The sequence below is a fragment of the Cucumis melo genome, chromosome 12, assembly GCF_025177605.1.
Source record: "Cucumis melo cultivar AY chromosome 12, USDA_Cmelo_AY_1.0, whole genome shotgun sequence".
In the NCBI taxonomy this organism is placed as follows: domain Eukaryota; kingdom Viridiplantae; phylum Streptophyta; class Magnoliopsida; order Cucurbitales; family Cucurbitaceae; genus Cucumis; species Cucumis melo.
The window spans coordinates 20,394,879-20,466,967 of NC_066868.1; the positions used below are offsets into that span (position 1 = coordinate 20,394,879).

General features: G+C 32.4%; 3 protein-coding genes and 1 long non-coding RNA gene across 8 annotated transcripts; 1 reads left to right on the forward strand and 3 right to left on the reverse strand.

Annotated features, from left to right (window-relative positions):
- Positions 1–8,847: 8,847 nt before the first annotated feature.
- Positions 8,848–13,918, forward strand: LOC107992378 (uncharacterized). Of its 5 annotated transcripts, none has more exons than XR_007815839.1 (6): positions 8,848–9,251; positions 9,688–9,754; positions 11,190–11,284; positions 13,180–13,289; positions 13,475–13,537; positions 13,764–13,918. It is a non-coding gene; the product is annotated as an uncharacterized LOC107992378 (long non-coding RNA). The 5 variants fall into 5 exon arrangements; XR_007815838.1 differs by having other exon boundaries at positions 9,688–9,737; XR_007815837.1 differs by lacking the exons at positions 8,848–9,251; positions 9,688–9,754 and adding an exon at positions 9,795–10,278.
- Positions 13,919–18,245: 4,327 nt separating this feature from the next.
- On the reverse strand, positions 18,246–20,798 carry LOC103488658 (tetrahydroberberine oxidase-like). The gene is made up of 2 exons (XM_008447487.3): positions 19,840–20,798; positions 18,246–19,226 (listed from the first exon to the last, which is right to left on the reverse strand). The coding sequence occupies exons 1-2, from the start codon at positions 20,720–20,722 to the stop codon at positions 18,478–18,480; spliced, it is 1,632 nt and encodes a 543-aa protein (XP_008445709.1). The 5' UTR covers positions 20,723–20,798; the 3' UTR covers positions 18,246–18,477.
- Positions 20,799–43,866: 23,068 nt separating this feature from the next.
- LOC103488652 (tetrahydroberberine oxidase-like) lies at positions 43,867–47,328 on the reverse strand. Its single transcript, XM_008447473.3, has 3 exons — positions 46,780–47,328; positions 45,940–46,412; positions 43,867–44,810 (listed from the first exon to the last, which is right to left on the reverse strand). The coding sequence occupies exons 1-3, from the start codon at positions 47,190–47,192 to the stop codon at positions 44,077–44,079; spliced, it is 1,620 nt and encodes a 539-aa protein (XP_008445695.1). The 5' UTR covers positions 47,193–47,328; the 3' UTR covers positions 43,867–44,076.
- Positions 47,329–62,789: 15,461 nt separating this feature from the next.
- On the reverse strand, positions 62,790–65,273 carry LOC127144245 (tetrahydroberberine oxidase-like). The gene is made up of 3 exons (XM_051079941.1): positions 64,863–65,273; positions 64,084–64,556; positions 62,790–63,761 (listed from the first exon to the last, which is right to left on the reverse strand). The coding sequence occupies exons 1-3, from the start codon at positions 65,267–65,269 to the stop codon at positions 63,031–63,033; spliced, it is 1,611 nt and encodes a 536-aa protein (XP_050935898.1). The 5' UTR covers positions 65,270–65,273; the 3' UTR covers positions 62,790–63,030.
- Positions 65,274–72,089: the final 6,816 nt, after the last annotated feature.

Here is a 72,089-nt window from a genome sequence, read left to right on the forward strand (position 1 = left end):
CTATTCACACTCTTTTCTCATATTAACTCTTTTCTATCTCTTTCAACCTTTCAAAGTCTTCCTTTTCAAATCTTTGGGTATAAATATCTCATTCTTTTTTTCATTCATGTTCACAAGTTACAACAAAGTGCTAAGGGGAAAAGAAATCAAATCCTGCTTTTCTATTCTCTTCTATTTTTTTTTCTTTTGTTGTCTATTTTTTATATAGAAATATGTTTGTGTATATTCCTTCATTCGTAGGTTTGTTTTTAGTACACAACATAAATTGGAGAAACTTAAACCACAAAGTTTGTCGTTGACATGTACATATATCTATGCTTTTTATGTTTAATTCATGTGTTGAGAATCTTCTTTTAATGTAACCATAAGAATCTTGCTAATATTTTTTCTTCATTTAGTTTTTTTATTAAAACTATTTTATTAATGAAATGAATAAGTGACTTATACTTTAATTTTGTTAAACATTCTAAATATTGTTGGAATTTATTAAGTATACATAAAACTAATAAAATGTGTAAAGCAAAAAATATTAAAGTTTTTCCTTTAATTTTTTTACCTACAAATCATTAAAAAAATTATGATTTTACATTTATAATTTCATCATTTCAAAAGAAATATGATTTGGATGGATGTTTTACCCTTTCATTATAACTTTTTTTAGTCTTGCTTTAGTGATAATTTTGTCATTCACATCGATTTAATGTTTGTAGTTGTTTTCATATTCAACAAGATAGAAGTTACACTTCGCTAGATTTTTCATCTCCTTACTAAAAAAAGCAGTTTTGATTCCAGAGCCAATATTAGTTAATATTTTATGTTATTAGGATCATAATGTACCATTTCCATCTTCCGTAACTGATATTACGATATATCTTATTACATAACTAACAACTTTTCTATCTTTCACTTCGTTTGGATATAATATTAGATGGGTTTGGAACGGATAAGCTCAAGATGTTAAGTGATGAAATTTGAATTATGCCCAAGATGTTATTGTTTTAAAAAAAATTTAACTTGTAGCAAAAAATAAAATATATAGAGAATTCTATGGCTATGTGATTTTTTTCAATTTCCACAATTCCTCCGTATTCAACATGGACTTAGTGTTATATTTATTGATTTATTATCTTTAAGTTAGTTTTAGATGTTATACTCCTAATTCCATAATAACAAAAAAAGTGGTTTCAAATTTTTGTAAAATTTGGAAAGATCATTTTTATTTCAAAAGATATATAAAAAAAGTAATTGTTTATATTATTTTGATATATATATTTATTAATTTTTTTCAAATTCTATCAAAAATGGTTGAAATATCCAACTTAATCTTCCCTATATATAGTCTTAACATCCTTAATGGATTTATAAAAAACATTTTAAGAAAAAAATGACTTTTTTCTTTTTTTCTTTTTTTGTCAAGACAATTCATTCAAGATAAATCTCAATCTCTTAATTTTAGCTTTTACCTTTATTTTTCATTTACATTTTATTTTGAGAAACAATATTTTAAATTTTTTTAAGGGTCTTTTAAAAAAGGGATAGTTGCAAATGTAGCAATTATATTCAAAATAATTAAGTATATAACAACATTTTAAAAAAATTGCAAATATAGCAAAATCTGTCAAAATCTATCAATGATAGGAGTCTATCACTGATAGACGATGTAGTAAATGTTGGTCTATCACTGATAAACCATAAGAATCTATCAACGATAGAAGCCTATCACTGATAGATTTTGCTATATTTGCAATTTTTTTAAAATATTGCTATATACTTAATAATTATTCTAAAAATTGCTAATATACCGTGTCTATTCCTCTTATTTATCTCTTTTTGCTTTTTTTTTCCTTTTATCGATACACTTTAGGATCCATAACAGGGGCACCAAAGTTGAAGGTGACATCGATGACATTGTTGATTTTGAGGTTTCAATCTGTAATCTTGAGCAGAATATTCAAGAGGGTGAATATGATATATCTCCTGAATTACGTACTAAGATTGGTATAACAAAAGGAAAAGAAGACTATGTCATATCAAGAGACTTTGAAGGTTATCAATTTGGGAACACTAAAAGAAGTGAAAGAAGTATGTATTGGCACTTTAGCTATAGAGCAAAATCAATAAGATCTAGTAACTCTGCTTCACGAGTTCAAAGATATTTTTGCATGGTCCAACCGGAATATGCCTGGTTTGGATACAAAGATTGTCACACATCGATTACCACTTAAACCAGAATGTAAGTCTGTACGACAAAAACTTCGCAAATTGAGTCAAAGGCATCAACTAGCCATGAATTCGTTTTGGTAGCCATAGACTATTTCACGAAGTGGGTAGAGGTTGTTTCCTACAAAAGTATCACAAAGCAAGTTGTTGTCAAGTTTATACGGAAGGACATTATATGTCGATATGGTTTTCCTAAGTGTATCATCACAGATAATGCAAAAAACCTGAATAACAAACTAAAGGAGGAGCTGTGCAGTCAATTCTAAGTTAAACACTTCAATTCCACTCCCTATCGCCCGAAGATGAATGGAAAAATAGAAGCAGCAAACAAAAATATAAAAAAGATTCTAAAAAAAATGTCTGTCGTTTATAGAGATAGGCATGAAATGTTGCCTTTCGCATTATATGGATCTAGAATATCAATTCGCACGTTAACAGGAAAAACCCCTTTTTCACTGGTGTGTATGGTTTCGAAGTAGTTTTACCTATTGAAGTTGAGGTAGCATCCCCTCAGGTAATCCAAGAGGTAGAGCTAGATGAAGCAAAGTGGGCTCAAGTAAGCTACGAGCAGTTAAATTTTATAGAAGAAAAGAGACCGACTCGTTATGTAGAGGACGAAGTTATACTAAAAGAAAATAGCACGAGCGCATGAAAAAAAAGTTCAACATCATTGTTTCCAAGAAGGAGATCTAGTGTTAAAAAGGATCTTACCTTTTCAAAAGGATCACAGAGGAAAATGGAATCCTATTTACGAGGGACCATAAGTAGTAAAAGGAGCTTTCTCAAGAGGAACTCTAATTTTGACACATATGGACGGAGATGACTTGCCTAACCCGTTAAGCGTGAACTATGTGAAGAAATACTATGCATAGAGCAACGATTAGCTTTTGATTCTAACATTTTCTTATCAAATCACTAATATTTTAAGGATTTGGGCTTGTATGTGAGGTTTCAATACTCATGAACGTTATTGGGCTATTAAGCATCTTTTATTTTATTTTTTTTTAGAAAAATAAACAATGATTCAATTTTTTATACCTAATTAGTATGTTGATGCAGACATGGCATGTAACATCGTCTGCATTTTCTGTATTCCCATAGGTGGCATGGTATACATTCTTGATATGATAATTTAATATATGACCTCTAGCTTGATTATTCATTCTTTCGTCATGAGGTACTTATTTTACTCTGGCCCTTGGCACCATAATGCTGCGATGACACTTGTTTTTTATCCCTTGCCTCTAACTTATTTATTCTTTTGTCATGAGACGCTTGTTTTATCTTTGGCCCTTGACACCATGTTGCTGTGATGGTGCTTGTTCTATCCCTGGCCTCTAGCTTATTTATTATTTTGTCATAAGGCCCTTGTTTTATCCTGGCCCTTAACATCACGTTTCTACGATGACACTTGCTTTATCCCTGGCACTTGACACCATGTTGCTATGAGATGACGCTTGTTTTATCCCTAACCTCCAGCTCATTTATTCTTTTGTCATGAGACACTTGTTTTATTCCTGACCCTTGACACCATGTTACTGTGATGGCGCTTGTTTTATCTTTCGCCTCTAGCTTATTTTTTTTTGTCATAAGGCGTTTGTTTTATCCCTAGCGCTTGGAACCATGTCGCTGCGATGATGCTTGTTTTATCGTTGGCCTCTAGCTTATTTATTCTTTTGTCAAGATATGCTTATTTTATCCATAGCCACTGATGCCTGTAATTTATCTAAAATATTTAGTTTGACGAGTTAATGGCTAGACCTTCATCTACCTTCTAATTCTATAGGGATGCACGAAGAGGGGTAGGCCGTAGCCACCTAATTCTATCCTACATTTTTTCTTATTATTCTTTAAAATATATAGTAACTGTAATATTAGCTAAGATTTTATTAATTTTGTTAAAGAAAAAAACAAAGGTAAATTTTTTGTAATAATAAAAAATTTTATGTTGTAGACTTTTACGACGTCATGCATGTACGTGTCGTCGTTGCCCTAATTACTGTTGACATTGCATGTAAGGCATCATGAGAGGTCGACCTTTTGTCGATGTTGCTTTGACTGCGTCGGCAAATGTTGAAGATTTAAAAAATTCTGACAACCATATGATCACGACACAAGATTGCATGACATCGTGAGAGGTCGAAACTTTGATCGGCATGGGGTAGGTAACGTCGCGAGATGTGTAACGTTTTGACTGCTTGTGATTGAATTCTCACAATACCATAAGTGACTGTGTTGCGAGTTGGGGATTCAATGCCGACGTCATAAGTGAAACGTCGGGAGTTCCTCTATAAAAACCAACTTCACATTTTGTAATTCACAGAATTGAGAAGAAGAAGGTCGAGAGAGAGTTGAGAGTGTTGGGTTTAATGTCCTAAAACTCGTATAAAGTAAATATAATCCATTAACCGTTATTAATATAATGTTTTATTATTATAATTTCAATAAGTGTTATTGATTATATTTTTAGTGTTGTCTTAATAACCTAAATCCAATAAACTAACATCCTAAGTTGTTTGATAAGTCTTGAACAGTATGTAGAGGCATACGAGGATCAATGTTCAAGATCAGCTTAAAATGTATAAAATATAGGGTTAAGCTGGATACTTTATCCTGGTAACACTATGGATACAACTCACTTTGTATTTGATATAAACGCATTGATCCAACGTGTTCATGCAGGCAACATGCTAGTGAGGGTATCCTATGCAATGAGTTTGCATAAACCCGAACCACAAAATAGTAATCACTAGATGTAACTCCGTTAACTAGTTGGGTTTCTATTTCATTAAGATTACCTAGGTAACTTAGTCTTAATCCTGAATGTATTATGAACTCCTGTTCGCTAGGGATTGTCATTTGATTTGTATGGGTGATAGTGGCCAAATTTCCAACTTAATATGCTTATCATTTTTAGGACAAGATCGAGTAGAGAGTTAGAAACATAATCACATAAGATGGAATTCACTTCTTTCCGACTTTATGGTAAGTAGATAAGTGTTCCCTTAAATGGTGTCTCCAGGACTTGAACAAAGGATCCTATACTCTCTATGCCACGAGAGGGGTTTTTGTTTAGTGGTTGGACCATAAACAAGTTGTTCATTAGAGGAACACTGGTATTTAAGGACTAGAAGTAACCAAAGGGTAAAACGGTAATTTGACCCAACTGGTGTTACAAACACTTGTGAAGGACTAACTTACTAGTATTAGTTTATATCCATGGACACAAAAATATATCTATAGTGAGAAGAGTTCAGCTGTGAGTCATTAGTGGAGTGTAAACACAAAGTTAGCGAATATTGATTAATGTAGTTAATGAGTTTAGTCAATTAATCTCATATCGTTGTAGCTTCTGATATATAGGTCCATTAGGTCCCCTTCCTAGCTCATAAAGGATAATAAGATTTATTTATATTGGTTGTAGTTTGAAATGTTCAAATCTATTTTGGGAGTTAATATAATGTATGATGATATGTTATAATATAAAGTTTATATTTTAATTAGACATTATATATATTTAATTTTGGATATGATTCAAAATTAATTTATGAGAATAAAATATTTGAATGAGTTCAAATATTAATTTAATGTGAATTACATTCATATGAAAACTATAGGTTAAAATTTAGTGTGTATATGATACATATTAAAACTATAGATTATGAGATAAATTTATATTTGAATATGATTCAAATTTGGATTAAATTAAATATAAGATATTTAATGTAGAAATTAATTAATTTTAGAATTAATTAATAGTTTACTTTAACTTGATTTAATTAAATTAAAACTATAGATTATGCGAGAGATATTCATTTAAATAAGATTTAAATGAAATATTAATTCAATATGATTTAATTAATTATTAACTTAATTAATTATTTAATTATTTTAATATTAATATTAATTGAATATTAATTTATTAAATTAATAGGGAATGTGAGTGATTTTCTCATGCTCCCAATTTTTCTCTCAATTTTCCACTTCTTTCGTCGAAAGAAGAGAGAAATTTCTGCATAACAAAATAAAAGAAGACTTATGAGATTCAGCAGATGCTCCAATTCTCTCTTAAAGAAAAATTTTCCCTAAACATTCCCTTCGAGTTGGTTCCCACAAACCAAATAATCCAGAGAATAAGAAGGTTTCTAAGTGGTGGTGTCTCCAAATTTGGAGTTTGTAGATTTAGAGTCATCTATGATTGTAAGTTTCCTCTTCTATCTAATTCTCTTTAATGTAGTTTTTTTTATCATGCTTAGCCATTATTAAATTAGGTTTTACCAATGTACTGGTATTTTTAGGTTCCAATTAAAATTGAGTTATGGTTCTGTAATACTTACGCTGTGCAAAGGCTTTCATCCCTTCAGAGAGAGGTCGAGAAGGAGAGCAATTGCTGCCGCCCACTTCATTCCATTTGTCGTCATCTCTTGTCGCTGCTTTTCATTCCTGTAAGTGGTTTACTTTGTTTGACCTTTTTTTTTAGTTAATTAGTTTTAGTATTTAGATTTCAAATTAGTTTTAGCTTTTAGATTTCAAATTAGTTTTAGGTTTTAGATTTTAATTTAGTTGTAGGTTTTAGTATTGCATTTAAATTTAGTGTTGTTAGGATGTAAGATTGAAGTTGAGAATGAAGTTGCCAATACCACATTCTGCCATGTATTTAGATTTTGATTAAAGTGATAGCCACATAGATAATACTAATATGATTGCATGCTTAAGTGAATAACGATAAAGTTATTGATTATAAAGAAGAAAAATTTACCTTTATAGTGGGATGTACTTTTGCTAATGGATGAATGTATATTGTATGTATGTTTGATATCAAACTTGTTGTGTATTTTAAAATTAAAATCTGCTATATTGAAGCAACAAAGAAAAAAAAGGAATAGTATGAGAAGTCTATAGAGGAGCTTAGTACAATGGAGGTGCTTAAAGAAAGTCAAATAGTAGCAATCAAGAGTTCAACATGAACTGTAGCTAGTATGATCATAGAGACATGGGCAAAATATGCAAATAGGAAAGTTAAACATTGTTTTTTTTTAATAAAAAACATACCAGATATGAGGTTAAACATTATTTGTATTAGATCAAAGAGTTTCATTACATGGCTAGAGTCAAGCCAAAAAGCAAAACAACTAGAAAATTAGATGCATAAAGCTTGAAGATTCATGTAGATAGAAATTTGGGAGTAGTCTTTCAGAAGATGGTGTCTGGTTGACCAAATAGTAGCAAGGTTGCATATATTTTCCCAGCTCCGAAGTAAGCTAATGTTTTCCTCGTTGAAAATCATGTTGTTCCGTTCAACCCAAATGGTCCATAAAGCACCCGCAATTGTGTTGAACTTGATTATTACACTAGTGTTGTTTTGTTTACTGCTACATAGGTCCTTGCATAGGAGATAGCATTGTTACACTGAAACCTTATCTTTATGACCTCACGAACCTTCTGCCAAATAACTTTAGCCTTTTTTGCACCAAATGAAGATATGATTAAGGTCTTTTGCAGATGTTTTGCAAGATATACATCAGTTTGGGGTTTAAAGGTGTGTTTCGGTACCTTTTTTAAAGAACATCCATTGTATTCAATCGACCATGGCTTATTGTCAAGAGAAAAAACTTACATTTCTTTTGAATATTGGAACTCCATAAGTTTCTATAGATTTTAGTCAGCATATTCGATGGGATTCCTCTGGCCTCTTCATTGAGAGCATTTTCTCCATTGTTGATGTGCCACTTGAACTTTGTTTCAAACCAGTCTTTTACTTTAAGAATTGATCTCCAAGGAGCTTTTGCAAAGCCGTTTTTTTATCATTAGGAAAAGAGCCAGGAAAATTATTAGAGTATTTTGCTTCAATAATTTTCTTCCACATTGAATTTTCTTCATGATGAAACCTCCCACTAGAAGAATAATGACCTTTGATGCTGGTTGGTAAAAATGAAAACTGATCTTTAATGTCGCTTTTCATGATTCGAATGTTTAATGTTGGTTTAAAACCAAGATCAAAGTGGGAGGATTAATGTCAGTCTAAAACTGACATAAAAATCAATGGTTAACTTTTTTTATCATTTTTTCTAATCTTGTAAAATTAAGTACTGTCCCTCCCTTTACTCTCACTCTCTTCCCTTCATCTTCATCTCACGTAAACTCCCCACCTAAACCCTCTTTCTCAATTAGTCACTCTTCCACCGTTGCACTGTCCACCGTCCACCACCGTCATCTCTTCGTTCTCAATCATCCTTCATGCCTCTCTTCGTGCCTAGTCGTATCTGGTGTCCCGTCGTCCTAGATCTTTAAAGATTTGTCGTCCACTATATCCTAAAATCGCCATCATCATGCTCCACCATTTGTTTTGTCGCCACTACCAGAAAATTGTCGGTACGTAACGTCCTTGTGGTTGTGCAGATCCCATAGGCAACGTCGGTATGGTAGTTGTAAACTCTATATTTTCTTTGCATTTTTTTAATATCAAAGGAATAAAAGAAATATAAAATTAAGTATATAATTAATGGTTTATTCTATAAAAAGAAAAAGGAGAAAAGAAAAGAAAAGAAAAGAAAAGAAAGAATAAAAAGGAAGGAAAAAGGAAGAGAAATTCCAATTTTCTTTTTCTTCTTCTCTTTCCCTCCACCCCCAAGTTTCCCTCATCCATTTCTTCACCATTTCTACACTAAATTTCAGAGGGGTTTTAAAGGGGTAGAAGGCTGAGAAAGGAAGAAGAAGAAGAAGTTCAAAAAGGTGTAGGTTGAAGAAGACAAGGAGTTTGCAAGACCAACTTCTCCATAGTTCACTAAAAACATCTTTGGTTTTTCTATTGATTTCGAGCTACATAAAAAGAATTAAGAGATGAAGTTTAAATTTTCTAAAAGCTAATTCATTTTCGAACACGTTTTATGAAGAAAGCTTGAGCAAATTTTGATTTTCATTTGGTGAATTTTGACAGAGAAGACAGGGCAGATTGTTTTCATGCGAAATCAGGAGATCTCTGGTTGTTTTAGTATTTCAGAGATTACCGGTAGAGTTAGGATCTCTATTTGGTATGGTTAGAAAGCTTATTCCATTTACTACAACTCTTATGAAGAAATCGTGAACCAAAAAGGACTAAAAATAACTTAGGTTGTAGGGACAAATTAAAGGGGTCGTGGTCTACGTGATTGTTAGAGTGGTTCTGTTTTAAGGAATATATGAGATTATATAGAGGGAATAAGACTTTACTGTTTTCAGGTAAGTTTTAGAGAGCCTCAAAATGAAGAATATGACATAAAGAAATATCATTTTGGATAAGTATTGGAAGAGTTATGATCATTTGAATGTTATGCTGCGAATCTGGAAAATTTTGATAAATGTGTGGAATATAGTTTTATTTCTTAAAGTTAGACTTCTTAAGCATCATCTTTAGTGAGCCATATCAAGCATAACATTTGAAGATCATAATATTTAGGTTTCTAATGCTCAGTTTTGGTTGTTTGACAGGCCAAGAGGAAATAGGTCGGGTCTACACACCGGGAAACTAATCTAAGACTGTGAGTGACAAAAAAAGGTTTTGAAAATGATTCTTTAAAAAAAAACTATTTCTTATAACTAAATATTTAACGTGCTTGACTACGAGTTTATAAATGATATATGATTTCTATGTTTAATTTAGTTTTCGAGTATGAGTTTCGAGCTTAGATTTTATAATGGAGTCTATATGTTAGCACGTAATTAATGAGTTTTGAAAAGCAGTTGAATGACATTTGTTTAAGCAAATAATAGTTTAAGCAAGAATTATTTTAAGATTTTTTGTCTTTCCAGAAACAAGCTGAGTAAGTTTGAGTTAATGATGGTTAAGATAAGCATACATGTTTTAATGTTTTCATATGCTTTATGATATTTCCATTGACTACATGACTGAGATCTTGAGTCGAAGGCTAGAGGATACCGTGTGCACACAGGTTATGTTTCGTTGTTGACGTTGAGTGTACTTTGTGACAACGATGCTGTCGTAAATTCTGGGTGAGTCCCACTACGACAAAGACGATGAGAGTGCTGGACGGATCCTGCTACATCGTAGAACAAGTAAATGTCAGTTGTATTAGGCATGCTCTATACAACGTAATGAAGTCATGTTAGTTAAATAGTTTATAAATAGGAAATGTCTTGCTAAATTTTATAGATATACGTATTAAATGTTTAAAGGAGCTGTTTTCTGAAAATATTTATTGTTAACACTTTGCTTGTTAGCTAGATTTATAAGTTTTCAATGATTATCATGAGTTATCAATTGCATTTTTAAAGTATTGTCACTCACTAGGATTTATAGCTTTCCCTTCCAAAATGTTTTACCCACTTTCCAGGTAGAGATCTAGTTTTCGGTGCTTGATAGACTGTCTTAATCTGCTGAATCTTCTATATCGATTGCCAGTACGTGGTTAGAGCTGTACATAGAGTCTGTTGTGTTATGATGTATACATCTTTGTATGATATAGATACTTTATAGTTTGGGTAAGTTTAGAAGTTGCGGTTGTGTAAACCTTTGTGGGTTATGTTTTGGTTAAGGTGTCTCCAGGTTTACTTGCGCAATCAGTTATTTCCAGGCTACACTTCATGTATATATGTTTATGATTAGTCTAGGTTCCGCTGTATTATGTTGCATGTATAATAGTTTTTATACTAGATTAGCAAGTTTATCACGTTAATGAATTCAGCAAAGTCGACAGATATCGATAGAGAAAAGTGTTGTCGGTTGGCTTCACACTGTCTTTCGGTCTAAGCTAGCAGGTAGTCTTAAAGGGGTGTGACAGTAGCAGATCTGGTGGCGTTGTGTGTGGTTGCAGATCTGGTAGCTTACTACTTTCTTTCATTTTTTGGCTTTGTTTTGGGTTCTTCTTTCTTTCTAACCTAAAATAAAATGTTGTTGATGATTTAATTTCCTTTTCAGCTTCAACAATCACCTCTTCATATTCTCTGTAATGTGGCTTTTGTTATGTTTGTAGGAAATATAGACCACTCACTTCAAAGTGTAAAGAATCCATTTGAAATCAAGCTCCAAATTTCATACAAGTGACAATACCTGAGATCTCAACAAGAGGTAATTAGTTGGGCTTACTTTTAATGAAATTCTACCTATTTTGTGATAAAGAAGAATGCTTAGGTTGTAGAAATTCTACCATAGTTTAATTAATAGATACAAAATTGGGTTCCTTGATTTAAGGGTTATATGCCAAAATCTATTTGCCATTTAATTAGTAGATAATTGCTTCAGTTGAATTAGTAGGTAGACGTGGATTGAGTGATGTTGGCTACTTTGTAACTTTATTTGGTGAAGGAATATGGATTTCAGATGGGTTCTTTACACAAAACTCTAAATTGGAAAACATTTGTTGCTAAATGACTTGAAGGTTCAATCACAAGCTTTTCCATAGTTCGAAAAACTCTCTTTTATGCTTTAGTTTTGAAAAACTTAAAAAAAAAAAAACGTCATGAAAACTATGAACCAAACATTAGGTAAGTATTATTATTTTTTAAACGTGAGATATTTTTTTTTTGTAAGTATTATTGTTTTTTTGCAAGTAAATTAGCTATTCCACCCTAAAGGAAATTCACGTAATTATATTTCTGCAAGTACAAAAAAGGTCGAATGTTGCTGCTTATCATCTGATGGAAAACTACTTGCTAGTGGTGGGAGTGATAAAAAGGTTAAATATATTCATATTAGGTGGGTTATCCAAATTATTAAATCTCTTATAGGTCAAACTTTAAATGTTCTTGACAATTTATCAAGTATGCCTAAATTCCAAAAATGGTTCTTCTCTGGCACTGAAGGTTGCCTTATTGTTGTGCAGTTAATCTTTTTCTACTATTCTTGGCCTGTCGTGTGCTTTGGTATCAGACCTCTTACTTCTTAAGGAATATTCAACCTTCTATGGTTTATTAATTAAGATTAGTGTGTCAAATTGGAAACACTTTTTGCACACGCTATGAATGGGGTATTTTTGTACCTTAGGATATCTTTGGGTGTTTCATTCAATCAATGAAATTGTTTCTGTCCAAAAAGATATTTAAGATTAGTGTGTACATTTGTGTTTTGTATTCACGTGCACTTGATTATGAATCTTGGATACTTTTAGTTTCTCAAACTTGCTAATTCATTTGGCCACTTAAACTGCTAACTCTCTGTATAGTATGCTTTGAAAGTAGGTTGATTTATTATCTAAAGGTGGCATGTTTCCCTTTTCCATGTAATGCCATTTTTGCAATGCTCATTCGTGTTAATTTCCGCTCCCCTGTCATGTTCAATTGAAAGATTGTTTATCCATTTTGCCTCACTTAGGGCTCTACTTCACTTTCTTGAACTTGATATGTCTAAGAGTAAGGATGATTTTATTCATAATTATAAGAACCTTTGTTCGTTCGACGAGATTGAGGTTTTTTATTCTCGGACTACTTTGTTTCACTTTGAGAATGCTGCTTTCATATTATCCTTTGCGATTTTGATCTTTTTTAGCTTGCTAATCTTTACATGGAACTAAAGCCTTGCATCCTGTCTTGTGTTATCAAGGATGTTGAGAAGTCTTTGCCTCCTAAAATTGAGTGTATTCTGTCTTTGCTTCAGAAACAGTAAGTATTGCACACACACTGAAAGAAAACAGAAAATCAATTTAATAAAATTACTAGAAGTTGTGGTTACTTTAATATTTTCAAGTACAAAAATTGATGTACTTTGGTACTTGGTTTTCTGTTTTTAGACATTACAAGTGGATTTTAGAGCCCAACTTGGTTTACGGGAATCAGGTAGCATGATTTGTTCTGTTTTTCGAGCTGGTCGCTTGGGTATAAACCTTAAAGTAGCACATAAAATTATCATATTTGATTCAGACTAGAATGCACAAAATGACATACACGATGATTTTAGAGTCTGTTTTTTAGTGGTCTTTCTTGAGAGGTTTTAATTTATAAATTAGTTCCATCTCTACTTTGTTGTAGGCAAGGAGTAGAGCTCACAGAATTAGACAGCAGGAAGTAGTTAATATCTACAAATTTGTTACAAGCAGTAGTATTGAAGAAGATATCTTGGAGCGAGCAAAGAAAAGATGGTACTAATAAAAAATTTATTTGTTAAGAATGATTCTGACTCTTATATTTGCATTCAATCTACGTGTATATTTGTTGATGGAATCTATATTTCATTAGACTTTGTTTCTGAGTGCTCTCAAAATTGTTTGACTCCTTTATTCCCATAACTTTTCATTTCACATATAACTTTTCGTTGGTTTCTTAGGTAGCTTGCCAGAGTTTGGGGTCTCTCAGAAATGGAGACTCTGTTTTGGGTATTGATATGAAGGTGAACTCTTTATCTTCCTTTGGATTACTTGATTATGTTGAATCTTATTTACCAGACAGTTTTTATTTGTGAAAGAAAATTAAGGGTATTGCGACTTAAAGGTATAAAGATGCCACGTTTTTTTTTCAAAGCTGCCTGAAGGGTATAAAGATGCTACATTTTTTTTTTCAAAGCTGCCTTGTTAGAATTCTAAAGATTAAATGATTTATTTGGACATTGTTTGTAGAATGATTGAAGTCATATCTTGTTGAAAGCTAAGCGATTGTGTCGATGGCCAGACGATCGTTGAAGGTTTGAAGACTGATAAGGCGTTTAGGATTTCTAATTATTTAAGTCTTGTATTAGGATCTTTTTTCATGTACTGTTGTAGAATGTATGTATAAACACAATATTAAGATTTCATTTTTTGTATACAAATGTAAAAGACAAATATTATAGTTTATAAAACAATATTAATTTCGTTGATTTGTTTGCATGAAAATGTTGGTCTATAAAAAATTGATAATAATGCAACAATTAAATAAAAAATTATAAAAATAGACTCAAAAACTAGGCTTTAATGTCGGTTTTAAATTGACTTTATTGGGGATTTATAATGTCGATTATAAACTGACAATGTTGGCTTTTTTAAAGTCGGTTTTAAACCAACATTAAAGCCCAACCGACATTAAAGGTATTAAATAACACTATCAATGATGTCGGTTGAAAATCGACATTAAAGGCCTTTAATGTCGATTTTAAACCAACATTAAAGAGGCCTTTAATGTCGTTTTATAACCAACATTAAAGCCCAACAAACATTAAAGACTTTTAATAACACTACCAAAGATGTTGGTTGCCAACCGACATTAAAGGCCTTTAATGTCTGTTTTAAACCGACATTGAAGGCCAAATTTCTTCTAGCGTCCATAGCCACTTGTTGAGGAAAGCAAGGTTTGTGTCTTTAACTTTTGTTATTCCAAGCCCTCCATAGGATTTTGGAATTGTACACAAGTCCCAATTTAAGATATGGTTTTTCATGTCTTTGTCTGTTCCGTTCCATAAGAAGTTTCTCCACAGCTTCTTAATTTGTTTGTAGATGATAGTTGGGGCCTTGAACAAACAAAGGAGGTAATTTGGAGTGCTTGCCAAAAAAGAATTTATCAATGTAAGTCTACCTCCTTTGGAAATTTGATTGTATTTCAATCCATTGAGCTTCCTATCAATTTTGCCAATAGTTTTTTGACAAAAATTCTTTGATTGAGGATTTCCTCTTAATGAAGTTCCCAAGTAAGAAATAGTGAAATTCTGATGAGGGATGCTCTCCATTGTTCTGCAACCAATTTGGCTCTATCTGGTGCAATGTTGAATGAGCTGATTGTAGATTTTTCCTCATTAAATTTAAGACCAGAGCCTCGTTCGAATAGGCCTAAAGCCATTTGTAAGTTCTTTAGGCTGTCATCATCATCTCTAACGAAGCTTAGGATATCATTAGCAAACAGTAGATGGTGGTTGAAGCTGCAGTTTTCACTTAATACAACACAAGTGATAGCATTTCTTTCCTCCAAGTGATTTAGAAGCATGCTCAAATAATCCATGGCAATGACAAAAAATGAGGGGAGAAATCGGATCTCTTTACCTAATACCTCTTGTAAACTTAATTCTCTCATAGAGTTTCCCATTCACAAGGATTGAGTAATTCACATTACTTATGCAAGTTTTGATCCAGTTTCTCCATATTTGAGGATAGCCTTTCATTTCCAACATGTAATCTATGAAATTCCAGTTGATGGTGTCAAAAGCTTTTTCTATATCCAACTTCAATACAAATCCCTGATTTTTCTTCACTTTTCAGAAATCAATCGTCTCATTAGCTATTAGAATATCATTTGTTATATGTCTGCCTTCCATGAATGCCATCTGATTAGCATCTATATGGTCTCTTTTAGAGTTGTCTTGAGTCTTGTTGCTAGTGTTTTAGCTATGATCTTGTAGAGAGAGGTGGTAAGGCTAATTGGTCTGAAATATGATGTTTTGATGCATTTTATTTCTTTCCAATAAGGGCTACGTAAGTGTTGTTGACATTTTTATTTATGATGCCCTTGATGTGAAAGTCTTCAAAGACATCCATAATGTCTTTTTTGATCAAAAGCCAATAGTTCTTGTAAAACGAGATTGTGAAACCATCAGGACTAGGTGCTTTCCCACTGCCAAGAAAATCTATAATCCTTTTAACCTCTGTCTCATTGAAAGGGGCACACAGATAATGGTGGTGTTGCTGATTAATCTGGTTCCAATCTACATTGGAAATCCACACAAGGGGAATTCTCTCAAATTTGTAGAGAGTTTGGAAATGAGAAATGAAGGTATCTGCTGTGGATCCATTTGTAACATGTTTATTGTCTTTGCAATCTTCAATTTCAGAAATTTGGCTCTTTCTTTAATTTATGGAGCAAACTTTGTGGAAGAAAGCAATGTTTTCATCTTCTTCGGTTATCCATAATCTTCTTCTCCCTTGAGCCCATATTTGCATTTATTTCATTTCCACTTCACTTAATTAAGGTTGATTTGAGAGATAGCTTTTTAGCGTGAAGGATTTTTCTGTCACCTGATCATTTGCTTAAGCTATGTCAATCTGTTCAATTTCCTTTAACAGTAGTCTCTTTTCTTTAGCATATTGTTTCTGTTTACTTAATTGTCATCGCTTAACTATTTTAATTAAAACTTTAAGCCTTAGGATGAAGAAAAAACCATGGTCCCTGTCTGAAGTGTATTTTCCCACCAAACTTGGATATTCTTTTTGAAATTAGGTTCCCTCATAGAGACATCACTCAGGTGAAAATGGCAAGGGCCCCATTGAATTTGATCTAATTCTAGGACAATTGGAAAGTGATGAGATAACGTTGTTAAAGCTCTTGAGAAGTGTTCCCTGTGAGTTTGTTCTGAGTCTTTAGTGTAGAGAAAACGATCAAGCCGGGAGTATGTTCAATTTTGCTTCATGTTTGACCAAGTGAATTTACTGTTTGAAATGGGGATCAAACAACATGTTCCTTATTAAATAGTTGCTTAAAAGAGACATGCTGTTTTTATCCAAGTTTCTTGCATTGGTTTTGGATTGCCATTTCACAATATTGAAATCACCTGCCAACATCCAAGAGAGGTTACAAATTGTTTGTAGGTTGGTAAGCTCTTCCCAAAAATAACTTCTCAAAGCCAATCTAGCAGGATCGTAAATTGCAGTAAACCACCAAGTGCAACCATCGACATTTTCTACTTTAATCGAAATTGAGTGATTACACTTAATTGTGTCTTTTATCTTGAATTTGATGTCATTCCAAAAAATCAAAAGACCACCTGAGCTACCGTTAGAGTCTAGAGCTATCCGATTGATATGTTGAAAAAACCAAAGAGACCTTGTATTTCTCTCGACGCAGCTCATAATAATGTTCAACTTTCCTCTTTGCACACTCTGTCCATGTCCTTATGATTATACTAGCTACAGTCATGCTGAGGCAATGTGCAGAAGTTGAGAAACTTGCGTCGGCACTTAGAACTATGTTTTAAGTTTTCATTTTTATTTTTATTATTCATGTAATTTTTGAACCTACGAATGTGTACTTTTTTAATATTTGAATTAATATTAATATAAAATAGATTTAGTATTTTATTAATTTCTTTTTAATTTTACGTTAATTGTAATTCAATTTGAAATTTTAATAATTTTTTATTAATTTTACGTTAATTTTGTTTTTATAATGAATTTAAATCAGATAACACTACTGACGCCACGTACAAGACGACGCCGACGTCGGTAGTAAGGTATTTGCGACGTCATGTTAACAAATGCCGGTAGTTTTTCATTGCCGACGTGTTGACCATGTCGACAAACAGTGCATTGTCAGTAACCCTTTGTCGACGTTGTTCCTTTTGCCCGTCGGGAGTGCCTTTGACGACAAGTCTCTCACAATGCTCTTGTCGACATCATTTGTACGTCGGTGTAGCCTTTTCCGACGTAGATCTGGCATTGGGTCGGTAAAACCCCTTCTTCTTATAGTGTTTTGAAGTACGAAATATCACGATGTGCCATCAAATATGATTGGAATATTCATGAATAGATACTCCTTATATAAGGAGAATGCGAGAAGGAGGAGGGATATTAGTTAATTTTGACCGAAAAGATAGAGATACCCAATTTGACATGTGGAGTCGGTATAAGTGCTTGATTAGGAATTACTCACATAATAGTATTCATGATTGTGTGCGTACAGAGATTTTTTATGGTGGATTGAATAAGAGTTCGCAAAGGCTGCTGATGCTGCGACAATTGGGGCTGGAGGTTGTTTGACAAAACGTATACTGATTTTGGCTCAAGAGCGGGAAAAAATTTGAATGACTCTGAAAGGTTGGAACATTATGAGTGCTTACTATTAGAATTTATGAGCTTGTATACTGAAAGCCCAAGGGTATTTACGTAAATTATTTTATCATAATGTTTCTTTTCTGTTTCTCAAGGCTCTTGTTTGCTTATTAGTTCTTTCCCCTTGTATCTTTGTGTTTCAAAAGAAAATCTTAACAAAAGTCTCTACTGTAGTTTTTCTTTCTAAACTAAGGTTTGCACGTATGAATGTGTTATTTCATTTCGTCTCTTTCAATACACACCAAAATCAATTGACTGCAATGATGACAAGATTACTGCAACCATAGCTTTGAATAAAGTCAATGTGAACTCGAATACTATAATAAAACTAAAATGTTCAAAAGAGCTTTTACATGTACGAAACTAACACATAAATTAAATAACAACCTACAAGAACAATTCATTTATTGTGATTGCAACATTACAATATAAAATATAGATCGAAAGGCGGCAGACATATGCTTACGAAGCTCTTATTGTTTGGTATCGTTTATAATAAACATAAAACCAAGTACATCGTGTAGCACATTTCATTCAAATCGCATTAAATTCTACGCTTCAGGAGAACGGGTATGCTTTGTTCATGCCTAAAGAAATTGTAAGGATCCACTTCATTTTTAACATATACCAACCTATCAAAATTGCTACCAAAATACTTCGAACCCCAGACATGAGCTCGCTTGTAGCTTGTCTTTCCATACTTACTATTTGATCCAATATCAAGGTCTCTATAGTTGACATATGCAGCTCTAGGAGATTTTGTAACAAAAGGAGTCATGTAACTATAGATATCTCGTATCCAATTTAGATGCGTCTTCTCTGCATTCAAACCTGGCTCAAACCACCCAGTAAGGTAGCCAATCTTGTATAGATTTCCAGCTCTATGCGAGAAAGGAATTTCCGACTCTGAAATTTGGCTCATCCTCCCCCCGTATGGAATAAATACCAGGTTTGCTCCTTCTATATCTTGAGATTTTAATCTTTGCCATACTTCCTTAATTGTAGCTTTGGAGATGGGTTCCTTAACATAATCGGATTTCATTTTGATATTTCCATTGGCTAAAGGTGTTCTATTGAGCAAAACTTCCAAGGGTTGATCTTCAATTTGAAGGCCATTGCCTGTATAAACAACTGATTCAATCCAACTTGTTTCTTTGCATTCTTCTTTTGTTAAACCCAATTGAGGAAATGTTTTGTTTAAGATTGCCATAAGCTCATCTGCCTTTCCAAGAAACAAAGAGAAGAATAATGCTATTGGGTTTATTTTGTCTCCTTGAGCTACAATTTTTCCACCTATATGATCATCAACAATCATATATATATTTAGAATTCAAATGAAATTGTCAATCAACCATAAAAATAACTCAACAAAAAAGATACTCAAACATTGTTTCAAATAATGTAGCCTCATCAAGAGGATTGAACCTGATCAACTTAAAGTTAAAGTTTGGCTACTCTCCACCTAACCGAGACCATTTTTTCTTTGAGTTTTGATGTAAATCACAATTTTGAATAATGACTTAACCAAAAGTCGATTCATTGGGACCATTGGATCAATTCATTGAACTTATTATTGGGTCAACCAAAAAAATGCATCTTATGGAAATATTAAAAACTCCATGTCACTGACAATTGCTATATAAAGTTGTAAATTTAATGTTTTTTTTTTTTATTTCTTAAATTTAATGTTTTGTGTGATAACTTTAAAATCAAAGTCAATTTTTCAAACACCCAAGTACACTTTAGTAAGAAATAATTTAATTTAATCTGATCTGTTCCATTATTATTTCAAAACCATTCGGTGTGACTTCCTTTTCATTAAAATATTTTTAATTGAAAAAGAAAAACAAATTTAAAAAAACTAAAATATATAAATAACAACTCAATCAAATATTGAAAAGAATACCAAGCAAATTGATGCCAAGAAATAGATCTTCATCCAATTTGTTGGCCACATATTGCCACTGATCGATAAGCTTGATTGCTTCTTCCTCCAAAGTTCTGCTAATTGTGCAAATTGTCACCGTGGCCGGAACCGGAACCAGCTTCACCTTCCACGCCACGACGATTCCAAAGCTCCCTCCGCCACCGCCTCTAATGGCCCAAAACAAATCCTCCCCCATTGACTTTCTATCATGAAACTCCCCATTTGCATCAACTATATAAGCATCTATCACATTATCCGCTGCAAGACCATATTTCCTTAGCAACGTCCCGAACCCACCGCCGCTGAAGTGCCCACCAACACCAACAGTTGGACAATTACCCGCTGGAAAAGCCAAGGTTCGACTTTTCTCAGCAATTCTGTAATAAAGTTCACCTAGAGTAGCTCCTGACTGAACCCATGCAGTACTTTGTTCGACTTCTATGGTGACCGAACTTAGATTGATAAGATCAACTACGACGAATGGGTGATAGGCGACATAGGATAAACCTTCGAAGTCATGACCACCACTTCGGATTCTTATTTGAATGCCGTGCGATTTGGAGCAAATTACGGCAGCTTGAACGTGGGAAATATTTGAAGGGGTTATGATGAGGAGTGGCTTTGGGGTGTTGGGAGTTGAGAATCTGAGGTTTCTAATGGAGAAATTCAAGACTGGTGAATAAGAAGTGTTGATGGGAGTGTAAACAAGTTTGGTAATGGATTTAGAATCTGGAGAATGGTGGAGAAGACATGGAAGAAACTCTTCATGGTTTACATGAGAAGAAGCAGAAGGCCATACGGAAGATGATGAACATACAACGATAAATGCAAGGGAAAGAGGGAGTAATAGAGAAAACTTCATTGTTGGGTTGGGAAATTTTTTGATTGAGAGGTGAGAGGTCGACTATTTATTGTCATTTGCATGGAAACTCGAACTAGATATTAGTTTGTTAATATGAACGATGACTATTTACAGGTAGGATGCACTTAATTACCATTCTTCCAATATCTTTTCACACACACAAAAAGAAATCATTTTAAATCATTTAAAAAAAAATTGCCTTTGAACAAAGATAGATGGGTGCAGTCCAAACAGCAGGATCGGACAATAGATAGGTTTGCACATAAATATTTTCAAGTTACTACTCCGTAAAGTACCATAATTAACTGCAATCTATTTGTGTGTAACCCTCCTTTATTGTATAAAAATGGTAATAAATAGATGTGACCCCAAACTAAATACTTAGGATGTGTTTGGGGTAGGGTTTTAGGAGGAAAAGAATTAGGAAATTTGGGCCAAACCGTGTTTGGCCCCAGGAATATGATAAATAATCTTAATCTCTAAATAACCCTTTCTTATCTATCTTTATTTTCTTACAACCCTACATTACCCTACCCAAATAACCCAATCTAAATTCTATTATTATTTTTAAAATTACTATAATCATAATCTTTCCCCAAACACATTATTATAACACTACTATTACAATCCCTTCCTAAACACATACTATTATAATCCTACCTTTTATATTTTTTTTCCCCAAACATATATTATCATAACACTAGGATTATCATAATCCTTTTCCCTCATAACTCTTTCTCTCTCCCAAACGCACCCTTAGGTATTATTTTTTCAAACTCTATCTATCTTTTGTCACTCGAAAAGACACAACAAATAATTAAAAATAAGCAAAAAGAAGAGTTTGTCATGTTTGACAAAGAGATAGTCTAAAAATGATTGGTTTCTATTAGGAGTTGGATCCGACGGGCAAAAGCCCGATCGTCCCTAGTAGGAGTCGGAATTAGAAAAGAAGAAAGCAAAAAGAAGGGAGAAGATTTTTTTTTTTTTTATTTCATACATTTGTCATGAGAAAATAATGATATTTATTTATAAGACTAACAAGTTTGATTCTTAATAGGATTTGGACTAATTTTAAAATTTTTAAATAATAAAATAAAATTAAAGTTTAATTATTTAGGTTATTTTATTTTAGAATAAAATCTTGGATTTCACATTTGAGATATTTTAAAATTTTAATTTTTTTAAATAAAACTAAAATTCGATTATTTTATGTTATCTTATTTTAGAATAAAAACTTGGAGTTCAGTTTTGACATATTTAAACATATTTTAATTTTTATTTTTTAAAAAAAAAATCCAATTATTTTGTGTTATTTTATTTTGAAATAAAATCTCGAATTTCAATTTTTTTAGATAATTACGCATATTTAAATATTTCAAATTTTAGATTTTACTCCGAAATTAAAATTAAAATTTAGATTTTACCTCCATTTTTATCTCAAATTTAAATTGGAGCCGTAAATCTAACTTTATCCCAAAATTGGGGTTTCGTATTTATGTCCAAATTAAAATTTTGTCATTTTATCCCAAAATTAAAATTGGTCATTCCAAATTCTTGTGCGACACAAATTAAGATATGATACAAACATCGTCCTTATCTCAAATTAAAATATGGTTCCAAATTTTATAAAAAAATCATCAAATTTAAATTTTTATCATTAAATCAAAGTAAGTTGAGAATAAAACCTTGAACATTTCTCAAATTAAGGATTGACCATATTCTAACCTTTATTTCAAATTTAAATCAAACTCATATACTAAATTCATAGTTTGATTAATTTGATATGTCAAACTGATAAAAAAAATGCTCGTATTTGTACTTCAAATTTATCTTTTTCGATATTCACCCACCCATACATGTGCATAAATCTCGAAAAAGGAGCATTTGTTGAATAAGAAATTTTGGAACCAATCACAAATTGTCACATCATTTACTAAAAAATTAATTGCATCTTGGATTAACTAAAAATTTACACATGACCCAAATTAAATTTAAAGACAAATTGACCAATTCTAATGATGTTACATGTCTTTATTATGACAATTGGAACAAATTAATTATTTTGATTCAATTATATATTATTTACTTGCTAAAATTCAAGGGATAGTTGCAAATGTAGCAATTATATTCAAAATAATTAAGTATATAGCAACATTTTAAAAAAATTGTAAATATAGCAAAATTTGTCAAAATCTATCAATGGTAGGAGTCTATCACTCATAGACCATGTAGCAAATGTTGGTCTATCACTGATAAACCATAGGAGTCTATCGACGATAGAAGTCTATCACTGACAAATTTTGTTATATTTGCAATTTTTTAAAATACTGCTACATAGTTAATAATTATTCTAAAAATTGCTATTCATTCTAATTATTCAAAATTTAATTGAGCCAAAAAATAAACTTAATTTAACCCAAATGTTAAATATGACCAAAATACATGTGATTGAGCCCATGATTCTGGTCTATGGACCAACTACGCCCAAGTCCATAAAACCTACCAAGGAACTAAAAGTTCTCTTCATTGTGGAGATTGAAAATTTTTTAGTCTTGAAGGCCTATGCCCTCTCTTGGTGTGAAAATAACTACTCTTGGGAGGTGAACATCAGTGAACTTATTTTCTTTTGGCATTGTCTTTGGAATAACCTTAACCGTCCTCCTGCAAAATTCCTGAGGCTCTATGCCCTCTCCAAAAACCAAAAGGCTTTCGGTCAAAGACGAATGGAATACAACCTCTAGAGATTGGAACATTTATCCTAGAAGGCCTCTTAGTGATAGGGAAATTCTACTTTGGAATCAAGTCAAAGCCTCATTTCCCGTTCCTTGCTTCAACAAAGGTATTAGCAAACCAAGGTGTACTCAATTGCTTCTATAAGAGAGACTCTCCTTTCGAACTAGAATCGTATTGATATTGGCATCAATGGTGCGCCCTTAAAAAACATTTGGAGTTTTAATGGTTACCAAAAAGTGCCCATTCTTTATCTGATCAATGCTTCATGAAGGGCTTAATACTATTGAAAACTTGCAAAGGAAGATGTTGAATGCTTGTCTTAGCCCAAATTGGTGCATCTTGTGCAAAGTTGATTGCGAAAATAGAAAGCATCTTTTTCTTGATTGCAAGCTTGCTTAGGATATTTGGGATAGATTTCAAACTGTGCCGGGTCACGCTATTATGAACAATGATGTTAATTCTGTCTGTCACTCCCTATGTCATCTAAACAAAAGAAACAGGAAAAACATCATCTGCTTCAACCTTGGGGTTGCTATCCTTTGATCCCTATGGAACGAAAGATACAACAGAATCGTGAACAATATTTGTAATGGTGTAGCTGAAGCCCCTTATTTAAAAATTACCAACCTAGAGTGATTACTTTAAACTGCCAAGTCATGTAGTGATTACTTTAAACTACCAAGTCATGTACGATTAACTCTTGGGCTCCCCTCCGGCCCGCTTGTTACCTATTGTTTATTAATAATATTTGAGGGGCGACTGTGATCCCTACCAGTTTTCTTGGTAGTTTTTCAATCTGTCTCGTTTCCTTCTAAAGAAAAGAACAAATAATTTAAAGGAATATTGAAGGTCGAGAGAATGGTAATAACAATTCAAGAACAAAAGTTTAAGAGTTGTATAGTATAAAATCTTAAATAATGAATTTGAAAACAAGAAATTCAATGAAAACACAATTGTCTTTAGATGTTTTTGGTATCCGACAATAAATGAAAAAAAATGAATTCTAATTCACTATATTTATAAATTATAAAATCAGTCATGATTATTGATTGAATATTAGTTGATATTATATTTTATTAATTTATTTTTGAACCTGATTTATTTTATGTTGAAAAAAATAGTTTTATGGAGGTAATAACGTATATAATTTATAATACATTAGACAATACATATTTTAATATAAGAAAATTCAACCGACTATATTTTTCTTTTTTTTTTTTATCTTGGTTTTATATCAAAATTTGAAATTTAAATATAATTTATAATAAAAATGGTTCCAAATATAGCAGTTAAATTTAAAGTAATAAAATATATGATAATAGTTTTAAAAAGTTATAAATATAACAAAGAGTTGTCAGAATCTATTAATAATTGATAGACAACCATACCATATTACAAATATTGGTTTATCATTAATAAACATTGGAAATTTATTATTGACACAAGTATACCTTTAATGATTTTTGCTATATTTGCAACTTTTTTAAAATGTTGTTGTAACTCTTAGGAAAATTTTCCTAAATAAAACAAACTGGTGAAATATTTACAGTCCGTGTAACAGAACCCATAAAGCTAGTCATTTTTTATATATTACAGGTTTGCCTTTTCATCTTTTTCTGCTCTCTACGATTTTTCGTCTTCGTCTTCGTTTGTATTATTCTTGTTTAGCTGCGATTTCTTTCATTTTTTTTTTCGTTTTTAGATTTGGGTAACTAAATCTATTTCTTTCTATAGTCTTTCATGTTTTTCTCTCTTTTTTCAGATGCGTGCATGTCTTTCTTCCTCTTTCTTTCTTTCTTTTTTCTCATCCACTTCATGCATCGTATAATCTGATAATGTATAAGAATCTTGAAAAAATTGGTTAGACATTTAAATTAGGGTAACAAAAAAATAAAAGATTGTGTATAAAGAATATTGAAAAAAAATCGTTTATACCAAATTTTGAAAAAAAAAAATCATTTAGATTTGGTGTAGCCAAATCTAAACGATCGTGTAGCTAAATCTAAACGATGATGTAACCCAATTAATTAAATGAGCGTGTAACAAATTAAACGATAGAATTGAAAAAACAAATCTAAACCATCGTGTAGCACAAATCTAAACGATCGTGTAACAAATCGCATATTGTTGACGGGATAGTTTTGGTATCTTACAGGTTAGACTTCTGGATTTTTTCCATTTTCGGAACTATGCAGTGTAGATACTTTACCACTTTTTTATATTTTTGAAATAACCCCTAACTCATAATTATTATTTTTAAAATTACAATCTATTATAACCATCCTTTTAAAAAATTACACTGTTTGAATTACATAGTCGAGTCTAGCCCGCCAAATACATAATTATTACGAATTTGAAAACATACAAGCATATTTATTTAAACTATTCTAATCTATAGCCATCAATTTATTTTGTTAAGAGAAATCTTCCATATGTGCGATGACTTGGGATGAAAGAAAAAGAAAATGATAAATAACGTGGGAACCAAGAAAACCAAATTGTTAAAATTTATCATTACCAAATTGATAACTTTTATTATTTTTGGAAAAGAATTCAAAGCCTTTGACATTTCCAAAAAAATCTCTAGTGATAGAAACATTTAGGTCCATACCAATATGTCAACATAATTTCTCGTTCATATGAAGCCAAGATTAAAACTTGAACACATAATTTCATATCATATGAAGATTTTGATTCATATTTTCTCAATTCTTATTGAATTGAATATAGATTTTGTATGTTCCATAGAAATTGAAATCAAATTAAAATTTAAGGTTTGTTATATTGTCCGTAAGTGAACTAGTTAAGAGATATATTTTAAACTTTAAAATGATTAGGGGTTTCTAATCTCTACTCAATGTTTTAATAATAATTAACATTTTTAACTTTATTCATATTTATTTTTTGTCTACATATGTGACGTGTATTATCATTTTTTAATTATTTAATTGAAAAATTTTCGTAAATATAACAAACTATTAAAATATTTATAACTCGTGTCATAAAGTTAGCCATTTTTTAAATATTTTAGTTTGCTTTTCCATTTTTCTTCTTTTCTCTGTCATTTTTTAATGTCTTTCTTCCTTTATTCTTTTGATTTTTTTATCGTCTTTTTTCCTCGTCTTTCATCTTTTTTCTCTTATTTTTTTCGCTTTTCCACTCTTTTTTTACGTCGTTTAGATTTAGGTAATTAAATCTGATTTCTTTCTATCGTCTTTCTTATCTTGAGAAAAAATCATTTAGTCAAATCTAGAGGATCGTGTATCAAATTTTGGAAAAAAATTGTTTAGATTTGGCTACCTCAAATTTAAACGATCGTGTAGATAAAACGAAACAATCGTGTAGTCAAATCTAAACGATCGTGTAGCCAAATATAAACGAACAAATCTAAACGATCGTGTACAAAAAAAATAGTCAAATCTAAACGATCGTGTACAAAATATATTAAGCACTTTGTTGACGGAATATTTTTTGTATTTTTCATTGTAAGTCTTTGGGCTTTTTCCGTTTTTATAATTATTCTATATAGTGTTAATATTTTACCGTTTTGTTATATTTTTTAAAAGATCCATGTTTAAAAAATAATTACTTAATTAATTAATCATTTTTTGGCCAAAAAGTTTCAATGAATAATATATATGTTAGGTATTGAACATAATCACTTAATTAATTAATCATTCTTTGTTGAAATTGTGTGTATATATTCAATAAAAAAATTATCTTTGACAAAAGAAAACTTAGAAAAAGAATTCCAAAGCGAGACGAAATTAAACCTCTCAAGTCTAAAGTAATCAAATTTTGAAAACCAAATTTTGAACGTTTTAAAAAAAATATATATTTTTTAGGTTTCAATCGTGTCGTAATATTTTAATGTCTTATTTAATTTCCATATGGAATATTTAATTTATAAGTAAAATATTTATAAAACTAGATGAAATAAATAATGACATCAAAGTTTTTCATCCATTTTTCCGTATGATTTTGAGTATAGTTCATTTAATGAACTTTGTATTAAACGTAAATGGGTCGACTGATGTTGAGATTCTACTTTTCTCATGATCAAATTGACCAAATTTTCTTTCAACTTTTTCCTTTGTGACCCAAGGTTTTGTCTCCGTTGCGTCTTAATAATCTATGGTATATATTGTCTTTTCCAGCGCTAGCAGATCAGTCGTGTGACTTTGTTGGAAATTTGATTAATTACCTTTACATTTTTCTTAGGCAGTGGTTTCTATAGTTTGTCTTAACTTCCACTTTTGAAGTTAAGAGTGTTTTCCTGTAAAATATTTTTCTTATCTAAAAATATCTAGTTGTAATATTTTTGTCTGATCTTCTTTATTGAAACACGACCTTTGATCTATTACAAACGAAATTCTTGGATTTGATTATTTAAGGAGAATTATGAAGACCTTTTATGGTTTTGGCCCATTTGATGATTTTTTGTAGGATGACCAAACTATTCATCAATGTGTTTCTGTTCTTTGCACACTATATTCCGGTGTGCAAGTTCTTCATCCATTGGATGCAACACATGGAAGATTATCTTAAGGAGCATAAGTCATTGTTGACGAGGACTATATATTCTCTATCTTAGGAGGATCCTAAGATTCATCAATGAATAGAGTTCGTTGATTTAAGGTAAGATAACAATAATGTTGAGAGAAGTCTCACGCACACAGTCGAAAGTCAACATGTATACCACTAATCAAATTCCTGGCGTGTAGGTCTGGAATCAAATTCCTGGGAATTGAATGCCTGTGGTCTTATTTGATAGGGTTCTGATGCCTAGGAATTATAGATGTCTGTACTTGGGGTGTCTAGATTTTCTAATGTCTGTACTTAGGGTTTTGCCTTTTTTTTTTTTTTTTAACTGTACATTATCATGCATCAAATTTTTAATTGAATTTTGTTTTTATACTTGTAATGTAATTTATTGACTCTATTGACTTTCATGACAATAATGTAAAAATGAAAAATTTTAATATTCAATATTAATTTTGATTATTGTAGCATTAACATGAATGATATAATTATGAATATTACAAACCATTCACAAAATATAATAAGTCATGTAATCAAATGATGTTTTACGGAAGTTTTATTTAAAGCAACATCAAAAGGGATCTAATAGATTTCAAAATAAGCATAACAAAAGGATCATGCAAAAGTGATAGTCAAGTGGAGTAACTTTTACGTCATAGTTATGGTTACGTTGTCTTCTTATGAAGGGCATGTAACGTATTTTCAACCAATTTATCAAAAGAGTTTAAATAAAAATGTGTTTTTTTTAAAACACTTTTCTCTTAAGTCAATCAAATAAGTTATAAGTCTTCTTGTTAAATTGACCAACATAAAGAATGAAAAATGTTATTAAACTAAAAATAAATCATTGTACATATGATATATATTTAAAATTTCTACCATATTATCAGTTTGATTTATATACACTTGAAATCACATCATCAATTTTCACCTAGGAAAAATATAACAAAATAAACAAAATCTCCTAAAATGAAGGAAATCTTAGTTTTAAATAAAAAAGAGAAATTAGATAATTAAAAAATATGATATAATAATAATAATGAAAAATGCGTATTTTAAAAAAATGTTATTGTGATTAAATCAAAAGTGTATTTGGAAAATGACTTAGATAAAAAAATTTCAAAAATTTAATTTTATTAATTTTTCAAGGTTTGTTGTGGTTGCCGGACTTGGTGGTCGGAAGTTCGCCAATGGAGTTGTCAGAAATAACATTCAATAGTCGGCCAACAATAGTCATCAAAGGGTGGTGTTCGGAGTTGGCCGATGAATTTTTAAGATTGAATTAGAAAAAAAATAATTCATGGATTGAATAGTGTTTATTATTCAAACTCATGGGAAAGAGTGTAAGAATTCTTGGTGATGATTGTCATTGATCAATGGTGAAGATGGTCAACAGTCGCCAATGTTTAATTAAGACAATTGGTTGATCTTCAATCATCATGACAATTGGTCACCAAGGTCATGGCTATTGGTCATTGACTATCACGACAATAGACACGACATTGATAATTAACTAATTTTAATCTGTAAAGTTATCTAGTTCAAAGATCTTGGCATTGTGTTTCTCTCACTTTCCTTCCTTTAGACTTAATTTAAGTTTCTTGATGTGAAGAATAAACTAGTTAATGAGGTAGTGAGAGGACCAATTCCTAAAGTTCTATTATAGACACCACCCATCATGGTGTTAAATTATGACATTATCTTTTAACCTAATGGGTCTAATAAACAATAAGCCCAAGGATTTTTATGACAAAGGTGTTATCAACAAGAATATGAATAACACTTACATTGCTTTGATCTCAAAAAAGAAGGATTATTCTCATCCTAAAGACTTCAGACCAATCAGCCTAACAACGTCCATCTACAAGATCATTGCCAAAACTCTTTCAAACAGATTAAAAACCACCCTTCCTGACACCATCTCAGGAAAACAGCTAGCTTTTGTCAAGAATCGCCAAATAACTGATGCTATCCTAATGGCAAATGAAGCTGTGGATTATTGGAAGGTGAAGAAGATTAAGGGCTTTATTTTGAAGCTTGACATTGAAAAGGCTTTTGACAATTTAAATTGGGATTTCATCGATTTTGTCCTAGAGAAAAAGAATTTTCCAAACCTTTGGAGAAAGTGGATAAAAGGATGTATAAGCAATGTCACTTACTCTGTTATTGTCAACGGAAGACCCCAAGGTCGTATTAAAGCTAACAGAGGTCTTAGACAAGGTGATCCCCTTTCCCCTTTTCTGTTTGTTATTGCCATGGATTACCTTAGTCGTCTTTTATCCCATCTGGAAAGTTCTGGTGCCATTAAAGGGGTATCTCTCAATAGTAATTGCAACATCTCCCACATCCTCTTCGCTTATGATATTCTTCTTTTCATAGAAGATAATGATTGTTTTCTGAATAACCTTAGAATGGCTTTATCTCTGTTTGAAAGAGCTTCGGGTCTCAAAATAAATTTATTGAAATCAGCTCTGGTGCCAGTGAATGTGTCCTTGAATAGAGCTAAAGAATGTGCTTCGTTTTGGGGTATTTCTTGCCATTCTCTCCCCCTCTCCTACTTGGGAGTTCCTCTTGGTGGCAACCCAAAATCCAACCTTTTTTGGCGCAACGTTGAAGATAAGATCCAAAAAAAAGCTCAATAATTGGAAATATGCTCAGATATCAAAAGGTGGAAGACTCACTTTAATCAAGTCTACCCTTAGCAGTCTTCCTATATATCAACTATCTGTTTTCCAAGCTCCTTCCTTGACGTGCAAAAACATTGAAAAATTCTGGAGAAAGTTCCTTTGGAAAGGTAATAATGGATCAGAAGGGTCTTACCTAATCAACTGGACTAAAGTCTTTAAATCTAAAGAGGAGGGTGGACTGGGTATCTCAAGGCTTCATGTGACAAATAAAGCCCTCTTATCTAAGTGGCTCTGGTGTTATCTCTCGGAACCTAATGCCCTTTGGAGGAGGCTGATTCAATGCAAATATAAAGGCAACTATCCAGGAGACATTCCATCAAACATCTCCTCTAGTACTTCTAAAGCCCCGTGGAGATCTATCATCGACAACATCGATTGGTTCAAAAGTAATCAAAGTTGGGAATTGAATAATGGAGATCAAATCTCCTTCTGGTATTCTAATTGGTCTCAAGAAGGACATCTCTCAACTGCCTATCCTAGACTTTTTGCTCTTACTCTTGGCAAAGAAATCTCAGTTAAAGATGCGTGGAACACATTCGATAACCAATGGAACATAATTTTTAGAAGAGAGCTGAATGATAGAGAAAGATGCAAATGGGCAAAAATTTTAGAGATTCTCCCTACTCCGAGGTCTAATAGACGATCAAGCAAGCCTACCTGGACTCCTGACAGCAACAACTCTTTCTCCATTGCATCCGCAAAAGTCTTGATATCTCGGCAGCTGGATCAATCTCCAAGGGACCCTCGAGCAAAGCTTCTTGAGATCATATGGAAGTCCACCATTCCAATGAAGATCAAATTCTTCATGTGGTGCCTGATACAAAGAAGAATAAATACGATGGAGGTTATTCAGCAAAGAATGCCCAACATTCCCCTTCAACCCAACTGGTGCGTGCTTTGTAAAAAAGATAGTGAATCAGGAATCCACCTTTTTCTTCGATGCGAAGCTGTGAAACCCTTATGGTCCTTTCTCCAGCACTCTCTCAATTTCGCACTCGGTACCGACGAACTGGAGGATTTGTTCTCCTTCTTCCGCTCTCTAAATTGCTCCATCCCGAAACACAAGGTTATTTTTTGTGGAATTATAGCCTTATTTTGAGAAATTTGGTGTGAAAGGAATTTTAGAATTTTTGGAACCTCTAGCTCTCATAAAACAACTGCCAATATGTGGGAGGACTGTAAAATCCTTATAGGCAATTGGTGCAGTAGGGACTCTTATTTTAAAAATTATTCGACTGCTACAATTGCTTTAAACCCTAGCACCTTCTGTAATTAGCTCTTGGGCTTTTCTCTAGCCCCTCATTAATAAATTTGTGTGTCTAGTGCGGTCTTAGGTTCAATCCTAAGTCCTATCTAGCTGTTTCCTTTAAAAAAAAAAATGTTAGGGTTTATTGTATAATCATGAAACTAAAGTTTACATGTGGTATCAGAGCCAAGTTGAGAACTTATAATTTTACACGGATGATTAATGATTTGTTTTAATATTTCCGCTGCATGGTTTTTTCTTTAAATTTAAATTTAAATTAAAGATTATTTGATTAAAGATTATGACTTTGAAAATTTGTTTTATGGAAAGCCAAAAGAAAAGAAAATTATAAAAGTTTTAAATTCACTGTTTTTCTTCGAGGAGTTAATTCACCCATCGCTGGCAACCTTAATAAAATTCATTGAGCCACTTATTAATGATTGAAGTTTCTCAGTTAATTTTTAAAGATTTGAAGATTTTAATTTCAATAATTAAGATATTGAAATGCCACCGCCGGCGATCTTTACGAAGATTTGATATTTTTTTTTTTAAGAATTAAGATATTGATTTTGATATAAATTTCAATTATCTATTTGAAAGGCCACGAATTAAATTAATATTCTAATCTTTGATAAAAGGAATTAAAATCTAATAAAGATTACGATATTGTCAAAAATCTAACTCATCATAAATCTAATTAAATTTTAGATTTTAATGATTTTCGAAATATTGCATATATTTAGTTTATGTTGGAATTGATGTTCACGTGTTAATTATATTTTATGTGTTATGTTTAAAGTATCCATTTATCTCTAAAATTTAAATTATACAATTAAATTTTGGAGGATAATGTATGAATGTATGAATTTTTTATGAAATTCTTGTATCTAACTGTAAATTATGAGGTAAATCACTTGGAATTATGTTGTTCGATGTCTATATATTAGGAATAATTTGTTAGTCACCAAAGTGACCAAATTAGTAAGTTTTATAGACATTCTATTAATAGTATTTTGCAAATTAAGAAAATAATTATTTATAATTATTTTAATATGATATCTATATTATGAATAATTTGTTAGTCACCAAAGTGACCAAATTAGTAAGTTCAATAGATATCAAATTAAGGTTAAACTCAATTACTTATATTTATGTGATGATGATGAATTATTTTATATTATGAAAAATAAAGATGTTATTATGAGTATATTGATTTTTATTATTATAAAACTTTTAAATTGCCCAAAGGTAATTAGTAGTTTTAATAATTTTGAATCTTATTATGGTTAATTGGAATTGTTTTATCATGATGCCTATGTTATGAACAATTTGTTAGTCACCAAAGTGACCAAATTGGTAAATCTTTAGACATCAAATTAAGATTGATTCAATTACTCATGTCCATTTGATGCTAATCAATGAGATAATATTATGAAACATTAATGATTTGTCATGAGTATATTGATTTTCATTATTATAGAACATTTAATTTGCACAAAGGTAATTAGCAGTTTTATAATTTTGAATCTTATTATGGTTAATTGAAGTGTTTGGTTAGATATTGTTAGTATATCCAAAGATAACTAATGTATCTAATTTGAGCATTTAAATTACAAATTATATGAAACTAAATCTAGCATTAGTTAAGTGTAAATGTTATAATTGTTATGCCTTCCAAAGAAGAACTTCAATGTATAAATTAATGGTTATTTATCGGAACATACGTCAATATCTTTAAGTTTATTTCTCAAAGCAATGATATATGAGCATATTTATTTTGTAATTGCAGCATCTGCTCTTGTTTCTCTTTATTCGCATGCTACATCTATAATAAAGTTTAATGAACTCAATTTCTCTGATTGGTGCGAACAAATCCGATTCCATCTTGAAATTTTGGATCTTTATTTATCACTTTTAAGTGAGAAACCTGCTGCAATTACTTCTGCTAACAGTGATGAGGATAAATCTTTCTATAAACCTTGGGAAAGGTTAAATAGATTGAACTTAATATTTATGCGAATGACTGTAGCAAACAATATTAAGTCCATAATTAAGAACACTGAAGATGATAAGGAATTTATGAAATATGTGAAAAAATGTTCTTAGTCAGAGTCGGCTGACAAGTCACTTGCTGGAATACTTTTGAGTACTTTAACCAACATCAAGTTTGATGGTTCTCGTACTATACATGTGCATATCCTTGAAATGACGAACTTGGCAGCAAGGTTAAAGATCATGGGAATAGAAGTTAATGAGAATTTTTTGGTAACGTTTATCCTTAATTCCTTACCTTTAGAGTATGGTCCATTTCACATGAACTATAACACTCTGAAAGATAAATGGAATGTGCATGAATTACAAAGTATGCGCATTCAAGAGGAAGCGAGGCTTAAAGAAACCAATAATTCACTCTGTCCATCTCATGGGTCATAAAGGAGCTGAAAAAAAAAACTGGAAAAAAGAATGGTAAGGGCAATCATGGACAATTAAAGGTAAAACAATCATCTGCCCCAATCCACAAAAAGGGACAAATTAAGGATAAGTGTCGTTTTTGCAACAAATTAAACCAGGACACTATCAGAAAGATTGTCTAAAACGTAAGGCATGGTTCGAGAATAAAGGTAAGCATAATGCTTTAGTATGTTTCAAATCAAACTTAACTGAAGTTCCATATAATATATGGTAGATTGATTCTGGTTGTACCATTCATGTTTCCAATACGATGCAGGGATTCCTTACGACCCGAACCACAAACCCAAATGAGAAATTCATTTTTATGGGAAACAGAGTTAAAGTTCCAGTTGAAGTTGTGGGAAACTATCGTTTAACTTTAGATATTAGACATCATTTAGACCTTTTTGATACCTTTTATGTTCCTTCTATTTCTCGTAATTTGATTTCCTTATCAAAACTTGACACTTCAGGTTATTACTTTAAATTTGGGAATGAGTGTTTTAGTTTATTCAAACAGAACATTTTTATTGGTTCTAGTATTCTTTGTGATGGCTTATATAAATTAAAGCTTGATAATGTTTTTGCTGAGAGTTTGTTAACCTTGCATCATAATGTTGGTACTAAAAGTGGTCAAACTAATGTATTTATAAATGAAGTTGAAAGACAATTAGATAGAAAGGTGAAAATCTTAAGATCTGATAGAGGTGGTGAGTATTATGGAAAATATGACGAGAATGGACAATGCCCCGGTCCATTCGCCAAATTCCTAGAAAGCCATGGCATATGTGCTCAATACACAATGCTAGGAACACCATAACAAAATGTTGTTGCAGAAAGGCGAAATCGTACATTAATGAATATGGTTAGAAACATGTTAATTAATTCATTTTTACCTGTGTCCTTGTGGATGTATGCATTAAGAAGCGCTCAATATTTATTAAACAGGGTTCCTAGTAAGTCAATTCCAAAGGCACCTTTTGAATTGTGAATAGGAAGGAAACCTAGTTTAAGATACCTACATGTTTGGGGTTGTCAAGTGGAAGTAAGAATTTATAATCCACATGAAAAGAAACTGGATTCAAGAACAACCAGTGGTTTCTTCATTGGTTATCCAGAAAAATCAAAATGGTATAGATTTTATTGTCTTAACCACAGTATGAGAATAGTTGAAACTGGAAATGTAAGGTTCATTGAGAATGACATAATTAGTGGGAGTTTGGAACTGCGAAAAGTGGAAATTCAAGGAGTTTGGGTGGAAATTCCTTCATCTATAACTTCTTCTCAAGTTGTTGTTCCTGTAGTTGTTGACTCTGTTAACAATCCACAAGAACAACAAATTAATGGTCAAACACCACATATTCATATTGTAACAAATGAACTTGTAACGAGGGACCACAAAAAATAGAATTAAGAAGATCTGTAAGATCAAGAAGATCAGCTATTTTTAGTGATTATTTGGTTTATTTACATGAGTTAGAATTTGACTTAAGCATTGATAATGATCCGATTTCGTTTTCACAAGCCATTAAAGGAGATAATTCTACCAAATGGTTAGATGCCATGAAAGAAGAGTGAAAATCTATAAATAATAATGAAGTCTGGGTTCTTGTAGAATTGCCTAAAGAAAATAAAAAAGTTGGGTGTAAATGGGTCTTTAAGGCCAAACGTGACTCAAATGGCAATATTGAACGATACAAGGCTAGACTTGTTGCCAAAGGTTATACTCAGAAAGATGGCATTGACTACAAAGAGACATTTTCTCCTGTCTCGAAAAAAAGACTCATTAAGAATTATTATGGCTTTGGTAGCTCATTATGTTTTAAAACTTCATCAAATGGATGTGAAAACTGCCTTTCTAAATGGAAATTTAGATGAAGAAGTGTTCATAGATCAACCAGAAGGTTTTATGGTTGAAGGAAAGGAACATATGGTGTGTAAATTAAAGAGGTCAATATATGGACTTAAACAAATTTCCAAACAGTGGTATCTTAAGTTTAATGATACCATCACATCTTTTGGTTTTAAAGGAAACATCGTTGATCGATGTATATACCTAAAGATCAATGGGAGTAAGTTTATAATTCTTGTTCTATATGTTGATGACATCTTGCTTGCTACAAATGACTTTGATTTATTATGTCAAACCGAAGAATTTCTTTCTAAAAACTTTGAAATGAAAGATATGGGTGAGACATCCTATGTGATTGCAATTGAAATATTCCGTGACCGAACACATGGATTGTTAGGATTGTCTCAAAAGGCCTATATTAATAAAGTTTTAGAGAAATTTAAGATGGACAAATGCTCTTCAAGTGTAGTTCCAATTCAGAAGGGAGACAAATTTAGTCTCATGCAATGTCCAAAAAATGAATTGGAACGAAATCAGATGGAAACTATTCCTTATGCATCTATTGTTGGAAGCTTATTGTATGCACAAACTTGCACTAGACCAGACATCAGTTTTGCTATGGATATGCTAGGCAGGTATCAAAGTAATCCAATAATAGATCATTAGAAAGCTGCAAAGAAAGTTTTAAGGTATCTGCAAGGAACAAAAGATTATATGCTTACTTACAAGAGATCTGATCATCTTGAGGTGATTGGATATTCAGATTCAGATTTTGTCGGATGTGTGGATACAAGAAAATCCACTTTTGGCTATTTGTTCTTGTTAGCTGAAGGAGCAATTTCATGGAAAAGTGCAAAGCAGTCTATTATCCCTGCATCCACTATGGAAGCTAAATTTGTAGCATACTTTAAGGTTACAGTTCATGGTTTATGGCTGCGAAATTTTATCTCAGGACTTGGAATTGTCGACAGTATTGCCAAGCTGCTAAGAATTTATTGTGATAATTCTGCAGCAGTTTTCTTCTTAAAATACGTTAAGTATTCTAAAGGTGCTAAACATATGAAATTAAAATACTTTGCCGTTAAAGAAGAAGTTTAGAAATAGAGGGTGCCAATTGAACACATTAGCACTAAACTTATGATTGCAGATCCACTGACGAAAGGATTGTCACTAACGACGTTCAATGATCACGCTGAACGTATGGGCATCAGTAGATATCATCATTGAGATCAAGATTATGTTATTTGACACTTTGAGCTCATTTATTTATTGTTTCTGATTTTATCTTATGGTTTTATTCTTATGATTAGTATATACATAAAAAAATTATGTAAACCAAATAGGACATCGTCTTTGATAAAGACACTTATTGTTGGACCATTATTGATTATCTATATTATAGAACATGTTAATAGAAAAACTATTTCAGTGATACATGGAAGGGAGTATGTTAATGCAATGATGTATGATTGCCATGATCCTTTAGTAGTTTTGTTGACTTGACACGATATGTTATGAAATTTAATTTTGCGCATTATGTCTATGAACGTATATGGTAAATAATGTCAATGGGCCAAGTGGGAGAATGTTAGATTTATTCTTAAATATAATATTATCATTAATGTGACCCAATTGCATTATCTATTATTTATCCCTATTGGGCTTATTATTTTATTAGGCCCATTAGGTTAAAAGATAATGCCCTAATCTAACACCATGATGGGTGGTGTCTATAATAGAACCTTAGGGATTGGTCCTCTCACTGCCTTATTAACTAGTTTATTCTTCCCATCAAGAAACTTAAATAAAGTCTAAAAGGAAGGAAAGTGAGAGAAACACAATTCCTCAAGAAGATTATTCATGGATCAAGGTATGTTGTTCTTTAACTAATTTTAATTTGTAAAGGTATCTAGTTCAAAGATCTTGGCATTTATCGTTATATACAATGTTAGGGTTTATTGTATAATCATGAAACTAAAGTTTACAGATCAGTCGTCATGATTGTCGATCGGTCATCATGATTGATTGTCAAGTCAGCTAACGTTTGTTGTCAACAGTCATCAATGATCAATGGTAAGAGGTTGAAGTAAAAAAAGTTCTAAAACATATGACATTATGTAAATAAATAAATAAAAACATACTCCAAACCCATAGGTTTGGTTTCTTAACCCCAGGAATTTTATTCCAATGGTCTAAACATGGGTTTGGCTTTAAATGCGAAACCCAATTCCAAACCCATGGGCCAAACACCGGGAAGGAGTCTCACATTTAAGGGGGAGCTTAGGAGATCAGTGAGTTGAGTGTAGTAGTTGAGTATTATATTGTAGATAATCAAATACTACATTGTAAATTGTTTAACTCTTTAATATTAGATAACCTAAACGTACGTGGTCCATTGTTAAACTAAGTTACTACCAACTTCTTGGTCTCTTTCTTTGTTTGCTTATTGTTGGTATTTTCTTGTTACAATTGTTGTCTGTGTTTTCTATTGACGTTGCAATTTTGTGACGACCCACCTTAGTGGTTTTTCACCTCTAGGGTATTTTCTTTAATATTATAGGAATATCTTTCAAGGGCACACTAACCCTCAGACGTATGTGGTTTATCATCAAACCGGATCACTACCAACTTCTGCGTCTCTTTCTTTGTTTGCTTATTGTTTATGTTCTCTTATTAAAGTTGTTGTCTGTGTTTTCTCTTTAACATTGGCAATTCTATGACAAGTCACCTTAGTGGTTTTTTCAGACTTTTTGGTCCTATTGTGTTCTGGTTTATTTGTTTTAGCCATGTTTTAGCCTATTGTAGCTCCATTTTTCACTAATGCTCGAATCTACCTCTCAGGTGCTCTATACCTATAAAGTTACTATATAAACACATAAAACCTAAAAACAAGATCAAATTAAGGAGATCAGTTAACACATTTTTTGTGCTATCAATCATCTAAATTGTTTAGCTATTGATCATAGTATTTAAGTGCATAGCCCAATTGTTTTGTAAATGCCATAAAAAGCGTCTGAATACACTAACAAAAAATGCAGTAAACGAACTGCCTGATGGATTGGGTACAAATTAAACGTGCTTTATATAAACATATATCTAACATACCTATACTATGATTTAGGGGTTTACCTAAGACAATTAGCCTCTGGGGTAACACCTAAATAATAATTCATTTTGTTGTTAATTTTAAACCAATAAAGGAAACTATGTGACTCCACTAAAGTCGTGGCTATCCTCGTAAATGAATTTTTTAAAGGATTTTTTATAGCAGTAGAAAATGCTATGGAAAGTCTACAAATTTTAGTAACACGAGATACCCTAGCTTCAAAAACTCTATGGAGAGTCTACGAAAGAATTATTTAAAGGCTATCATATATGTGGTATTTGTTGCCGTAGATCTGGTTTCTTAGTCAAAATTAAAAGAAGTATATGCACGTATTGCCATTTCCTAATTATACTTTCAGTGTATGTTTTGTGCAAATATAATCAAGGCAAAAAGAAGGCTATATCGATCCAAAAACACTTTATTTACTACAAGCCACACACATTGAAAGAAATGACAAAGAAGTATACATAAAGTAGGTACTTAACCCTTTATTTTGTTACACCAATAGGGTTTTTGGAGGCATATTTGAAAAATAAGGACCAAGCTGGATTCAATTTATCACTAAATATCAGGTCAGCAATATCAACTAGAGGATAGGTATATTTTGTTGATGCCTAAAGAAATCAGGAGGATCAACCTTAGTTTTAACATATACCCATATCTTAAAATTGTTCCCAAAATACTTCAACCCTCAAATGCTTACTTGCTTAGAGCTTGCTTTTCTGTATTTGTTGTTACTTCCAGTATCAAGATCTCTATGATTAGCACATGCAATAGTTGTTGATTTTGGAACAAAAGGAACCATGTACTCATAAAGCTCTTATGTCCAACTTCTATATGTTTATTCTTTGCCTTTAAACTTTGTCCCTTTTAACCTACGTTGTACCGAATCTTGTATAAATATCCAGTTATATGTGAAAATAGAGTTCATGATTTAGAAATTTGACTCATTTTCACCCCTAAAGGTAGAAAAATTAGTTGTGGTACTTTTATATCTTGAGCCTTTAATCTTTACCATATGCTCTCAATTGCTGCCTTAGGGATGGGCTTCTTGATGTAGTCTGATTTGATTTTTGTGCTATCAATAGTTAAGGATGGTCTATTGAGTAAAGGTAATAATTACTCGACGGTTTGAAATACTCCAGAGGCAATGATGAGGGTTGATTCGACCCATCTAACTTGGAGACAATCTTGTTGTCTGAGTTTTACCATGACTCTGATATGCCTAATTCCAGTGTTTCTAAGAATTCGTCTCAAGATGAACCAATTTCTAAGTCACTTCCACCTTCAGCTTCTACAACTTCTAATGCTTCGCCTACACAAACATTTGTTCCTACTCATCCTGAGGTAGGAAAAAAGCACTACATATGATGGTCCTCCTACTGCTACCAAGTCTGTTCCTGTGGCTCCTACTGCTACCATAAAAATGCAATTCTGAATGCCCTCAAAAGGTTAGAAGGTTGTCACCACAAAAGCTGGAAGACGCAAGCTTCCACCTAATGATCCTATCGTGCCCATTGATGGAATATCTTTCCACTCTGAAGACTGTGTTCATAAGTGAAAATATGTGGTTCAAAGGCGTACTGCTAATGAATCTATTATCTCTGATCAATACCACTTGTGCACTACTTGTTAGAATTTGTCCTAAAACTCGTAGTTTGTAATCATATTCTATTCAATAAAGTGGTTATTGGGAAATTGAATACTATAATCTTAAATCCAATAAACTAAGGTATTGGGGCTATTTTGAGTAAACTTGAACTTTATGTAGAAACATAAACGCGAATCAAGTTCGAGTATATAGCCTAAAATGTCTATAGTATATGAATAAAGATTGGTCACCTTATTTGGAAACACTATCGATGCAGCCCGCTTTGTAGTTAGTACAAACAATGTGATCCTGAATTGTTCATGTAGAGACATGAAAGTAGAGGCATACCTATCTAAAGAGTTTACATAAGACTGAACCATGAAATAGTCATTTTTACATTATAATGTTGTTTACTGTCTAAAATTAATTATTTCAATTATTGAGTTTTTGTGAATGGAGAAGACGAAATTGAGAAGGAGACGACAGAGGACGGAGTTTTTATGCGAGAGATTTAGGGCGACGGGAAACAAGGAAGACGAAAGGAACCACGACGTGCAATGGAGTATACGTTTTCGTGCGAGAGATTTAGGGCTTTTTTTATCTTTTTAATTCATGAAAATTTTAATATTTTATTTTTTAATTATTTAGTAAATCTGGACGTTTTTTAAACGTCAGGTAATATACATTTTAAAAACGTCAAGAAATTTGAAAAATGACTCCCTTCCATCTTTTCATAAAATATTTTGACGTTTTAAAAACGTCAAGAATTTAATCGATATTACTTGATGTTTTTAAAACGTCAAGGATAAGTACATTCATTTGACGTTTAGAAAACGTCAAGAATGTCGAATTTATAAAAATTCTTGACATTCTAAAAACGTTAAGAATTTAATAGATAATACTTCACGTTTTTAAAATGTCAAGAAAGCTGAAAATTGACTACCTCTGCCTTTTCAAAAAATTTCTTGACGGTTTTTCTTTTAAATCACCTCTTTCTTAACCTTTTTTTTTCAAAAAAATGTCAAATAATTAAAATTACAACCGTCAAGAAAGACTTTTTCTAGTAGTGTCATTGTAGATATATTTGTGTTTATATGATATAACCATGATCAAGAAGTTAATCCTTCAAAGATTATTCATAATCTCGACTAGGTCAAAATATCATTTTACCCCCGAGACTACATCTAGTTCCTTAAGTCCATGTGATCCACTACCGAACAATTGGTTTAAGGTCCAACCTATCAATTGAATCCCTCTCAGGCCAATGAAAGAGGGTGGGCCTCTTGTTTAAGACTTGGATTCAGTCCATAAAGGAACAACCTATCTACTAACCGTAAAACGGGTAAGAGTAAATTCCGTCTTGCACCCTATGTCCCTAACCATCCACACGATATTACTCCTAAAATGGGAGGCTTGTTGGGCCAGCATCATTGAACTGTTCTCATCTATGCATATCTAAGGATAATATTGTTTGAACAAAAGTTCATAGTTAACTAAGGATTAAGATTAAATTACCTAGGTCATTAATAAGTCGAAATACTCAGTTTTATATAGCCAATAGTGTTATAACTTAAAAGTGACTATTTGATGGTTCCAGTCTTATGCAAACTCTTTATATTAGATGCCACCACTTTCATGCCTCCACACGAACGATTCAGGATCACATCATTTGTACTAACTATAAAGTAGGCCGCATCCAAGTGTTCCCAAAATAAAGCGCCTAACCTTATTTATACACTATCGACCATTTGGACTACCAACTCGAACTCATCAACATTTATGTCTCTAAATAAAGTTCAAGTCTACACTAGATAGTCTCGGGGACTTTAGTTTATTAGATTTAAGATTATAGTATTTTATTTTTCACTAATAAATCCTTAATAACCACTTTATTGAACATAATATAATTTAATTACAAACTACGATTTTTAGGACATAAATTCGAACAACCATATTATTGTAAATTGCTTAACTTTTTAATATATTAGAGAATTATCTTTCCAGGCACACTGCCCCTCAAACGTAGGTGGTTTATCGTTGAACTGGGTTACTACCAACTTTGTGTCTCTTTCTTTGTTTGCTTTTTGTTAATATTTTCTTGTTATAGTTGTTGTTTGTGTTTTCTATTGGCGATTTTGTGACAAGTCAACTAAGTAATTTTTCAGACATCTTGATCCTATTATTATGTTCTAGTTTATTTGTTATAGTTCTGTTTTCACCTATTTTAGCTCCATTTTTTTACTAACGATGGACTACCTCTCAAGTGCTCGATACCTACAAAATTACTAAATAAACACATAAAACTTGAAAAAAGCATCAAATTAAGCATATTAAGTTAACACATTTTTCGATGCTATCAATCATTTAAATTGTTCAACTACTCATCATAGTATTTAAGTGCTTAGGCGACCAATTTGTTTTTTAATGCCATGATAAGTGTCAGAATACACTAACTAAAAAATAAATTAAAATAACTGTCCGATGGATTGGGTACAAATTAAACGTGCTCCATATAAACATCTAACACAACTAGATTATGATTAAAGGGTTTCCTTAAGACGATTAGCAACTCGTGTAACACCCAAGTACTTATTCATTTTGTTGTAATTTTATGCCGATAAAGGCAACTATGTGACCCCACTACAATAATGTCGTGGATACACTAAAAATGGATTTTTTATAGCAGTAAAAAAATGACATGGATAGTCGATGAATTTTAATACCACGAGCTACAACAGCTTCAAAAAACTCTATTGAGAGTCTACGAAAGCATTATTTGAAGGCTATCATATGTGGTATTTGTTGTCGTGGATCTGGTTTCTTGGTCAAAATTAAACTAAAACAAGTATATGCACGTATTGCATGCCATTAATTTCCCAATTATACTTTCATTGTATGTTTTCTGCAAATAAAATCAACACAAAAAGAAGGCTATATTGATCCAAAAATACTTTATTTACTACAAGGTACACACATTGAAATAAATGACAAAGAAGTATACATAAAGTACGTAGAAGTGTTTGAAAACTAATTAGGTACTTAACCCTTTATTTTGTTACCCCAATAGGGTTTTGGGGTGCATATTTGAAATCTAAGGATCAAGTTGGATTCAATTTTATCACTAAATATTAGGTCAGCAATATCAACTAGAGGGTAGGTATACTTTGTTCATGCCTAAAGAAATCATGAGGATCGACCTTATTTTTAACATATACCAATCTCTTAAAATTGTTCCCAAAATACTTCAACCCCCAAATGCTTGCTTGCTTATAGCTTGTTTTTCCATATTTGTTGTTACTTCCAATATCAAGATCTCTATAATTAACATATGCAGTCCTTGGTGATTTTGAAACAAAAGGAGTCATGTACTCATAAAGCTCTCTTGTCCAACTTATATGCCTATTTTTTGCCTTTAAATTTTGTCCCTTCCAACCTACCATGTACCCAATCTTGTATAAATATCCAGCTCTATGCGAAAATGGAGTTTCTGATTCAGAAATTTGACTCATTCTCGCCCCATAAGGTACAAAAACGAGTTGTGGTGCTTCTATATCACCAGCTTTTAATCTTTGCCATATGCCCTCAATTGCTGCCTTGGGGATGGGCTTCTTGATGTAGTCTGATTTGATTTTTGTGCTATCAATAGTGGAGGGTGTTCTATTGAGTAAAGGTTTTAATGATTCGACGGTTTGAAATACTCCAGAGGCAATTATGAGGGTTGATTCGATCCATCTCACTTCGAGACAATCTTTTTTTATTAAACCAAACTCAGGAAATGTTGTTGATAAAGTTGCCACAAGTTCATCTACCTTTCCAAGAAATAATGAGTAGAATGTTGCTGTTGGCTTCTTTATGCCTCCTTGAGTTGAAGTATTTCCACCTACATATATCAAGAAATTATCAGCTTTTAGATCATCCATACTTTTATAGTGAGGTGAGTAGTTTTGGATGCTAGAAGTCATATTTTATTTCATAATTTTATGAACAATTTTGGAATTTTGAGGAAGAAAACTTGAGAGATTGTAATAGGATTTAGAAATGTGTAATTTATTTAAATGGTCAATTATTACCCCTCTTCAAAATCTAAGTAAAACTTAATACATAAGACGTGGGTTCCATTAAACACAGGGCAATTATAATTAGTGGGACTTTTAGAAATAATAATCAAGATATGACAACATTTAAAAATATTGCAAATATAGTAAAATTTATCAATAATAGACTTCTATCGTTACTGATAGACTCTTATGGTTTATCACTAATAGATCAATATTTATAACATCGTTTATCAGTGATAAACTTCTATCATTAATTGACTTCGATAGATTTTGTTATATTTATAAAATTTTTAAATTATTATTATATATTTAATTATTTTGAATTTAATTATTATATTTGCAAGCATAAGATTTTTTACCCTGAGATATTAGCAGTTTCAATTATATATTAACACTGCACGAATTTTGAACATTTCTTTTAAGCTTAATTATACTGTTCGAACTTTTTATGAAAAATTTAAGGGATTTTCATTTTGAAACAAAAACATTAACCATTTATCTAAAACTAACTATAACTATATTCAATTTTCTTTAAAGTTAAGAAACTTGAGTGATAGTATTTTTGGACACAAATGCGAAGGTGAAGTTTTCTTTCTTTTCTAATTTAATCTTTAGTTTTGCTATATTTTTCTCTTACACTTTTAATTCTCTACCCTTTACTACTGCTCTACAATATCACTCTACCATATTCAACAATTTTTTATTACTTGTTTATAAACAAATAGAAAACCATATAGCTGCCAAACTCTAATTTAATAATATGTATGTATGTATTTATATATATATTCTTAAACAGAACAAAAAACACACATCACACAATTTAATAACACTGTCGGGTGGTTTAATTCACATTATAATATTAATCTAAGAAACATATTTTCCAATAAAAATAAAGACAATTAATGGTTAAAAAAAATAAAAAAATCAAATATGAGCTTTAGAAAAAAATACCAGTCAAAACGATGCCAAGGAATATATCTTCATGTAATTTGTTAGCCACATATTGCCACTGATGGATCACCTTAACTGCATCACCCTCCAAATTTTTTATAGTAGAGCAAATCGTTACCAGGGCCGGAACCGGAACCAGCTTGACCTTCCAGGCCACCACAATTCCAAAGCTCCCCCCGCCGCCGCCTCTAATGGCCCAAAACAAATCCTCTCCCATCGATTCCCTGTCATGAGCCATCCCATTTGCATCAACCAAATAAGCATCTATCACATTATCAGCAGCAAGTCCATATTTCCTCAGCAGGAAGCCATATCCACCGCCGCTGAAATGGCCACCGACGCCAACTGTTGGACAAATACCCGCTGGAAATGCCAAGGTTCGACTTTTCTCGCCAATTCTATAGTAAAGTTCGCCTAGGGTTGCACCGGACTCAACCCATGCAGTATTGTTTACAATGTCAACAGAAATGGATCTGAGTCAAAATGAAAATAGAACTTGATTAGACATGTTATATCTCATTACTTACATGAACAAACCTAAGCTAAAATAAATATAGCTCAACCGTAGTTGACATGCAATATTTCTTATTTACACTTGTTCCACTAACAAAAACAAGCAAACAAATAAGTACAAACTTGAACAAAAGTAAGCATAGTTCAATAGCAATATCGACATGTATTTCCTTCTACCCCACTCATAATGAAAAAAAGTAATAGACATGGTCTCAAATAAAGATAGATTGACGGTAATCGATAGGTACTACCTCATACTGCCACTTATTATACTTGAAAAAGGAAAAAAAAAATAAAGAAAACAAAAGAAAGAGAAGAACAACGAACCTGATATTTATTAGGTCAACGATGATAAATGGGCGATAGGCAACGTAAGAAAGACCCTCGTAGTCATGGCCACCACTTCGAGTTCGGATTTGTAAGCCATGGGATTTGGAGCATATGACAGCTGCCTGAATGTGAGAAACATGTGAGGGAGTGATAATAAGGAGTGGCTTTGGGGTTTCAGGCTTTGAGAATCGGAAGTTTCGAATGGAGAAGTTCAAAACAGAAGAATAAGAAGAGTTGATTGGAGTATAAACCACTTTGGAAATGGGATAACTCTTTGAAGAATGCTCTGGAAGACAGTGAAGAAAGTTTTGATGTTCATGGGGAAATGCTGAAACCCATAATGGAGATGAAGATACAACAACAATAATGAGTACATGAAAAAGAGGGGTTAATTGGGAAGAAGACTTCATGATTTTGAGTTTAATTGGATGACTGTAATGAAGTTTCCCATTTACATAGTTAAGGACATCCAAAATATCATTACAACTTACATCATCTGTTCATCCATGTCTCTCTACTTCAGCATTTTCCTTTGACCACATTTTTTATGCATTTGCTTAAATGGATATGCGAGGATTGGTTAAATTATAAGTGTCATAGGTACTATCTGGGGAAATTAATAAATGGTATTAGACGGCTATTTTAAAAAATACAAAAAATGTCCCGTCAACAACGCGTGCAATATATTTATTACACGATCGTTTAAATTTGGCTATTGTTTGGTACACGATCGTTTAGATTTGGCTATCTAAATCTAAACCATTTATTTTTTCAATTCTATTGTTTAATTTGGTTACATCATCGTTTAGATTCGGTTACACGTTTAGATTTGGCTACACCAAATATAAACGATATTTTTTTCAAAATTTGGTGTTTAGATTTGGCTAAAAGATTTTTCTTAAAGTGCACAATTGTTTAGATTTATTTAGATGATCGTTTCTTTTTTTTTTAAGATTCTTTGGTACACGATCACTCATATTTGGCTAAACGATTTTTTTTAAATTTTTTTGGAACGATTTTTTTCATGATTCTTTTTATACATGATCTTTTAGATTTGGACGACGTAAAAAAGAGGACGAATAGAAAAAGACGATGCACGCAATGAAAAAAATAAAAAAAGAAAGACGATAGAAAGAAATCAGATTTGGTTATCCAAATTTAAACGATACAAAAAAAAGAAAGAAAATAAGAAAAACGATGCATGCAGCGAAAAAAAGAAAGAAAAAAAAAAGATGATAGAAAGAAATCAGATTTAGGACATAAAAAAAAGAAGTAGAAAAGGAGAATGACGATCCACAACAAAAAACAAATAACAATGAAGGAAGAAGACTATTCGTAGACAATAAGAAAGATTGAAGAGTAAACCTAAAATATTTAAAAAATGGCTAAGTTTTGTTAGACACACAATAAATATTTTAATAAACGAAAGTTTTTCTATATTATATTTATAAATATTTTGAGTTCTTTGCTATTTAAAATAATTACCCCTTTGCTAATTATGAATTTAGTTGCTTTAAATGGCATCATTACTTTATTTTATGGCGATGAGGAAAAAAGTGATTATTTTAATTAGGGATGATAAATTATTAGGTAGATGGTCGTCCACTCAACCTGTATTTTGTAACGACAAAAACTAGAAAACAGAAATAATTAAAAGGAAATTAAAAAAAATAGAAAAAAAAACTTGTAGCATAGACATACATTTTTCCTTTTCAATCAAGAAGCCACAAGTTGCTTGAATTTACCCCACCAAATTGTTGAATTTACCTGACAATTTGATTTCTAATGTAATTTCCTTTTATAAGGATAATGAACTAAAGTCTCGCCTTTCATTTTAAGATTAGGACTTGACGTTTGAAACTCTGATTCATTGGACTCCATGAACTCTTAGGTCAAGCCTTTGGTGAAGTCTTATTTGGGCATTGGGGTTTAAGATAATTGGGGATTTTGGGATAATTATAATGCTTTATTTTGGTTGGAAATGGAAAAAAAAGTTACAAAATGGTTAAATAATAAGGACTTTTTTATTATTATTTGTTAGTCATTAAGTTATTAGAAAAAGTTCCTCATCGTGTGTGCATTTCCTCACTCCAAATATTCTTGTTGAAAATTAAACATGTTTTGAATAAATAAGTTACATGTGAGTTAATTTATGTAAGTTAGAGAAGGATGTGAGTTAAAAATAAAAAAGTAAGCTTGATGATAAAAGTGAGAAAAATGTGTTTGTCGGCTATGATGCAAGCTCAAAAGGTTACAAGCTTTATAATCCTGTTACAAAGAAGACGATCGTAAGTAGAGATGTTGTGTTTGATGAAGAAGCATCATGAAATTGGAATGACGAACCAGAAGATTACAAATTTTTGTTTTTTCCCGACGAACGTGATGAGCCTAGTGACATTGCTTCTCCACCAACATCGCCAATCACTCCACAAAAAAGCACATCTTCATCATCTGCAAGTTCAAGTGAAGGGCCTCGTGGCATGAGAAGCTTACGAGACATATATGATGAAACTGAAGAGTTAAGTCAAAGTTTTAATAACCTTACTCTTTTTTGTTTATTTGGTGACAGTGAACCTTTGAATTTTGAAGAAGCTTTGCAAAATGACAAATGGAAGATTGCTATGGATGAAGAGATAAAGGCCATAAAAAAGAATGATACGTGGGAACTTTCTACTTTTCCAAATGGAAAGAAAGCAGTAGGTGTTAAATGGGTGTTCAAGATAAAAAGAAATGAAAAGGGAGAAGTGGAGAGATACAAAGCAAGATTAGTTGCAAAAGGATATTCTCAAAGAAAAGGCATTGATTATGATGAAGTATTTGCTCCTGTTGTTCGTTTGGAAACTATAAGGTTGTTAATTGCTCTTGCTGCACAAAATAATTGGAAGATCTTTCAGATGGATGTCAAATAGGCATTTTTGAATGGATATCTAGACGAAGAAGTCTACTTGGAACAACCTCCTGGTTATTCTGTGAAAGGCCAAGAGGATAAAGTTCTAAAATTGAAGAAGGCATTATACGGATTGAAACAAATATTTCCTTGATAATGGGTATTTGAGGTGTCCTTATGAACATTCTCTTTATATTAAGGTTAATGGTCATGAAGATATTTTGGTAGTTTGTTTGTACGTGGATGACTTAATATTTACAGGAAATTGTGCAAGTATATTTGAAGATCTCAAGAAGGCGATGACCCAAGAATTTGAAATGACAGATATAGGGCTAATGTCATATTATCTTGGCATTGAAGTGAAGCAGTCAGAGGAAGGAATTTTCATCTCTCAAGAACGATATACTAGAGAAATTCTAGAGAAGTTCAATATGATGAATTCTAAGCCTGCCGCAACTCCGATTGAAGCTGGAACCCAACTGTCCAAACATGAAGAAGGAGATGATGCTGATCCTTCATATTCAAAAGTTTGGTTGGGAGTTTGAGATATTTGACTTGCACACGACCAGATATTCTTTTCAGCGTTGGATTGGTGAGTCGATTTATGGAATCTCCTACAACTACTCATTTGAAAGTGGCAAAGAGAATTCTTTGTTACCTCAGAGGTACGCTTGACTATGGGTTGTTTTATTCTTCATCTAAAGAATTCAAGCTTGAAGGCTATTATGATAATGACTGGGCTGGAGATACTAATGATCGAAAGAGCACTAGTGGATATGTTTTCTTCATTGACAATACTGCATTTACATGGAGTTCTAAGAAGCAACCTATTGTAACATTATCCATTTGTGAGGCAGAATACGTTGCTGCAGCTTCATGTGTTTGTCATGCAGTTTGGTTAAGAAATTTGTTAAAGACAGTTGGAATTCTGTAAGATGATCCAATTGTGATTCATGTAGACAATAAGTCAACAATTGCTTTAGCAAAGAATCCTGTGTTCCATGATCGTAGCAAACACATTGATACAAGATTTCACTTCATCAGAGATTGCATTTCAAGGAAGGAGGTTCAAGTTGAATATGTGAAGACTGAAGATCAAATTGCAGATATTTTTACGAAGCTACTCAAAGTTAATGTGTTTAACAACTTAAGAACTTTGCTTGTAGTTTTTTTTTTTTTTTAAAAAAAACATGTTTAAGGGAGGATGTTGAAAATTAAACATGTTTTAAATAAATAAGTTACATGTGAGTTAATTTATGTAAGTTAGAGAAGGATGTGAGTTAAAAATGTTAGAGTTAATTTAGTAAGAGTTTCACCTTAGTTAAATGTAGGATTTAATTTGTTGTATTTAATTGTGATATGAGTTATTCTTATGACAATCCTATAAATAGGATTGAAATGTTGTAATTTAAATCATCCAAGTGTGAGTTGAATACACACAACAAGTCTTCCAAAAAGTTTTTGTTTTCTATCAAATATTCTATTTGGTGATTATTTATTTGAGGTGTTCATCAAACGCTTCCAACAATTCTCTTCTTCGGTTGTCGTCCACCACCCAGACCAGTCGCGCTCCTCGTGTCCTGCAATTCTTAGCGTGTTTCGGTTGTAGTTTTTGTTAATTTTTTCCACCCTTTCACATATCGGTTCCAACTTTGGGGTAGATCGTCTTTGTCTTTAGAATCTTTAAAGACTGTGCTATCCCCCTTTCCCTTTTGTACTCAGCCTATAAAATCTAACGGACCTAGGAAAATTAGGCTGCTTTTAAGCAAAAGAACATGCCTTACATTTCTTAGAAGAATCAACGTTTTTTCCTTCAGTTTAAGGCTGTTTTTTCCTTCAGTTTAAGGCAGATTGAATCAATTCCTTTCGTCTTACAAGTTTCAATTATTGCCTATGTAGATAGATTCTCCAACTAATTTCTTCTAAGTTGGGGTATACATAAGTCGGGTTGGAGGAAAATGAACCATATTGGTTCAATATGCGAGGGTCGACCCAGACCAAAAAATTTGAGTTAGGTGGAGTTAGGTTGGTGATAAAGATCTAAGATAAGATAGGGTTGGTACTTTTAAGAGCTGACAAAAAGAATATGGAAAACTAATTGTTGAAATAATGTCCTAGATGCACCTACCTAAATGAAAAATTTTAATTCTAAATACAATTATTCAAGAAAGTATAAATACCCTATAATTAAAATCAAACTCCAAACACATGATTAACACATCAAAATCAAACTTTCATCTTGCAGAAACTGTTGGAGCTTCCAACTCATCTCCTTCAAATTTTTCAAAGACTTTGGATTTTCTTCTTGTTAGCTCATCTGACCAAAAACTTTGGGATTTTCGTCTTGCACCTTCTTCCCCCTGATTTCTTCCTCTCTGAACCCTTCTCAAATCACTCCCTCACCATCCTCCAATCCTTCAATTCCTTCAATCCCAACAACCCATCTCTTGATTTCCTCGATGATCTTGTCGCCGCTGCCATCAGCTAGTTTTTTGTTTGAAAAACATGCTTCGACACATTTGGGACAGAACCCAGAACTCGAGCTCGTTTACTCCTTCTGGTAAATGAAAGCTTTGAATAGGAAACAAGTCGACATTGACAAGGAGTAGAAACAGAGGAGGAGAGTACGCATCTTTGTTGGGCAGTACACATCTTTCATGAAGGAGATCGTCGAAAAAAGCAAAGTCTAGGAATGTCGTTCCGCCGGTTCTTCGGATTACCACCATCGTGTCAGAGGAATTTGCAATTGAGAGTGGGTTGATTAAAGAGAACCTTTGCTAATTCGCTCAGGATTTGAAAATTCGATTTCATATAGATCTCGTCCCACTTCAAACTTTCCAGACGTTGTCTTTCAAATCGGTGAAATTCATGGAAGGAGAGAAGTCAACGATTCTCTTAAGAATAAGATTCAATTAATTACAAAAATGTCATTGAGGCATATTTAAGGCCATTTAATAAATTGTTTAAAATATAAAAAACCCCATAATCTTGTAGATATATTTGCATCATTTTAGGGATAATGTATAAAATTTGAATTCAAAATAACAATTTTATATTATGTCTTATTTATAAAATTATTTTTAAATCAACAAAATTTAGGAATGAAAATGCTGACGAAGTTTGTTGTTTTAACATTATTGTAGGGAGGATAATCTAACTCAAATTTAAGTTTGGTATCTTTACCATAATTTTAGAGATTCAAACTAACTATTTAAAATTAAAGTGTAAAAATTGGATTTAAAAATAAGGTTAAAAATTGAGATTTGAACTAACTATTTTATAGTGAGATATATATTTCTAAACTCAAAAGGTTAATAAATATTAAATATGTATTATGTATAATTTATGTCTATTTTTTGATAAATAGTTTGAAGAATAAAAATGCGGAATAGTTGAATTTATGCTTGTTAGAGATATGAGGTAAAATTTGAATTTAAATAGACAATTTTAGAGGATAATATAAATTGTAGATTCAAATTGTTATTAAAATTTTGTAATATGTATTATTTAATAAATTTTTGATAAATAATATGAAAGATAAAAAATTGTGAATTAATTGATTTAAATCCTAATAATTAGGGGCGTTAAAACTAAAACCATATTTTTAGGATGTTGGTGAAATCTTATGCAACAAGAAAATATTTTTTAAAGCTCATATTCTTTTAACATTGAACACATAGATCATGAGATTTGATTGTTCAAAGGTTTATATGTTGATGATCCAGATTTTGCAAAGATATGGATTTCTTGTTTAACAAACAAACGGTGTGAAGAATTTTTTTTTTACTAAGAAATTTTGTTTAAGGGAAATTTGTTGTGAATCCCTCACACATCTTTGTGAGACCAACAGTAATTTATAAATTGCATTCTAATGGCTTAGCAGCCCATACGAGGAGTGACAAAATGGCGACTCGTTTCTTTTAGCCATATTTGAAAAGAGATGATGGAAAATTTGTTCAACGTTGTTGAGTTTGTTAATCAGCCAAAAGACACTCCTAAAACAAAAGACTATATACTTTATCAATACCTAATGACATTTGGGAAGACAAATTAATGGATTTTATCCTTTGGTTGCCAAGAACACAAAGGGGAGTTATTTTTGTAGTTTTCGATTGATTCTCTAAAATGACACACTTTTTTCTATGGAAGAAAACATTTTTTTTTTCGTGAGATTGCGCGGTACATGGCATTCCAAAATCTATCACTTCAGATTGAGATGTGAAATTTGTTAGTCATTTTTTGAGGATCTTATTGAGATGTTTTAACACATCTCTAAAGTTTAGTAGTGCTTACCACCCGAAAACTGATCAGAAGGCAGAAGTTGTCAATAGAACATTGGGAAATATATTTGGTAATTTGGTTGGAGAAAATTCTAAATAGTGGGATTTATTTTTGCCACAAGCAGAATTTTCCTACAATAACATGTCTAATAGATCTACTAAATTCAATCCATTTCAAACCTTTTATACCAAAGCACCTAACAGCAGAATTGATTTAATTCCCAATCAAAAGAAGAATGTATAGAAAAGCTAACACAATGTCAGAAGAAATTGTCAATATTGGTGATAGAAGGCAACATCTTCAACAAGCCAACACACAATACGAAAAGCATGCTGGCCAAAAACGACGAGATGAAAATTTTCAGGTTGAAGATCTTGTTATGGCTTACCTTTGATGAGAGAGATATCCAGTTGGTTTGTACTCCACGTTGAAACCTCGAAAAATTGGTCCATACAAAATCTTGAGGAAAATTGGTGCTAATGCCTATGTTTTGGACTTACCACCGTCAATCTACACGTCCTTTACTTTAATGTTTTATATCAGTCTATGTACCACCTGTCAGATGTCGCACCGATGATTGAAGAATCTAAAAATGAGGAGTTTGGCATGAAATTTGACCGAGCAAACTAGTCAATCGGGAACATCTTAACAAATGACGTTGATCACACCAAGTTGCTCTTAGTCGCCATGTTGATCGGAGAAGATGACTTACCTACTGAGTTGTCAACGCGAGGACACGTTTGTTTCTGTAGTGGGAGAGAATCTAATGAAGATTTAAGATAATATGGGGTTGGTAATTTTAATTATGGGTTATTACTTTTGATTATGTTATGTTCTTGGGCTTTTAGTTATTTGTTTAGTTATTTCTTTTCTAGGCCTTATTTTACCCTAGCACAAGAAACTAGATGGTAGTTTTTGATACATTGGGAATGAAATATATTTTAGAATCCGCAGTTTCTAGCAACGTCTAGACAAATTTTCTATTATCTCTACATCGTATTCTTGTCTCTACATCCTTTGTTGGTAGGTTGGTTTTTTTTCATCTCTCCAATGGAGCACAAAAGCAATTTCAACACCAAAAATACAAAAGAAATCAAATTCAACATATTCAAAATATTTAACCTACCAAAGTGTAAGTAGAAAACCAAATTCAACAAATTCAAATTGAACACCAAATCTAAAGTGTTGACGAGAAGGCAGACAGCGAGGAGGGTAGACGAAGGGTCAAGGGAGGGTGGATAAAATTATGAAGGAGGGCGACTGGTTTGAAAGGTGAGCGACTAGACAACGACGAGAATAAGCTAAAGATTGAAGAAGACAGAGGAAGACGTGGGCGTGCAACGAAAACGAAAATTGTTTTAGTTTTAGGTTTTATGTTTTTAAATATATATATATATATATATATATATATATATATATATATATATATATATATATATATATATATGTAGACACATAACCGGGTCGATTTGGGTCAACTCAACCTTTACTTGCAAGACTCGACACTCGACTCAAATTTTTCTCTCCAATTTTCTAACCCAACTCAACCCTTATGATTTGGGTTGGGTAGTCTAGGTTGGTCTTTGGGTTACTAGTTCTTTTTAACACCCGTACGTATAAGTGTTGAACCATGGCTTAAAATGTATCATGTGATAAGTGTAATGCCAGAGGCCTAGGATTTGGAATTCGGATCCTAAAGGCTTATTAGAGTGAAAGTCGTCCCCACAAATATTATCATGAGTTCTTTCTGCATGCTTTGTCCTCACTCACATACATCTTGGGAAAACTCTTAGAAGGTCACCAAACATATAATTTTTCTAATCTAAGCACACTAAACTTTTGAGTTCCTATCATCGAGCCACAAAAAAGGAAGGTGCACTTTGTTAGTATAGGTACTAACTTTTAATTCTTTTAAGTCTTTCCTAACCATACTCTATGTCCTTAGGATCCCTCCCATTTAGATGTGATATCAGTGACTTCATGTCCTCTTTCTAAATTAGTTTTGTTCGATGAAAATCCATTTTGCACAATAATTTATCTTTCTTCTTGACACAGATTCAAAATTCCTTCTAAGCATTTCTAACTCTCTACTTTTTCAAGATTCGTCACACCCCACCTACCTCAAGTCACCTCATACGACTAAGTGGAAGCATGACCACCTAGACATTCAACGCATATCTCTTGCGAGATAGCACACAGAACGCCTGGTTATTAGCTCAGACTTAAACTTTTTCTTAATACGTAGCTCAGACTTTACAACATTAAGTTATTAGGCGACAAGAATCGCAATGCAAAATAACAACAAATACCTCTTTATTAACTTAACCGCTTGTATATTCAAATACAATACATAATGCAAGCTTTCTTTAAAACAAGGAATTTTAACATATAGCCTCCAATGCCTAGCGCAACTTCAGAATTAGAAGCACCTAGCTTGCTCGCATTAAGTGTAACACCCCAAATTTAAGGTAATTTATTTGTAATTATCTTAAGTTTAACTTTTGAATTTTTTGGTGTTATTTATTTGTTGAAATATTTGATTTGTACAAATTGGAACTTATTGGATATTTTGGAAAAATATCCAATTGTTGTATTTGTGGAAATTTGATTAATTGTACATTTGAGTGTATAATCAATTGATTGTGAAATTTAAATAATTATATTATAAAGATAGTATATTTATTTAAGGGTATATGTTATTCTTTCAAAGAATTTTAATTAATTATATGTTTGCGTATATAATTAATTGAATTTAATGATAAAATAATTAAATTATAAAGATAATGTAACTATTGAAGGTTATTATATTTTTGGGAAGATAAAGTTATGTGATTGGAAAGAGAGAGAATATTTGATTTTTAAAAGGGGGATTCGATGGGTTTTAAATGAAGTGGAAGAAGATTTGGGTGGTTTATTTGGAAAAAGAAGGAAAAGAAAAAGGATAAATTAAAAATAAAATAATAATAATATTTTGTTCAAATTTGGCATAGAGAGTTGTGTCATCTCCTTTATTGAGGAAAAAAAAAAACCCTAACCCTACAAACCCTATCAAGCCGCTGCCGCCACTGCTCGCTTGTAGCCGTTAGCGTCACTGTGTTTCCTCTGTCAAACAGTGTCTCCGTTCAATCTCCTTCATTCTTCGCCTTCGTTCATTCACCCGAGCCGTCCGTAGTCGAGTTGTTCGCCATCAGCATCTCCACCGTGTCGCGTCGTTCATCCGCGTGAACCAAGCCACAACCTCTCTCAACCGCGCTCTCCTCTGCGTCTTCTTCGTCGTCCGCCGCATCGCTCTGTCCAACAGTCGTCGACGAGCTTCACCGGTCGCGGGTCGTTGGATTCGCAATCGCTCGATCCGTCTCACGCTTAAGCAGACAGCCTGCGTCAAGCGTGTCGTCGAGCCTGACCTTCCGTCAGCCATCGTCGATCAAGCGAGTCGCATCTGAGTGAGTCGTGCGTCGAGCCAACCTAAACCGCGCGTAACCCAAGCCAAGCTGCTTCTAGCCTCAACGAGCCGCGCTTGCATAAGCCGTCGAGCCGCACTTCATCCGCGAGCTGCGAATGAGGAAACCAGTTGGTTTTCTTCTCTCTAGCCGAGCCGCTAGCTAATTTTCCCCCTCTAGCCGAGTCGTTTGAGCTGCCAAGCTTGCTTTAATCCTATTTGACCTATTTTTTGTAAGCCTTGGTAAGATTGAAGGGGTTTTGGGCATACACAATAAATATTAATTTTGGACTCTAGTTAAATAATTCTTGGATTCATTTAGTTAGACTTTATCTGGAAGTTGAACTGTGCGTTTTTCCCCAACCAAGGATAAGTTGGTTTCGACCTCGACTTTGGGTAAGTTAAATTAACTGGATTTTTTTATCCGTAGTAAAATGTGAGTTAAGTTATCGAACTTAGTATTTTACCCTTACTGTTTAGAATTATTCCTTGGAAGATCGACCTTGCTGTTAGAATTACTTTTGATTAAGCTAATCTCCAGGTAATAGATTCTCCTACTAGACCTTTGAACTGAATTTAAGAGACCGCATGTATTTATGGTTATGCATTAATGATAGCCAAAATGCATAAACTGATGTTATTGACAATGACTGTCATTATATGGGCGATTGATGATGATGGCTGATATTAAGTTTATAACTGGTAGTATATTGATGGCGACGACTGTGTTATGTCTTTGATGACGATGTTATTTTAAGAATGATATAATCAATACTTATGTCATGTTTATGACGATGTATGTTATGTTACATGCTATGGTTAGGTTATGCTGTTAGCTTTAGCTATTAGAGTCGTACCTGCATGGGTGTCCCTCGGGATAAGCACCTTTTATGACTGTGTAATCCGACGAGATCACAAGTCCAGTATGACATAGACATAGACATCATTATGAGGGATTAGATGGGGTCACTCACAGTCCGATTGTCTTAGTGTTTCCTTCGGATACACTAAAGACCAATTTATCCTAGGTGTTCTTTTGGGTTCATCGAATACCAGATATGTTCCTACAGGATCACAGATTGTACGTGTTCGAGAACGTGCCAGTTTAGGGGTACCACTTTACAGGACTCCAATAGAAAGTTAACAAGCACCCAGCAGGACTAGTAGTGGGTCCCTTATTGAGTATATTTTTATACTCACTCTTTCTTGTTTACTTTTACAGACACAGATAAAGGTAAGGGTAAAGGGAAGCTGGCAAATGATAAGAATTGACTGTGGCGAGTAATAGGGATCATTTTTGCTTCCACCTTATGTCATTTGATCAGATGCACTTTTTATGTTATTTTATTTTTTTTTAAAACTAGATAGAGCCCGAGTTAGGATTTTTATTTAAATTTATTTCTACATACATTTGTTTATGTTTTTAATGAGTAATTTGAGGTTTTTTTATTTTCTATTTGTTTTACTTTAAGAGATTTTATTTAGCTTTAAATTAGTAATGACCTCGCTTAGTATAAGGAGTTGGGTTGTTACATTAATCTTCTTTACTTAGTCTTAACACCTTGATCCCTAGGGAAGGGAAACTTAAAACGTAAGTCAAATACATAGTAAGTGATGTTTTTGAAAAACTTGTTTGGGGAATATAATTCAATCATTAAATTCATTTTCATAAAACAAGCTATCAACGCCTCATCCATAAATCACAAATGACACATTAGCCTCTACTTATTACTTTCTGCCAAAAACATGAACCATTCCCGAGCATAGACACTATTTGGATTCATTTCACCAGCATCCCTTGGAAAATTTCCTAGTTGATTTCCTATTTCTTAGGTTGCTAACTCGGTACACTCCTTTCAACACATTGGCTAGCTTCTTAACGTCATGTGGTCCTTACACCCCATAGTTGCCTTTACATATTACGTGCACATAATAGTTAGTTCATTGGTAGGAACAAAGCTTATGGCATACGTATACAATCATCAAACATGAAATTTTTGTTTAGAAACTTTCTTTTCAAATAATCAAGTATAAACATCAAGAACATTACAATATGAGTTAACCATTTTATAACAATATAAAGACTAAAGAATATAATGCTTTCAAAAACATTATTCTTATTTTTAGAAAATCACTCACAAAAATATTTAGATTACTTCCTTCCTCTGAACATCGACTCCAAATCTCTTTTTTTCGCCTAGCAACTTCCTCAGCAACTTAACACTTAGTACTTTCTTAGCGATTCTCAGAATAGCAACATTTTCTTTCAGATTTTTCAATCCTATTTATACTCATTCTTAGCTGGATTAGTCATTTTAAGCTTCTCTTAACTCACCAGCTCCTACATAGAACTTTACACGTGTTAGTTTACTTAGATTTCCAAACCATACTTAATCTAAACTCAACTTAGCTTTCCAGACCATGTTTAATCTAAAATCAGCACATAATTGGCTGTCAAATCAAGATTAGACGTTTCTTTAAAATCTTTAACTCTCCTCGCATGATTTCACCTTACGTTACCATAACACCAAAATCTTCATGCCTTTATAGAGCTTGAATGCGTACTTCTTCAACACATCTCCTAAATTCATCGCCAACTTCAAAACGCTTGTTCTACAAAACACCTAATTTTCCAAAAAAATAAAATAAAATAAAGAAAAAGAAAAAGAAAAAACCCTTCTATTATTCCAGACTCAGGCCTCATAAGCTTTCTTTATCATTTTAGTAACTTTTTATGAGGAGGTTGCTAGGAATCACGATGCACGCATGCACACACGCACAATAGAGAAAGTTAAAATTTAAAGAATATTGAATAACGCACACAAGTTATATGTTTTTTTTTAATGAGAGAGTTAAAATTTAAACAATATTGAATAAAATTTTAGACGTTAATGAATGAAGTATCGTAGAAGTGAACGACACTATATCATCTTCGATTGTTAAAAATCAAGCAATAAGACTAAAAAATCAAAGAATTTCTTGAACTGTTGAATTGACAAAGAGTAGTTGTTGTATGCATGTTGGTCATTATATATAGAACATTCAAATTTGTACCTATTTGAATAATTATATTGTGGACATCAGAGATATTTTGTTATTATGTTTTCATGTGAATACAATGAATGAAGTATGGTAGAGGTGAACGACACTATATCATCTTCAATTGCTAAAATTCAAGCAATAAGACTACAAAGGCAAAGGATTTCTTAAACTGTTGGTCAATTGACAAAGAGTAGTTGTTGTATGCATGTTGCTCATAATATATAGAACATTCAACTTTGTACCTATTTGAATAATTATATTGTGGACATCAAAGATATTTTTATTATGTGTTTTCATGCGAATACAACGTCATATTGTTTTAGTAGTTTTTTAATGTACCAGTGGATTGTTTTAGTTATATTTTAATTTGTATTTTTCCAATTCAACTAATGCTTTTAATTTCAAAGTTGGTATTATTCCTAAAATTGATTGCTAATAGTATATCCAATAGTAAATTGATGTTGGTGTTATACCTAATAATTGTTGCTAATAATATATTATATCCAATAGTTAAGCAAGACAGCGGAAATTAAAATGAATTGTTTAAGCCTATAAAATAAAATATGACTATATGATTGATAGTTGATTTATGTTGGATTATTATGTAATTACCATATAATTTTTATTTGATTGCCAATATGATTCTTATTATATAAGAAAAAGAAAAGTTGAGCCCCCCAACGTGTTCTGTTCCAACAATTGTTTTTTAAAACCTTATGATCTTTTTAAAGTTAAAAGTGAGCAAATCCAACCCTTTACTTACCTACAGATTGCTAATATATATATTTTATCCGATAGTCAAACTAGACAGTGGAAATTCAAATGAATTGTTTAAGCCTAGAGAATAAAATATGACCATTAATTGTCAATGTGATTTTTACTATATAAGAAGAAAACAAGTTGAGCAACAAAATATTTTTAAACTTATAATCTTTTTAAAGTTAAAAGTGTGGAATTCGAACCCTTTTACCCGCAAAAGAACAAGGATCAAGTTTCGTTTCAAAATTATATAATTTTCATGATATCTAGGAAACTTACGTAAATGTAATAAAATACCAAACTATTTACTGTTCGTTTCATAAAATCTACAAAATTAGATATTTTTTAAATATTTCAGGTTTGTCCTTCCATATTTTTTTATTTATCGCAATGAAATCGTCTTCTTCCTCTTACGATTTCTTTTATATTCTTCCTTCTGCAGTTTCTTTCATTGTCTTTCTTCTTTTCCTCTCCTTTTTTTCACCGATTTCTTTTCATAATCTTTCTTATTTTTCAATACGTTTTTAACTTCGTTAAATCTTTCTATCGTCTTTCTTCTTTTCTTCTTTTTCTTTCGCTGTAATTTCTTTCCATCGTCTTTTTTGTTTTTTGCTTTTGCAATTTCTTTCAATGTCTTTTCTTCTTTTTTTATTTTTTTTACATTGTTTAATATTTTCTTCGTCTTCGTTCTTTTCAGATTATTTTTTACGTCGTTTAATCTTTCTATCTTTTTTCTTCTTTTCGTTTTCCTGATTCCTCTCCATTATCTTTCATTTTTCTTCTTTTTTTTACGTCATTTGAATTTGGATAACCAAATCTAAACAACCGTGTACAAAAAAATAGCAAATCTAAAAAATTGTGTATAAAAAATCTTTAAAAAAATCATTCAGATTGGAGTAGCCAAATCTGTATAAAATTAAATCGTGTTTAAAATTAATTGTAGACATATCTAAACGATTGTGTACCAAACAATAGCCAAATCTAAATCTAAATGATCAAATCTAAACAATCGTATAACCAAATTTAAACATAACCAAATTAAACGATCGTTTAATAAAATTAAGCGATAGAATTGAAAAAATAAATTGTAGCCATATCTAAACGATTGTGTACCGAACAATAGCTAAATCTAAATCTAAATGATCAAATCTAAACGAGCGTGTAACCAAATTTAAACGTAACCAATTTAAATAATTGTGTAACAAAATTAAACGATAAAATTGAAAAATAAATTGTAGTCATATCTAAACGATCGTGTACCAAACAATAGTCAAATCTAAACGATCGTAAAGATCTAAACGATCGTAAATATATTACGCGTGCATTGTTGATGGCGTAGTTGATGAGACATTTTTGGTATTTTACACGGTGGGCATTTAGGCTTTTTCTATTTTCGAAATTATTCTATAAAATGTAAATACTTTGCCTCGTTTTTTATATTAGGACCCTGTGACTTTTATTGATTTTCTATATTATTTTATAAAGATTATTAGAACGTACATTTATAGTTATACACAAAATTAAGGCTAAATAAAGAATGAATATTGGCGTTAAATACAAAATAATTTCCTCCATAATTGTTGCTATAAGATCATAATTTCGTTAATAGACCCTATGTTTTATGCAAATATAACCAACAAAATAAGACTATATTAGATCCAAGAGTACTTTCATTCACGAGGCACATACATAAAAGGAAATGAGAAAGCAGTATTCATCTAAAGTATACACAAAACAGCCCTTCATTATTTTGCTACATGACCAATAGGGTTTTAACGGTTATAATTTGAAAATGCTTGAAAACTAATTTTAAGTGGTTTTCTACCGAGTCTTACGTGGATTAGAGGGTGGGTATACTTTGTTCATGCCTAAAAAAATCATAAGGATCAACCTTAGTTTTAACATATACTAATCTATCAAAATTGTTTCCAAAATACTTCAATCCCCAAACGCTCGCTCGTTTGTAGCTTGTTTTTCCATATTTGTTGTTACTTCCGATATCAAGATCTCTATAATTGGTATATGCAGCCCTTGGTGATTTTGAAACAAAAGGAGCCATATACTCATAAACCTCTCGTAACCAACTTATGTGTCTTTTCTTTGCCTTCAAACTTTGGTCCTTCCACCCTACAACATAACCAATCTTGAATAGATATCTTGCCCTATGTGAAAACGGCGTTTCTGACTCAGAAATTTGACTCATTCTCCCTCCATAAGGAACAAATACGAGTTGAGATGTTTCTATATCTTGAGTCTTTAATCTTTGCCATATGTCCTTGATTGCAGCCACAGGAATAGGTTCCGTGATGTAGTCGGATTTGATTTTTGTGCTATCGAGGGTGGTCAGTGTCCTATTGAGTAAAGGTTCTAAGGTCTCGATCGGTTGAACCCCAATGGGAATAATGAGGGTTGATTCAACCCAACTCGCTTCAACACAATCTTGTTTTATTAAACCTAACTCAGGAAAAATGGTTGATAAAGTTGTCACAAGTTCATCTGCCCTTCCAAGAAATAATGAGAAGAATCTAGCTGTTGGATTAGTTATGCCTGCTTGAGTTGAAGCATTACCACCTACACATATAATCAAGAATTGGGTTCAAATCATTCCATATTTTTATAGGGGAGAGGAAAAAATTAAAAAAATAAATAAAAAAACACTAACTTCTTTAATTACATTAATTCCAATTTTCTTCCGGAATATATATAACAAATTTTCTTCCCTCTACAACTTTACTTTTCTATCAATCTAAAATTAGTTTTCAAACTTTAATATATCATATCGTGTGGTTTAATTCACATATTATAATATTAGTTTAAGCAACATATTTTCACATAAAATAACGAAACAAACAATAATTTAAAACTGGACCATAAAGTTTAAGAAGGAAAGTACCAGTCAAAATGATGCCAAGGTATATATTTTCATCTAATTTGTTACCCACATATTGCCAACGATGGATCAGCTTAATTGCATCTTCCTCCAAATTTCTGTCTGTTGAGCAAATGGTCACTGTTTCCGGAACCGGAACCAGCTTGATCTTCCATGCCACTACAATACCGAAGCTCCCTCCGCCGCCGCCTCTAATGGCCCAAAACAAATCCTCTCCCATTGATTCTTTATCTAGAACCTTCCCATTAGCATCAACCAAATAAGCATCTATGACATTGTCAGCAGCAAGACCAAATTTCCTCAGCATCAATCCATATCCACCGCCACTGAAGTGCCCACCAATTCCGACCGTCGGGCAAACGCCCGCTGGAAACGCCAAGGTTCGACTTTTCTCACCAATTCTATAGTAAAGTTCACCTAGTGTTGCACCTGACTCTACCCAAGCAGTGTTGTTTTCAACCTCAACCTTAACAGATCTAAGTCAAAGTGAACATAGAACTTAATTAGCCATAATTGACATGTACTGCTCACACCCACAAATCAAAAGCCAAAGTGAGCGTACAGCTCATCGATAATAATTGGTATCTACTATTCTTACTTATTATACAATAAAAAATTGTAGTACCCCATACACTATTAATTGTTATACACAAAAAAATAATAATAATAATAATAGATGTGGATCAAATAGTTTAGCGATAATTGACACGTATTACCTCATACAATCACTTATTACCGGGTAAAAAACAAAAAAAAAAAAAATATATATATATGCAATAGACCTGAGATTTATTAAGTCAACAACTATAAATGGGCGATAGGCAACGTAAGAAAGACCCTCGAAGTCATGGCCACCACTACGAGTTCGGATTTGTAAGCCATGAGACTTGGAGCATATGACGGCTGCTTGAATGTGAGAAACATGTGAGGGAGTGATAATAAGGAGTGGCTTTGGGGTTTCAGGCTTGGAGAATAGGAGGTTTCGAATGGAGAAGTCCAAAACAGAAGAATAAGAAGAGTTGATTGGAGTATAAACCACTTTTGAAATGGGATAACTCTTTGAAGAATGCTCTGAGAGACATTGAAGAAAGTTTTGATATTTTTGGGGAGATGCTGAAGCACATAATGAAGCTGAAGAAACAACAATAAAGACAAGAGAAAGAGGGATTAAAGTTGAAGAGAACTTCATGGCTTTGGGTATGACGATTTTTCTGTTGATTCTAAAGTTCCATTATTTATATTGTTATAAGAGGACGAAAATAAACATCACAACTTACCTCATATATTGCATTTTCAAGTGATTAAATGAAAAAATAAGTTGTTTTGAAAAAAAAAATCATACATTTGGCAACCACCTAAAATAATAAAATTTTTAAAAAAATGGTTTATAAAATAACGTGGTTTAGGATAAATACCTAAAACTAACTTTTAGAAAAATAATTTTTGTGTGTTTAATGGTTAATCTCTCTAATTTGTATGAAACAATCTAGTTAACACCTTCATCTCTCTTCACCAACCAACCTTTCAACAACCATTTTTGTCAATTTTCGTCGGTCAACTTTCTTTTATTGTTTTTTCACAGTCGTTGCCTATATCAACTTTTGTTGGTCATTTTTCTGTAACGGTTGTTGGTTTATTTTTGTCAATTGTTTTTTGGTAACCGTTACTAGTCAACTTTTGTCAATCATTTTTCTATGACTGTTATCAGCCAACTACTAACAATCATTTTTTTATCTGTGATTCACATTGTTTGACTTTCAATGACTACTGTCGCCAACCTCTGATTATCATTTTACAGTTATTGTCCCCGACCACCTCAAACCATCATCCTTCACAATCGTTGTCGAACTTCTATCAAAATCTCTACGAAAAATTCTCTATCTCTCTCTCTCATATATATAATCTTTTACTCTATACGATCAAACAAGTTTTTACATAAGAACACTTTTTCAAAAAAAGTTACCAAACACATGGGTTTTTCTCTCAAGCAGCTTTAGAAAAAATGTTTTAAAGAAAATGCATTTTTTAGAAAACAGTTTTTTCTTAAGTTATTCCAAACATACCCTACTTTATTTTCCTTTCATCAAATTTTATATTCATTTTAATTTGTTCAAAAACGATCAAAGGATTCATTAATTTATTATTGTTTTACATATATGGATTGGAAATGCGACCAAACTTCTCCATCAGTAAGATAAGTGAATGACTATAAGCGAGGACAAAATATTTAAGAGTTTTAAATGGATTTATCATTGAGGGTAGGATTGTAATTATGCCTAAATGACATTTTTGCAATTAACTAAATCTTCTTCTTTTACGTTATTAAAAAGAAAAGAAAAGACAATAAGAAGATTGAAATGAGGGGGCAGCCGCACACAAAGCACAGAAAAGAGAGAGAGTGAGAGTTTTCTACTACAAAATGGAGAAAAGAGAGATCACGATGGCATCTAGCGGTAGTCTTCATTCAGCGTCTCGTGTCTTTTCCGATGAAGGAAGATCGGTAGCGGTCGGCATTGGGTCTTGGTGTTTGAACAGGGACGCCAACACTGGGGTTTATGGTGTTCTTCTGGTGTCTTCAGGTTGAGAGTTCGACGGCGTGTTTTGGGTAGCGTTTGGGCCTCATTTTTCGAACAATAAAGGCGTGTTTCGACGAGTCTTTTCCGACGTTAGGTGTTCTTCAGTCCGACGAGCTTATGGTAGTTTGCAGTGGGTGTTCGACACGTAGGTCTCCGATCAAAGAAGGTGGTTTCCTATGGATTTGGGTCTCGATATTAGAGGCAACATCCGGCACGAGGTTCTCTCAGTTTCTTAATGTTTGATCGATGGTAAAGTCGGGTTCAACGGTAAAATTACATATTGCATATTACTTTGTTGATATCTGTAATTTGTAACTTGATATTTCTCTTAATAAAATCCCTCCAAGCTAGTTCTCAAAGTGGATGTAGATCGAATTGGTTAAACCACTATATATCTTTGTGTCGTTTATTCTTTTATTGTTTACTTTGTGGTTATCTCGCTATTGCGTTCTAGTTGGTTTGGTATTGTGTTCTTTGATTTAGTGCAAAAATTAATAACAAGTGGTATCAAAGCTCCATTCAATCCAAAGAAAATTTGGGTTTTGTGTAGTGGTTCGCAGTTAGCATATCGTTGGTTTAATCACTTTTGAAAAGATGGCTTCGATGCGGTTTGAGGTGTCTAAGTTTAATGGGAAGGGTGACTTTGCTCTTTTGAGGAAAAAGATTAAAGCTATTTTGGTTCAACAAAAGGTAGCTAAAATTTTAGATGAAGAGAGTCTTCCAAAAAGTATTATAGAAAGTGAAAAAAGGGATATGGATGAAATAACCTATTCAATGATCCTTTTGTATCTGTCAGAAATGAAATGCTTAGGCTAGTGGACGAGGCCAAATGGGAGTTCTGGAAGAAGCTAGATGGTCTTTACTTGACAAAGTCTTTACCAAATAAAATATATTTGAAGGAGAAATTCTTTGGATATAAGATGGACCAAAGTAAAGGCCTAGAAGAGAACCTGAATGAATTTTGGAAGATTGTAGTTGATCTCATAAACATTGGTGAGAAGATGTTGGATGAGAATCCAGCAGTGATTCTTTTAAAATCATTACCATAAATATATAGAGAGGTTAAGGCAGCTATTAAATTTTGTTGGGTTTCATTGACCATGAATATAGTGTTGGATGCCTTGAAGACTAGAAATCTCGAAATTAAGAAAGAATGTAAGGATGGAGAGTTACTCGTGGCCAGAGAAAGAAGTGTCAAAAAGAGCTTGAAAGGCAAAGAGTAGAGTTCTAAAATGAATTCAAAGGGGAAAGCTAGAAAGTGTTTCCTTTGTCATAAAGAATGATACTTTAAGAAACATTGCCCTTAGAATTAGAGCAAGGAAGCTTCAAGTAGCAAGCATGCAACTGAGACTAGTGAAGCGAAAGTTACTAATGGGTATGATTCAAGGTATGATTCAGTAGAGGTCTTGATGGTGTCTTACAAGGATATACAGGATGCTTGGATCATGGATTCAGGGTGCACGTATCACATGACTCATAATCAGGATTTTCTAATTAACTTTCAGAAAAATGATGGGGGGAAAATCTTATTGGGTGACAATGGTACCCGTGATGTAAAGGAAACTGATTCAGTTCAAATTACAAAAAAGAACGGGACGATCAGAATGCATACTACTATGAGCTATGTTCCAGAACTCAAATGTAATCTAATATCTCTTGGTGAATATAATTAGATAGATCAGGTTATACCATAAAATCTAAGAATGGAGATATGAAAGTTACCAAGGGTTATTTGGTTAAACTAAGAGAAAACTTGCGAAATGGTCTGTATATGTTGAAAGGTACTGCAGTTTCAGGTAATGCTACTATGACATTAGAGTAACAGAAACAGTAGACAGTTGATCATGTTGTGGTAGAGGTCATAATTGATTCTGGAGTACGACCATCAGGCAAAGGTTTATATGTATCTAGTGATTAGTCACCACTAGTTTCACAAATAGAGGCTATAAAGTAGTCTAAATTTGACGGTGTACAATCTCAACAGGAGAGGACTTTAATTGATGAGGGCATTGGCAGTGACTGTATTGTATCTGATTCGAAGAAACAATTGAAGATGCTATGAAAGTAGAGTTGTTCATTTTGTGAAAGAATCAAACATGGTCATTGGTTACAAAGCCTCATATTCAGAAACTCATTCAAACAAAGTGGTTCAAGCAAGGATGCGACAGTAAGCATAGGTATAAGGCTAGGTTGGTAGCCAAGGTTCTTCCAACTCATAGGTTTAAATACCCGTCAGATGAGCTGAAGGTTAATTCTAGATGATAGGGTGATTGGGAGAATCAGTTTGGTGTCTTAAATAGTTTGTTATGAGAGAGATTGTAAAAATCACAAAATATTTAAGAGTTTTAAATAGATTTATCATTGAGGGTAGGATTATACTTATGCCTAAATGGCATTTTTGCAATTAACTAAATCTTCTTGTTGTAGGTTATTTAAAAAAAAAAAGAAAAGAAGAAGATTGGAATGAGGGGCAGCCGTATGCAAAGCACATAAAAGAAAGAGAGTGAGAGTTTTCTACTGTAAGAAGGAGAAAAGAGAGATCGCGACAGCATTCGAGAATATTCCTCGTTCGGTGTCTGATGTGTCTTTTGGTGAAGAAAGATTTGTAGCGTTCGGCGTTGGATCTTGGTGTTCGAACAAGGATGGCGACGCTAGGGTTCATAACGTTCTTTTGGTGTCTTCACATTGAGAGTTCGATGATGTGTTTCGAGTAGCGTTTGGGTCTCATTTTTCGGGCAGTAAAGGCGTATTTCGATGGTTTTTTTCGGCATTAGGTGTTTGACAGTCCGATGGACTTATGGTAGTTTGAAGTGGGTGTTCGACACGTAGGTCTCCGATCAAAGGAGGTGGTTTCATGTGGATTTGGGTCTCGGTATCAGAGGCAACATCCGACACAAGGTTCTCTTAGTTTCTTGGTGTTTGGTCGATGGTAAAGTCGGGTTCGGTGGTAAAATTACATTTTGCATATTACTTTGTTGATATCTGTAATTTGAATCTTGATATTGCTCTTAATAAAATCCCTCCAAGCTGGTTCTCAAAGTGGATGTAGACCGAATTGGTCGAACCACTATATATATTTGTGTCATTTATTCTTTTATCGCTTACTTTGTGATTATCTGGCTATTGAGCTCTAGTTAGTTTTATATTGTGTTCTCTGATTTAGTACAGAAATTCATAACAATAAGCGATATTTGTTGTAGTGTTTTATTACTTGAGATTAAATTTAAAGTTTAAAGATAAACATTGATATAAAAGTATACATGTTTTGAAGAAAATATGATCTTTTATAAAATAAAATAAAATAAAATTATTGTTAAACTTTTTAATGTAGGAAAATTAATCAACTTATTTACAAATATAACAAAATGTTATTATCCATCAATGATAGACAATGATAAATAATAATTGGCACCTATCAACTTCAATGACAGATACATATAGATATCTAGGTATTAGTGTCTATCACTAATAGAAATATTTGTACTTCAAATTTATCTTTTTCGATATTCACCCACCCATACATGTGCATAAATCTCGAAAAAGGAGCATTTGTTGAATAAGAAATTTTGGAACCAATCACAAATTGTCACATCATTTACTAAAAAATTAATTGCATCTTGGATTAACTAAAAATTTACACATGACCCAAATTAAATTTAAAGACAAATTGACCAATTCTAATGATGTTACATGTCTTTATTATGACAATTGGAACAAATTAATTATTTTGATTCAATTATATATTATTTACTTGCTAAAATTCAAGGGATAGTTGCAAATGTAGCAATTATATTCAAAATAATTAAGTATATAGCAACATTTTAAAAAAATTGTAAATATAGCAAAATTTGTCAAAATCTATCAATGGTAGGAGTCTATCACTCATAGACCATGTAGCAAATGTTGGTCTATCACTGATAAACCATAGGAGTCTATCGACGATAGAAGTCTATCACTGACAAATTTTGTTATATTTGCAATTTTTTAAAATACTGCTACATAGTTAATAATTATTCTAAAAATTGCTATTCATTCTAATTATTCAAAATTTAATTGAGCCAAAAAATAAACTTAATTTAACCCAAATGTTAAATATGACCAAAATACATGTGATTGAGCCCATGATTCTGGTCTATGGACCAACTACGCCCAAGTCCATAAAACCTACCAAGGAACTAAAAGTTCTCTTCATTGTGGAGATTGAAAATTTTTTAGTCTTGAAGGCCTATGCCCTCTCTTGGTGTGAAAATAACTACTCTTGGGAGGTGAACATCAGTGAACTTATTTTCTTTTGGCATTGTCTTTGGAATAACCTTAACCGTCCTCCTGCAAAATTCCTGAGGCTCTATGCCCTCTCCAAAAACCAAAAGGCTTTCGGTCAAAGACGAATGGAATACAACCTCTAGAGATTGGAACATTTATCCTAGAAGGCCTCTTAGTGATAGGGAAATTCTACTTTGGAATCAAGTCAAAGCCTCATTTCCCGTTCCTTGCTTCAACAAAGGTATTAGCAAACCAAGGTGTACTCAATTGCTTCTATAAGAGAGACTCTCCTTTCGAACTAGAATCGTATTGATATTGGCATCAATGGTGCGCCCTTAAAAAACATTTGGAGTTTTAATGGTTACCAAAAAGTGCCCATTCTTTATCTGATCAATGCTTCATGAAGGGCTTAATACTATTGAAAACTTGCAAAGGAAGATGTTGAATGCTTGTCTTAGCCCAAATTGGTGCATCTTGTGCAAAGTTGATTGCGAAAATAGAAAGCATCTTTTTCTTGATTGCAAGCTTGCTTAGGATATTTGGGATAGATTTCAAACTGTGCCGGGTCACGCTATTATGAACAATGATGTTAATTCTGTCTGTCACTCCCTATGTCATCTAAACAAAAGAAACAGGAAAAACATCATCTGCTTCAACCTTGGGGTTGCTATCCTTTGATCCCTATGGAACGAAAGATACAACAGAATCGTGAACAATATTTGTAATGGTGTAGCTGAAGCCCCTTATTTAAAAATTACCAACCTAGAGTGATTACTTTAAACTGCCAAGTCATGTAGTGATTACTTTAAACTACCAAGTCATGTACGATTAACTCTTGGGCTCCCCTCCGGCCCGCTTGTTACCTATTGTTTATTAATAATATTTGAGGGGCGACTGTGATCCCTACCAGTTTTCTTGGTAGTTTTTCAATCTGTCTCGTTTCCTTCTAAAGAAAAGAACAAATAATTTAAAGGAATATTGAAGGTCGAGAGAATGGTAATAACAATTCAAGAACAAAAGTTTAAGAGTTGTATAGTATAAAATCTTAAATAATGAATTTGAAAACAAGAAATTCAATGAAAACACAATTGTCTTTAGATGTTTTTGGTATCCGACAATAAATGAAAAAAAATGAATTCTAATTCACTATATTTATAAATTATAAAATCA

Excerpts from the sequence above, each read along its gene's own strand:
- LOC103488658 (XM_008447487.3), bottom strand. The coding sequence starts at position 20,722 with ATGAAGTTTTCTCTATTACTCCCTCTTTCCCTTGCATTTATCGTTGTA. Across the intron at positions 19,227-19,839 it reads TCTTGGCATCAATTTGCTTG|GTGGAAAAATTGTAGCTCAA; the intron begins GTATTCTTTTCA and ends ATGATCATATAG.
- LOC103488652 (XM_008447473.3), bottom strand. The coding sequence starts at position 47,192 with ATGAAGTCTTCTTCCCAATTAACCCCTCTTTTTCATGTACTCATTATT. Across the intron at positions 46,413-46,779 it reads GTTGACCTAATAAATATCAG|ATCCATTTCTGTTGACATTG; the intron begins GTTCGTTGTTCT and ends ATTTTGACTCAG. Across the intron at positions 44,811-45,939 it reads CCTTGGCATCGTTTTGACTG|GTGGAAATACTTCAACTCAA; the intron begins GTATTTTTTTCT and ends TGATATATGTAG.
- LOC127144245 (XM_051079941.1), bottom strand. The coding sequence starts at position 65,269 with ATGAAGTTCTCTTCAACTTTAATCCCTCTTTCTCTTGTCTTTATTGTT. Across the intron at positions 64,557-64,862 it reads GTTGACTTAATAAATCTCAG|ATCTGTTAAGGTTGAGGTTG; the intron begins GTCTATTGCATA and ends ACTTTGACTTAG. Across the intron at positions 63,762-64,083 it reads CCTTGGCATCATTTTGACTG|GTGGTAATGCTTCAACTCAA; the intron begins GTACTTTCCTTC and ends TTATATGTGTAG.